Here is a 72089-nt window from a genome sequence, read left to right on the forward strand (position 1 = left end):
CCAGCTCCCTGGCAGCAGTATGCAGGTCACTGGAGGAGTTGTTAGGGGGTGCAGTGGACTTCAGGCAGGTGGACCCAGGCCCATCCCCCCTACCTGTTACAATTGTGCTGCTTAATGCTTATTAGTCGTCCAACCCCCCCAAACCCACTGTACCCACATGTAGGTGCCCCCCTTCACCCCTTAGGGCTATAGTAATGGTGTAGACTTGTGGGCAGTGGGTTTTGAGGGGGATTTGGGGGGCTCAACACACAAGGGAAGGGTGCTATGCACCTGGGAGCTCTTTTACCTGTTTTTTTGGTTTTGTAAAAGTGCCCCCTAGGGTGCCCGGTTGATGTCCTGGCATGTGAGGGGGACCAGTACACCACGAATCCTGGCCCCTCCCACGAATAAATGTCTTGGATTTATTCGTTTTTGAGCTGGGCGCTTTCATTTTCCATTATCGCTGAAAAACAAAAACGCCCAGCTCACACATTGTTGAATAAAACATGGGCGTCTATTTTTTCCCAAAATACGGTTCGGTCCACCCCTTCACGGACCCATTCTCGGAGATAAACGCCCATGGAGATAGGCGTTTTCGTTCAATTATGCCCCTCTATATCACCTAGTAAGAAATCAAACCAATTTAAAAAATGAATAAATGTGGAAATAACACAGCCTGCACTGAAAGGCAAACTGTTCAAATACTATTGGAACTGAGGAAAGGGAAGAAAATAATGGCTCTTAGTTAGTCATCTGTCTTTCCCTCCTGTTGCTTTTCAGTCACTTCCTAATATTTTTGTTAGCAGAGATTCTCAGTGAGGAACTGACAGCAAATGATGAGGTACTTACCAGCTGAATGTACCCATAGGTGCTGTTTCACTATCACATTTTCAATAGTGAGAGACAGGTAAGTTCTGCAGGACTCCAGGGGACCTGCCTGTTCCTAGAGATTGAAAACACAAAATTGAAACACCACCCCCTACTGGTAGAAATGCAGTTGGAGGACACCCACTCAGCTTAAAGGGAACAGTGTATAGGGAGTAATTTTATAATGTAGCACCTATGTAGAAAGTCCAAAAAGGCACCTATTTTATGTCTATTTTATAAAGACAACCATCACACCACACCATACACTGATCCCCCCCCCCAAAAAAAAAGGATTCACTTCGATCACTTGATCCAATCAATCAATTAATATGGGTCTGTGTTTGATCTTTCAATTTTAGATCAAAATATATATATGGACTGTCATACCTGTATACAGGGATTGATGTTTTGCACATAACACCCCAATTCCTTATAAACACAGGTCCAACTAAAGTCTTCTTATCTCAAACGTCCCAAGATCATACACAGCACAGGCTTTGATTGTTTGATTGGAACAACTATTTTATAAAGGTATCTAAAGTGACTAGGTGCCTTTATATATAAAAAAAAAGCCAACCATATCTGTCCCTAATATTACTTAAATTGATACCTACTCTGAAGAAGGTGTAAATGTGTGGATGTACTGTATTTAAATTTGAGAAATGCAGGAGACATGCTACTGAATATTGCTGCTCAGGTGACGTTATTTTTGAACTTTGGTACAGCATTAGGTTTCTCATTTTTTGCTTTCAGCTGGAACACAGGACATGCTTATATTGGACTAATATTGTCACATGACCCTGATACATAAGTACATAAGTACATAAGCACTGCCACGCTGGGAAAAGACCAAAGGTCCATCAAGCCCAGCACTCCGTCTCTGACAGCGGCCAATCCAGGCCCCAAGAACCTGGCAAAACCCCCAAATTTAATAGCAATCAATGGACTTTTCCTTCAGGAATTTGTCCAGACCCCCTTTAAACTCAGCAAGGCCAGCTGCCATCACTACCTTCTCCAGCAATGAGTTCCAGAGTCTAACCACGCGCTGAGTAAAGAAAAACTTTCTCCAATTTGTTTTAAACCTACCACATTCTAATTTCATCTTCTGTCCCCTGGTTCTATTATTGTTAGAAAGCGTAAACAAATGCTTCACATCTGTCCGCTCTACCCCACTCATTATTTTGTACACCTCTATCATATCACCCCTCAGCCGCCTTTTCTCCAGGCTAAAGAGTCCTAGCTTTCTTAACCTCTCCTCATAAGGTAGTCATCCCATCCCTTTTATAATTTTCGTCGCCCTTCTCTGCACCTTCTCCAATTCCTTTATATCTTTTTTGAGATGAGGCGACCAGAACTGAACACAATACTCCAGGTGCGGTCACACCATGGAGCGATATAACAGCATTATAACATCCTCATGCTTGTTTTCCATCCCTTTTCTAATAATACTCAACATTCTGTTCACCTTCTTAGCCGCCGCAGCACATTGAGCGGAAGACTTCAATGTCCTATCCACGATGACTCCCAGATCCCTTTCTCGGTCCTTAACTCCTAAAGCAGAACCTTGCATGACATAGACGTAATTCGGGTTCCTCCTTCCCACGTGCATCACTTTGCACTTGTCAACATTGAACTTCATCTGCCATTTGGACGCCCAATCCCCCAGTCTCACGAGGTCTTCTTGTAATCTTTCACACTCCTCCCGCGACGAGATGACCCTGGATAACTTTGTGTCATCTGCGAATTTAATTACCTCACTAGTTACTCCCATCTCAAGGTCATTTATAAATGTGTTACACTTGTGGTGGTAAATATGTTACACTTGTGGTGGTAAATATGATCCCTTCAAATCCCACCAGAAACCCACTGTACCCACATCTAGGTGCCCCCTTCACCCCTTAGGGCTATGGTAGTGTTGTACAGTTGTGGGGAGTGGGTTTTGGGAGGCTCAGCACCCAAGTTAAGGGAGCTAATAAATATGTTAAAAAGCAGCAGTCCCAGCACAGACCGCCTGTGTTTGATGCACTCCACAGAATTAAAGTCCTTTGAAGAAGTACGTTTTTTTGTCATCATTTTATATTGGAGAGATTCTTTTGTAGTAATACATTGAGTACTCTCTTTTCCTTTTATTGGGATATATAACTATTGAAAATTGTTCCATTAATATGTGAACTCCAAATTATTAAGCCTGTCCAAAATCTGTTCTAAACTACTATTAATTCGATTGAAGCCTCTATCTGTTGAAGATAACATAAAATTTGTAGGTAGAGTATAATGTCTGCATTGGTGTGTTTTTCCTCAGTGTAGAAGAGATTACATAATTTAATATAAAAGCTCATATCACCATTCTCAATCTTGTGGATTGAAATGGACAAAAAATTTGCCTTTGATCTAGTTCTGAGATTGTCACGGTGACAAATCTGGTATTGCAACCATGATAAGTGAACAACATCAGATAGAAAGGATTCACTATCTTTGCCAATCTTACATAGAGACTACTTTTGCCTCCCAAACCACTTCTATGTTCTGCTTGTGCTGCCTGTTACCAGGTATCAATCCCTCTTCTTTTCAACTCAAGTTTTATTAACTCCATGTCATCTAATCTTTGGTTTTTCATTCCAACTTTTTGATGGAAATGTTATCAGGCAATTACATGTTTCCATTCTTTGTAAATAAATCTTGCAAACTGTGCTGTCTTATCCCTAATAAATTTATATTTATGGTTGGAATTGGGAGGCTGTAGAGAGGGGATACAGAAAGCACAGACATGAAAATCAATTACCTCTTCCTTAGATTGCAAGAAATTCAATACATCATCAAAATATGTATTCTGCCAAAATAAGTATATTAATTAAGCCCCACTTCTACTTGTTCTCATTGAAGCAACTCCACTACCAGTGCTAATTTGGCTTCATAACTCAATCCAAGGCTAACATGTCAGCTATTGTAGAAAATGTTTTACTTTGTGGTTGACATTTTGGTCCCATCTAAGACAGTCCTTGGATTTATAAAGGTGCTGGCTACTGTACTTTAGATATAAATGAACCCAAGATGCTAAAGGGGAGTTTCCATGGTAACAAGTGAGAATGGAAGCTGTGAGAATATCCTTAAACCCTTCATGGAACCTATAAATCAGAGAATAAGAAAATTACAAAGGACGTATATGTGGAGGGGCATTTTTGATAGTTCTTCTAAGTCGGACTTTGGATGTTTTCCACTAACAGGCTTATTTTCAAAAGAGAAGGGCACCCATCTTTCGACACAAATCGGGAGATGGGCGTCCTTCTCCCAGTGTCACCCAAATCGGCATAAACGAAAGCCGATTTTGGGCGTCCTCAACTGCTTTCCATCGTGGGGACGACCAAAGTTCCTGGGGGCGTGTCGGAAGCATAGCGAAGGTGTGACTGGGGCATGCTTAACACATGGGCGTCCTCGGCTGATAATGGAAAAAAGAAGGGCGTCCCTGATGAGCACTTGGCCAACTTTACTTTCTTCTGACCAAGCCTCAAAAAGGTGCCTGAACTGACCAGATGACCACTGGAGGGAATCAGGGATAACCTCCCCTTACTCCCCCAGTGGTCACTAACCCCCTCCCACCCTAAAAAAAACTTTTAAATATTTTTTGCCAGTCTCTATGCCAGCCTCAAATGTCATACCCAGCTCCATCACAGCAGTATGCAGGTCCCTGGAGCAGTTTTAGTGGGTACTGCAGTGCACTTCAGGCAGGCAGACCCAGGCCCATCCCCCCTCTACCTGTTACACTTGTGGTGGTAAATGTGATCCCTTCAAAACCCACCAGAAACCCACTGTACCCACATCTAGGTGCCCCCTTCACCCCTTAGGGCTATGGTAGTGTTGTACAGTTGTGGGGAGTGGGTTTTGGGAGGCACAGCACCCAAGGTAAGGGAGCTAAGCACCTGGGAGCAATTTCTGAAGTCCACTGCAGTGCCCCCTAGGGTGCCCGGTTGGTGTCCTGGCATGTCAGGGGGACCAGTGCACTATGAATGCTGGCTCCTCCCATGACCAAATGGCTTGGATTTGGTCATTTCTGAGGTGGGCGTCCTTGGTTTCCATTATCACTGAAAACCAGGGATGACCATCTCTAAGGTCAACCTAAATATGGAGATTTGGGCGTCCCCAACCGTATTATCGAAATGAAAGATGGACGCCCATCTTGTTTCGATAATACGGGTTTCCCCGCCCCTTCGCCAGAACATCCTGCGAGGACGTCCTCAGGAAAACTTGGGTGCCCCATTTGATTGTGCCCCTCTTTATGCACCAAATCTGAATAGGATTTATACCCATTTTTGAAAAAAGAAAAACATCCATTTTTTCTTTTGAAAATACCATTTCAAACAAGATTTTGTGCTTTGTGCATTTATCTTTTTAGGCCATTTTTTTTAAAAACCTGCATAAGTTAAAAATGCACAAAATCAATCCACTGAAATGTAGGAGGGGCCAGAACTTTTAGCAGATTGGTCTTCCAGACATCCCAAGAGAGCAATGGGGCACTGCTATGAATTTCATATGAATGCTCCCAGGTACACATCTCATTGTTGCTCCCTTATCTTGTCTGCTGAGATCTCCAAAACCCATTCAAAACCCACTATCCCCAGAGATATAGCTACGGGCAGTGGTGTACCAAAGGGGGGCAGGGGGGCGCTCCGTCCTGGGTGCACCCCGCTGGGGGGTGCCGCGCACCTGTTGGCCGAGTCCGCTCGTTCCCTCCCTGCTGCTCCCTCTGCGCGGAGCAGGTTACTTCCTGTTCCGGGGCAGAGGGAGCAGCAGGGAGGGAACGAGTGGACTCGGCCAACAGGCACGTGGCATCCTCCCCAGCAGGTAAAAATGCACCTGGGGGGAGGGTGTAATTACGCCGGGGGGCGCCGCGCTGCACCCGGGGGGGGCACATCGGCGATCCACCCCGGGTGTCAGGCAGCCTAGGAACGCCACTGGCTACAGGGTCACCAAGGGAGCGACCACTCCCCCAAATAGACTTCCAATGGTGCTGGTGCCTATTTGCACATGATCTGTTGTGTTTAAAATATGCGCCAGTGCTGTCAGTAGTCCGTTTTCGACTCCCCCATGCCCCCAACTTGGCTACACTTCTGACTACCACCAACTATACACTACAACAGCTCTTGTGAGTGAAAGGGGCACCTATATGTGGGTACAGTGGGTTTCTGGTGAGTTTTAGAAGGCTCACATTTTCCACCACAAGTGTAACAGGTAAGGGGAGGTATGGGCCTGGGTCCACCTGCCTACAGTGCACTGCACCCACCACTAGACTACTCCAGGAAGCATGCTGCTTTAATGGACCTGACTATAACATCTGAGGCTGTCATAGAAGTTGGTGACTACTATTTTTATTCACATTTTTTGGGGAGGTGAGAGAGGGGTCAATGACCACAGGGGTAGTAAGGGAGGTCATCCTTGAATCTCTCCAATGATCATTTAGGGCACCTTTTTGTGCCTTATTCATTAGAAAAACAGGTCTAGACCAAAACACTGAAATTTTCACCCTAGACATTTTGGTTTTTCACTATTATGGCTGTAAAATGTCCAAGTGTTGGGCACGCCATAATTCTACCTTCAAAACGCCCCTGGCGAGCACCCTTGTAATTTGGACACACTGCAGATGAAATGCATAAATAGATGTCTGCAAAACAGATTTCAAAATACCTATTTTAATGTTTTGAGAAAAAATCCATCCAAATGGTGCTTTATGACATTTTTTGGATGTTTTCCTGTTTCAGTATATTATAGTACTATAATTTGCAAACATTCATTATTTTAGCAATATTGATATTGCTGTTGGATTTAAAGATTATTGTGCTTATGTAAGCCATAGATATTCTTATGAACCTAGCTTTTTTTTTTCCTCCTACATGACTGTTACCTGCTTCCTTCTTTTTCAATGTTTTCCCTTTCTTTTCCCTTGCTAGGTTTCTTCAAACTGCTGATTCTTCTTTTTTTTTTATTGTTCCTATGTTTGTTTATAGCTTGTACTTGATCTTTATGATGCATTCCAGTTCAAACTATTGCCTACTTACAGGTACCTCTTTGGTTTTTCTCTTTCTTCCATATCATTTTCCACTTTGGCCAAGTTCTCTTTGCTCATACTTTGGTTTCTCACACCTTCTTCCCTTCTTCACTTATTACTTTTTACCTTTGCTATTTTTTTTCTAATATAAGGATTCTTAAAGTCAGTAGTATTGTAACTACATGCTAGGCTTTCAAGGTCTCTTCACATGTCTCATGATTCCCTCCTTATGGTCTCTGCAGATAATATCAGCAATACTCACAAACTATTACTACTGAATTACTATCAAGTATAACATCATTTCCATTTGTTTTCAGTGTACATAGACAAAGCAGGCAAAAATATAACCCTATCTTTGATAAACATCAAATTACATAACACTGAAACCATTTTCCAGCACACAAAGGATTTTCACAGCCTAAAAGAAAGGACATTTTCTAGCTTCTCAGAATCCAGTCCTAGAATGACAGGTGAAAGGGGGGGGGGGGGGGGGGGGCAGGTGAGGACAAATGAACTATCAGCTTGGGTAAGAAGATCTTCAGTCATAGTGACCTGTCCATTGTCACACCAGCTGATTATTTTCCTTTGTTGAGCTGGCCCTTGAGACTAGAGAACTTAGTTTCAATTGCCTATTCACAGGAAATTGTGTAATGTAAATACACAAGGATAGTTAGCAGAATCTTATGTGCATATTTTGCCTAGTTAACATGAACTAGTAATAACGGTAACAACCTACTAATTTAATTCACATAACAGGAGTTCAGCAAACCAAAGGTTCATTCAATAATCGAAAGTAATCGCCGGCTATTTCCCGACACAAATCGGGATATGGCTGGCGATTTCGCAAAAGTGGCAAAAAGCGTATAATCGAAAGCTACATTTGTGATAGCTTCGCCGCTTTCCCTTCGCCTCGCCGGTGAAAGTTCAAAGGGGCGTGTTGGCGGCGAAGCGAAGGCGGGACATGGGCAGGCTTGGGCGTGGCTACCAGATGGCTGGCTTTCGCGGATAATGGAAAAATAAAACCCAGCGATAAGCAGTATTTCACCGGGTTTACTTGGTCCTTTTATTTTCACAACCAAGCCTCAAAAAGGTGCCCCAACTGACCAGATGACCACCGGAGGGAATGGGGGATGACCTCCCCTTACTCCCCCAGTGGTCGCCAACCCCCTCCCACACTAAAATTATTAAAATACAAACCTTTTTTTGCCAGCCTGTATGCCAGCCTCAAATGTCATACCCAGCACCCTGACAGCAGTATGCAGGTCCCTGGAACAGTTGTTGTTGGTTGCAGTGGACTGCAGAAAGGCAGAGCCAGGCCCATCCCCCACTACCTGTTCCATTTGTGGTGGGTAATGTTGAGCCCTCCCAAACCCCCCAAAACCCACTGTACTCACATGTAGGTGCCCCCCTTCAGCCCTTAGGGCTAGGGTAATGGTGCACACATGTGGGCAGTGGGTTTTGGAGGGGATTTGGGGGACTCAGCACACAAGGGAAGGGTGCTATGCACCTGGAAGCTAATTTGATTCTTTATAATAGATGTTTGAAGTGCCCCCTAGGGTGCCCGGTTGGTGTCCTGGCATGTGAGGGGGACCATTGCACTACAAATGCTGGCTCCTTCCATGGCCAAATGCCTTGGATTTCGCCGAGTTTGAGATCGCCGGCAGTTTTTTCCATTATCGTGGAAAAACAAAACTGGCGATCTCAAACCCGGCGAAATCCAAGGCATTTCGCCGGGCCACACCGTATTATCGAAAAAAAAGATGGCCAGCCATCTTTTTTGAAAATATGGTTCCGGCCAGCTGTTGCGCCGCCGCCAAAATAGATCGCCGGCAACCTATTTCGCCGGCACGTTCGATTATTCCCCTCAAAGTGACAAGATGAACTTTATGGGCAGACTGGATGGACCATACAGGTCCTTTATCTGCCGTCATTTACTATGTTATGTTTATCAAAGCAATCTTGAAATGGACTCTACTGATGAGGGAATAGTGCTAGGAATGCTAATAGCAGAAGCTGCTTCTGCTGGTGGATGAGCAGGACCTGCGAGTATTACTTTGGTGTAAAACAGTGAAGAAGAGCTTAGAAGAGAGGAAAATGTAGGGGTTAAAATAATTCTCTATGTGTTTTAGAGCACGGAAGAGGAGAAAAATGTGAATTAAATTATCACGGGGCTCGTTTTCAAAAGGTAAAAACATTGAAAAAGTGGCATAAATCTGCATTTTGACGTTTTTCTCACAAAAACATCCAAATTGGAATTTTCAAAACCAATGTGTAGATGTTTTTCTATGAAGTCCATCAGACGTGCGTTCAAATCACAAGGGGGGCGTGTTCACGATGGGATCTGGGCATTCCTAACACTTGGACGTATTTCTGTCATAATGGAACAAAACAAGAACATCCAGGGCTATAATTTGAATGTTTTGGTCTAGACCTTTTTTTTATTCATAAATAAGCCACAAAAGTGCCCTAAATGACCAGATGACCCTTTAATCCCCCAGTGGTCACTAGCCCCCTCTCACTCCCCAAAAATGAGATTAAAAACATTACTTACCAGCTTCTATGCCAGCCTCAGATGTTATACTCAGGTCCATTAGAGCAGCATGCAGGCCCCTGAAGTAGTCTAGTGATGGGTGCAGTGTACTGTAGACAGGTGGACTCAAGCCCTTACCTCCCCCTACCTGTTCACTTGTGGTGGAAACCGAGAGCCCTCCAAAACTCACCAGAAACCCACTGTACCCACATATAGATGCCCCTTTCACTTATAAGGGCTATTGTAATGGTAAACAGTTCAGGGTAGTGGGTTTGGTGGGCTCATTGGACAGGATAAGGGAGCAATGCTGAGATGTGTACCTAGAAGCATTTATTTGAAGTCCGCTGCAGTGCCCCCTAGAGTGTCCCATTGTTCTCCTGGGATGTCTATGTGACCAGTCTACTAAGAATGGTGGCTCCTCCTACATCCCAATGGCTTGATTTTGTGTGTTTTTCACTTGGACATTTTTTTTAAATGGACCACAAAGATAAACATGCAGAGCACAAAAACATCTAGCAAATAGCCATTTAAAAAAAGATAGACATTTTTCTGTTTTGAAAGTGGCTATATAACCCACTTGAATTTTGGATTTTTTTTAGCAAAACGTCCAAAGTTGGCTTAGACGTCTTATTGAAAATGCCCCCCACATGTGTGTTTAAGTGCTAAGGAGAGAAGAAAATTTGCTCCATTCACTTAAACTCCAGAGTTACTGTCAAAACACCCCTCAGAAGTTGATCCATCCCATTGAGGTCTGAGTCCAATGCTGTACTTTTAAGTTTCAGTTACTAGTTATATAAGCTGGTGACAACTACAATATGCCTTCACTATTAAAACAACAGAAAACAGCAAAACAAATTAAATAAACATGTTAGGCAGTGAGCAAAAACTGCAGCCCTTTTTCTCCCCTACTTGTACTGTGTCCTCAGGTTTAGACTAACACTGCCTCTGCCACTGCCCATAGTAACACAATTTTTGCCACAGGCTCTCCTCAAAATCCCCAAACCTTACTGTCACAGGATCCCCTGAGGAAGCCAAGCTACAGCCATCTCTTAGAAGAAGGGCCTCGGTGAAATCCTGAACTGAGCTATTGAATATATCTAAATCCTTCTCAGACAGAATAGACATGCATGATTAAAAATCCATGAATGGATGCCATATTCTTATACATCCATTTGTTACTTTTCTTTCTGGGTTTTTTTTTCAACAAACTAATCTGATTTCTCCTGCCACTATACTTTTCTTAGGTTGATACTAGACCAAGCCAAGTAGGTCATGGGGAGTAAACCTGCTAACTATAAAAACTCTTTCTGAATCCTTCAAACCAATTTAACACTATGCAAAGTAGTTCAGTCATTGCTCCTAGATATATAATTAGGACCCACAGATACTGTTGATTTCTTATTGCCCACAGTATCATTGGCATTAATTTGTCCCATTTCATACCTCAATATCCCATCCACAAAATGTAAGTATCTGAATCATACAGTTCTGTTAATGCCAAGGGGTCAAGTTAAAGTCCTCCTCTGTGCCCAGTTTATGAATGAATGAATGAATGAATGGATATATGCTCATATTATCCAAGTCTTCTTGTGGCTACCTAAGATAGACTGGTGAATAGTATATGAAAAGTCAATATACATGTCACGGTTGGGGAAGGTGAGCCCTTGGGCTGTGATGAGGTTGGCTCTACCTGTGCAGCATAAGCACTGTGCAGGCCCTCGCCAGTTGCTGATGGGACCACCTGGCAGAATCCAGAAGCTGGCGAAGGCAGGACCTGACTCAGACTGGCTGAAGCATAGGACTAAGCAATGTCTAGCAGACTGGCTAGAACATGACAGGGGCGGTCTAGAAGTTGGCTCTTAAGAGCCCTTGGGGTTGACTCTTAAGAGAGCCATTGGGGGCTGGCCCAAAGGGGTCTAGGCCAAGGAGTAGTTGGAACAGCAAGGCTGGAGACAGGATCAAGCAGGGCTGGAACAACAAGGACTGGAAGATTGGAGCAAGCAGGGCTAGAAGATTGGAACAAGCAGGGCTGAAAGCAGGAACTGGCCAGGCAATGAACACTGGAGAAGCACAACTCTAGAAGCCTGTTGCCGAAGCACTGGTGGAGTGTAGAGAACTTCCTTAAATATCCCTTAGCCAGGAAGTGAGATTATCTGTCAGCTCCCCATCTAGGGCTATAAAAGGGAAGTGAAGCAACCAGGAAGTAAAGACTCACAAGACTTTAGGCATGGAATGCTGCAGGACTCTAGCGGATTCCTGAACCAGATGACAACACCCCTTCCCTAGACCCCTAGGTTTGGGCTAAAGGGGATAAAGACGATGAAAATGCCTAATGAGTACTGGGACTCACATGTTGACAGCAGGTTCCCATGTATTATCTTCTGGTCCATAACCCTTCTAGGCCAGGAGACAGTGTATCTTCCCCTGATTCTCTTAGCATCCAGTGTGTCCCGTATGAGTCACCACCCTCAATAACACCACAGTTTCAGTAGGGAGACATGGAAGGTACTGTGGATGCGTATGGTGGGGAGAAGACGTAATTGATATGTAATCGGACCTAGCTTAACGTTGTACTGTAAATGGACCAATGAACCTGGGTGCAAACTTCTGAGAGGGCACCTTGAGCAGAAGGTGCTTGGTGCTCAGCCACACCTTCGCCTCAGTGTGAAATGTGGGGGTTGGCCGTTGCTTGGGATCAACCTTCTTCTTGTAGCTGGCTGACATCTGCATGAGTAGTCACCAAGTCTTGTGCCAAATTTCCCAGATATCTCTGGCTTCCCGCTGAACAACAGGCATGGAGGAGGAAAGGCGGAATGGTACTGGAATCCGGGGACGTTGTCCATATACTACATGAAAGGGAGAAGAGCTGGTCGCTGTACTAAGATGGTTATTATATGAGAACTCAGCCCAAGTGATTAGAGGTGCCCAGTCATCTTGGCTTTCATTAACATAGTCTTAGAGGAAGATTTTTAGTGTCTGGTTTACTCTCTCTGTGTGGTCGTTAGACTGAGGGTGATAGGCTGAGGAGAAGTCTGACTGGATGCCAAAATTATTACATAGCTTCTGCCAGAAACAAGAGGTGAACAGGACTCCATGATTTCTAACAATGTGTTCTGGTAGTTCATGGAGACAAAAGATTTCCTTGATAAAGAGCTGGGCCAAGGAGGCCGCCGATGGGAGGGAGTTCAGGGAAAAAGTGTGACATCTTTGAGAAGCAAACTACCACCACCCAAGTAGTAGTAAATCCTTGAGAGGGTGGAAGATTGGTGATAAAGTCCATGGAAGTGTCTGACAAGGGTTGATCGGGAACCGGGAGAAGCTGGCGCAAGCCCCTCGGGTGAGCATGTACTGGCTTAATTCTAGCACAATTGACACATGTGTTAACGTAGTCCTGTACTTCCCAAGCTACATGAGGCCACCAATAATGGTGTTCCAGCAGCCGAAGTGTTTTCTTTATTCCTGGATACCCTGCAAATTTAGTATCATGCACCCACTGCAAGACCTTTCTTCTTAGATGTTTAGGAACCAGTGTCTTCCCAGGAGGCACAGTAATCTAGGAGATGGCTAGAATCTTCCTTGTCTCAATGATGGGGTGAGGCTTAGAAATGGTGCCAGAGGGATCAAAGGACTCATGAATCTAGGCAAATAAATGGCAGTCCTAAATTTAAAAAGCGTAACTTTTAAGCAGCTAAATTAAGATGAATTTTCAGCCAAAAATTACCCCCTCCCCTTTTACAAAGCCACGCCTTACCACACCAGCTGCCACTGGCATGGCTTTGCAAAAGGGGAGGGGGGTAAGGCTCATAAGTATGGCTGAAAATTGGTCACAAATTTAAGAGCATAATTTAGGAGCTCAGCTGTTTTTGAATATTGGGCCCATAATATCGAAGAAATTAGTTGTTATTTATTGCTTCCGATTGTTTGGTTTAACATGAGTACCAGTATGCAAAAAGTTCATTTCTGTTATTGTTAAATGTGCTCTACAATCTGGAGTTTACATCTCTCAAAGAATAGAGGACCCTTTTACTGAGCTGCAGTACATGCTAATGTGCACCTGACGCATCTTAACATGGCGTACCGTAGAATGCGCTCAGGCGTCCTGTGGTTAGTGCCAAATGTGTGCATGCTAAAAAATATTTTTTTTCTTTAGAGGGAAGATATTTGGGGGTGGAGAGTGGGCATTCCTGCACTAATCAGTGCAGCTACATTACTGCTTGTTAACTGGTTAGCGCAGGAATAGCGCAGGAGCTTTTACAGCCTACAAAATGGGTGGCTGTAAATGCATACGCACCAATTTTATTTAATAGCTATGTGCTAATGGGAACTTGGTCATTAATACAAAAAATAGAAAAAGGCCAATATTACGACTGTGGTTACTACTACTACTTATCATATCTATAGCACTACTAGACATGCGCAGCGCTGTACACTTGAACATGAAGAGACAGTCCTTGCTCAACAGAGCTTACAATCTAATTAGGACAGACAAACAGGACAAACAAGAGATAAGGGAATATTAAAGTGAGGATGATAAAATAGGGGTTCTGAACAAGTGAACAAGAGTTAGGAGTTAAAAGCAGCATCAAAAAGGTGGGCTTTTAGCTTAGATTTGAAGATGGCCAGAGATGGAGCTTGATGTACCGGCTCAAGAAGTCTATTCCAGGCATAAGGTGCAGCAAGATAAAAGGAACGGAGTCTGGAGTTAGCAGTGGAGGAGAAGGGTGCAGATAAGAGAGATTTACCAGGTGAACAGAATTCCCGGGGAGGAATGTAGGGAGAGATGAGAGTGGAGAGGTACTGAGGAGCTGCAGAGTGAATGCACTTATAGGTCAATAAGAGGAGTTTGAACTGTATGCGGAAATGGATAGGAAGCCAGTGAAGTGACTTGAGGAGAGGGCTAATATGAGCCTTAACCCGTGGGAAAAACCTGTGGCAGGGTGTGCTAAGGTCACTTTTTTTCCACAGCTTAAGGACCCCATACTTAGCACAGAGGCAGTTGAGAGACAGATTAATGATATGGTGCAGAATTTGCACCACTGGTCATATGAGACTTATAGATCTGTATTAAATGAGTGCATCCTAGAGGAGAGGAAGGAAAAGGAATGGGAAACATGGAAAAAGCATTCAGAGTTATAAATAAAGTAAGAATTTTGATGAAAGGTAAGTTCTCAGAAAAGTAAGACTGGAAAGAGCAATTCTTCAAATTAAAACGTTGTTCACACAATGGCTAGAACTTATTGATTTAAGCTAAGTTTACTGTTGTTTTGTAGTTTTGAATTTTGGTTAATAACTGTTTTGTATTAGTAAGATATATTTTAGAATATGCACTGTATGAGATCAAAGGTTGTAAGCCACCTTGAACCCCTTTGGAGATAGAAGCAGAATAGAAATGCTCAAATTAAGTTAAGCAGTTGTGGTATGAGAATGAAAGAGAGCAAGTTCGGGATTAACATGATACAGTATTGGTGGATGGAAAGAACAATTTCCTAGTGAAGGTAATGGTGATAATAATGACATCAAAATAAAATTTTAAAAATGATACAAGAGCATAGGATCCTTGCTAGTGGATAAAGTGAGATTCAAGACAGAGATCAAGTAGGATTTGTGGTATTGTGGTAGAAAGGAGAAATAAGCAGATTAGATGGGCTTTGCTTTCATCTGCTCTCATGTTCTCCATGTCTGCTTTTCAATGTGTTCTCATTTGCACTATAGATGCCATCTGAAAGCTGAATGAATGGATAATGAGATGGCTAAAATCAGCACCCAGCAATCTCACAATGCTTTGAACAGGCTTTCTGTCAGGATGACTGAGGAAGATGTTGAAAGAGCTCAAAATGGAACCAGCAGGTAATATTTCCCTGACCATAACCATAAAGAAAAAGAAATACATTTTTTAGATTAAAGTTCATCTAGAAGTTTCAGACAATTACCAGACTAGTAAAAGAGGCTTAGTCCAATATAATAGAAATCACCTACAGTGTTGTGTTGGCCTTTATTTTTTAGCTAGACATCCAGAAAAGTTGTTCACAAATATTTCTGAATATTCACGGGGTCTTTTACTAAAGCTTAGCTCAAGTTATCTGCAGCAGGGCTCATAGGAATAAAATGAGCCCTGCTGCAAATAACTCGAGCTAAGCTTTAGTAAAAGACCCCCCTCAGTTTGCTATGTGCTTTGAGATGTACACATATGAACAGTTTCATTAACTTTCCCTAGTTGATCTACAGTACATTTTCCAATTGCATTTTTGACAAGGGGCAAATGCAAACTCTGGAACCATAGTGAGGGGGTAAAGTTGTCACTACCATCACCATATTATGAGGTTGCTAATTTGCAAATTAAAGGATAAATTTCATCTTCTTTCTGCCAAGTATTCATACCAAAATACTCTATGCCGTTGGTTTTCAACCCAGTCCTCAAGACACACTTATTCTGTCAAGTTATTAGGATATCCACAGTGAATATGTATGGCATAGATCTGTATATGATGAAGACAGCACATGCAAATCTATCTCATGTATATTCATTGTGGATATCCTGAAAACTTTATGGCTGGGTACATCTTGGGAGCTGGGTTGAGAATCAATGCTCTATAGCTTTATCACTTAACCAGCATCTACCCTGCTCAAACTATTCCCCTGGGAACACTTACACACAGTTGGGGGAATCCTACATATGGGACTGGATTCTATTTATCACACCTACAAAATCAGTGCTGAAAAAAATATGTCTAGGCGTATTCTATAAAGTATGCCGAAATTTAGGTGTACTGTATAGAATACGCCTAAATTTCCTTGCATTTTATAGAATACACCAAGCGTCCATCTGTGTGATTAAATGTAGTCAAGGGCAGTTACGCCAACACCTAAATTAGGCGCAGAACAGGTATATTCTATGACAACACGCAAAGATTTAGATTGTAAGCTCATCTGAGCAGGGACCGTCCTTCTTTGTTAAATTGTACAGCGCTGCGTAACCCTAGTAGCACTCTAGAAATGTTAAGTAGTAGTAGTAGTAGTAGATTTTTGAAACACCTACAACCCACCCATTCCACATCCATGGCTATGCCCCCTTTTCAACTATGCAACATAGAATTTACATGCATCACGTTATAGAAAACGCTTAGACAATTGTGCGCATACATTCTAATTAATGCCAATTAGTGTCAATTGCTTGTTAATTGGTAATTATCGGTGCCGATTGGTTTGTGAATCAATTAAGCTGCAAGCATAAATCCAGAACTTAAGTCACGCTATATAGAATCCAGGGGATAGCGCCGAAAATTAGGGACAGAAATAGCAGATCCATGTGAAAATACACTTATGCACCCATTTAGTTAGGCATGGTTTATAGAATAGTGCTTATGCCCAGGAATCGTGCCTAACTTTAGGCGTGGCCATTTGCACCAACTGAAAGGCGGTGGAAATCCTCACAAATAAATTAGGCACAGATTCCCCCTTATTCTATAACTACACGCGTTAATTCTAGGAACTCCCACAATCCACCCATGACCCTCTCTGTTCCATGCCCCCTTTTTGGACTTGTGCGTAAATTTATGCATGTAACTGCTAGTTAAATCAAATTAGTGCTAATAGTTGCTTGTTAGGGATGCGAAGTATCAGTGCTAATTGGCCCATTATTCAATTAAGTTGTGCACATGCCCAAATTTGCAGGCACAACTCAAAGTACCCTATATGAAATCCGAGGGTTAGCATGTAAGTTCTCTTATAGAATGGGCTCACAGCCCACATAATTTGGATGCCTAAATTGTAGTCATAGAATTGACTTTTATATGATTTACCAGGACAGCCTGTTTTATCCTATCTGTTGTAGCATCACGCTAGGGCATGACACGGCCCGTGTCACCAGATCTGTGCACTCTTACACTTCCCTTTGAAGAAAGTAGGAAAATCCACAAATCCAGATCCAACTCCGGTCCAGGATTTCCTACTCCCAACTCAGGCATTCACAAAGCAACCAGGTTCCAAAACATAAAGACTTTTATTCAGCAAAAAGAGTTAAGTCTCAGAACACAGCACTTATAACATGTGGCTCAGGACTCAAAAGAAAAACAAACCCAAAATGGTTCCCACAGCAAGTTCATTATTAAGCACTTTACTCATTGCTGCCTTCAGCTTTGCCAAAAGGATTTATGCAAAACAGCACAGCAAGGGTTTAACTTTTTTCTATAACCAAACTTGCAGTTTGAGTCCATAGCAGTTAGAAGTTTCTCATAGGTTTGAGCCACCGTGTTCAAGACCCAGCCTAGATCTGTGCCCTTAGTAAACATCTCATTGACCAGGTAATTTTCCGAACCAGGTAATTTTCACAGCTGCAGGCTAGGATTGCTCAGAAACAGTCTCTGCACTCCCCACGTGGCTGAAACTGAGGACATGGGTTATACAGGAAACATTACTTGCAACTGTTCCCCCTTACATAGTAAACATAGTAAATGATGACAGATAAAGACCTGTATGGTCCATCCAGTCTGCCCAACAAGATAAACTCATTTTACATGGTATGTGATACTTTATATGTATACCCGAGTTTGATTTGTCCTTGCCTTTCTCAGGGCACAGACCGTAGAAGTCTGCCCAGTACTGTTCTTGTACTAAGTTTTTTTTTGTTTTGTTACATTTGTATCCCGCGCTTTCCCACTCATGGCAGGCTCAATGTGGCTTACATGGAGCAATGGAGGGTTAAGTGACTTGCCCAGAGTCACAAGGAGCTGCCTGTGCCGGGAATCGAACTCACTTCCTCAGTTCTGAAGCTAACATCAAAGCCCCTTAAAATTTACACTCCAGCCCATCCCTATCTATTCAGTCACGATCAGGGCGTAGACCGTAGAAGTCTTCTCAGCTCCCATTTTGTTTCCAATTACCAGCCTCGCCACCCAATCTCCGCTAAGATTCCATGGAACCATTCCTTCTAAACAGGATTCCTTTGTGTTTATCCCACGCATGTTTGAATTCCATTACCGTTTTCATCTCCACCACCTCCCGCAGGAGGGAATTCCACATATCCACCACCCTCTTCATGAAAAAATATTTCCTGACATTAGTCCTGAGTCTGTCCCCCTTCAACCTCAATTCATGTCCTCTAGTTCTACCGCCTTCCCGTCTCCGGAAAAGGTTTGTTTGCAGATTAATACCTTTCAAATATTTGAACGTCTTTATCATATCACCCCTGTTTCTCCTTTCCTCCAAGGTATACATGTTCAGGTCAGCAAGTCTCTCCTCGTATGGTTTGCAACGCAAATCCCATACCATTTTCGTAGCTTTTACAGAACAAACTCCTTCCAGAACAAACTCCTTCCATTCCAGAACAAACTCCTTCCAGAACAAACTCCTTCTAGAACAAACTCTCAGAACAAACTCCCTTCCAGAACAAACTCCATTCATGCAGGCAGTTGCCCCGTGACCCCCCCCCCCCCCCCCCTTCAGGCAGGCCAGTGTCTGTCTCACAACAGCATTTCCCTAGTGAGGACCAGGCTCCAGTTCTTTCCCCTCCCCCCTCCCCCACTTCCTGAACTACATTAACTCTGGGCTCTTCCTCCCCCAGGTTGGGTAGCCCGTTTATCCTTGCAGCCAGTCTCTCCTTGTTCTCTCCTCTGTCTCTTTCGGGCAAAAGCAGGCTTTTTTACCCTGGCATCTTCCTAAGCAAATGGGCCCTATCTGTTCCCCAGCCCCAGGGTATACTGCTTAGCAGTCAGGGAAAACTGTTTAACCTTAGTTTCTAACTGGCTTAGTTCTCAATTAGTTCTCAAATTAGTTCTCAACAACGAAAAGATGGTGGTCAGTTGGCTCTCTGGTGGTCTAACTGCTTCCACTGTTACTTTGAACCTATTTGACCCTACAATTCACTCAGTAGAATTTTTCCGATACCTCGGAGTTATATTAGATTCCACACTCACCTTTTCCTTGCAAATATCCAGTCTCTGTAGAATACGTTTTCCTAGTATTATGCCAACTACGTGCCATTTGTAGATACTTTGATTAAGACACCTTTCATTCGTTAGTTTTATCGATGGTGGTCACATGACTCAACTATTGTAATATCATATACCTAGGATGCTCTCAGTCAAATTTGAAAAAACTACAAATAATTCAGAATACTCCTCCCCCTAACCGGGGTTTGTGCTGGTTTCTGTGGCTACCAAATTGTTATGTGACTTTTTGATAGAGATCAAGGCTCAGATTCTCTGCCTCAAAGAGACATGGTTGAGATGTGGTGAGGAATACCTTCTGCTTAAATCTCTCCCTCCTGGTTATGATTACATCTCTTCTTCTAGATTGTCCAAGGATGATGGCCTTGCTGTTATTTTCTCTTCTGGCCTTCAACTTATTGAGCTTCCACTATCTTTCCCATACTCTGAACTCTTACTCGTGAAGATCATTGCCCACACCCCCTTGCAAATTTTACTCTGTTACTGCCTCCCTTCTTGCTTTCTTCAGTCATTTATAGATCTTTCTCTTCAGTTCAAAGATCTCTTAATCTTAGGTGATTTTAACGTGCATATGGATACTGCTCAGCCTCCTCAGGCTTCACCTTTTTCTTCACTATTGTCTGAGCTTGGTCTTCATCAGTGGATCACTTTTCCTACTCATCATGCTGGTCACATACTCGATCTTATCCTATCTGTCATTGATTCTTCGCTTTCCATTTCCGCTTTGGTTTCTGTTCCATTGTCCTGGACTTTGCTATTCTTTTAAAACTTCATTGCAATGTTTCTTTTGCAGATGTTCCAAAAACTGGTTATTGGCCTAGGTTCTATAGGAATATAGATTCTGACACCCTTTCATCTCAACAGTTTTGTTTTCCTGATGATTTACAAGAATTACCTCTAAATTTACAAACTTGTTCTTTAACTTTGGCTCTTAGGTCTTTTGACACAATTGCTCCACTTAAATATCACTCTGCTACATCTTGTGTTCACACTTTCTGGTATAATGACAATCTGGTGCCTTCTAAAGTGACAAGTGCACTGTGCTGAGCAGCTTTGGCAAAAATCTAAATCCGCAGCACAAAAACTTGATTTTTCTACCTCCAATTCTCTCCCTGCTTAATCTCAGTCTTTCATCTGGTTCTTTCCCTGAACTATGGAAGGAGGCTTTAGTTTACTTCATTCTTTAAAAAAAAAAACAATTCTCGATCCTTCTGAGCCTAAACATTATCGTCCTGTCTCCAATCTATGTTTTCGTTCAAAGATTCTGTAAAAAGCTTTTTTTCAGCAGCTCTCTTCATTTGTTGAGCAAACTAATTCTTTACATCTGAAACAATCAGGATATAGGACTCACTATAGTATGGAAACGGGTTTAGCTGGTGTCCTCTGTGAAACTCACAAGCACTTGGATTTCAGTCACTTTGCTTTGGCTATATCGTTAGATTTATCTGCAACCTTTGATCCCATTGATCATAATCTTTTACTTTCTCACTTAGCATCCATTGGTATCTCTGGTTCTGTATTGCAATGATTTTCTTCTTTTCTCTCTTTCTGTTCTTTTAGAGTTTCAGTTTCTTCATCAATATCCTCTACCCAATCACTTCACTGTGGTGTTCCTCAGGGCTCTATTCTTGTTCCACCGTTGTTCAACCTGTTTCTTAGTCCATTAGTGTCAGTCATTCAGAGTTTCAATATTTCCATATACCTATCTTCTTACACTCAATATTTCTCCTCTTCAATGTTTAGAAACTGTCTCCCATTGGCTTGCTACTAATGGGATAGTATTTAATCCTAGTAAGATGGTTGCTTGCTGGATTACCAGCAAACATTACAACCCATCTTCTCAACTTTTTCTTTTTGGCACATCAGTTGCACCTGTCGCTTCCTTTTGTTACCTAGGAGTTCTCATCGATTCACAGTTATCTTTTCTACCTCATACTTCTTCACTAGTCAAATCTTGCTTCTTTACTTTAAGGCAACTATGTTCTGTTCACAGATTTTTTATCCATGATGTATTTCATACACTTATTCTGTCATTTGTCACATCCAAAATCAATGACTGTAATATTGTTTTTAATGGAGTCACTCAGATTGTTATTAAGAAACTTCAATCTAGGAAACACTGCTGTTAGGCTACTCTGTCATGCTAGTAAATACATCCATGTATCTCCCCTTCTTAAAGAATATCATTGGTTACCTGTCACATTTTGTATTCAATACAAGACATTGCTGCTAGCTTTCAAGGCTTTTTGTATCAGTTCCCCTTCATATTTAGTTTCCCTCACTATTCCTTGCTCTCCTGCTAGAGTTTTACGTTCTTTTAATGATCACCATATGGTTGTGCCTGGCCTAAGGTTAGCCAAATATGAAAGAACCAGAACTAGTGCCATCTATTTCTTGGCACCAATGTTACGGAACAATCTCCCCACTGACTTCCATGTAGAATCTTCCTTATCAAAATTTAAAAGAACAATAAAGACCTGGCTTTTTCAAAAAGCCTTCAGTGACTAGCTTATTAGGCCACCAGTGGGCTTCCATTCCTTCCTTCTCTCTTCTTTATCATCCCTTCCCTGTTTTTTCACCCTCCTCTCCGATATCTAATTTTGTTCATTTGTATTTTTGCTTACTGTAGCTGTTTGCTTTCCTATTTTATATAGAAGTTCTCAAATGCTTGCATCTCCTCTCAGCTATAGCGGTGTAGCAAATATTGAAATAAATAAATAAAACTTATTTGCAATGCTCACAAGTATGGTCATGTTTCTCCACTGCTGCAAAACTTTAATTGGTTTTCAGTCGAGAAACGCATTCTGTTTAAGCTGCTTGCCCTCACCTTTAAAGCCCTTAGTTCTGGTCTCCCCCAGTATCTCACAACTCATACCATCCCTTATCCCCCACCTGTTTTCTCTGCTCCATCAACGGCTTGTCCTTCCTATTCCAAAAAGTGCTCAGCTCGAATTTACCCATCATCACGCATTTTTCTTCGCTATCACTTTCCATTGGAATGCGCTTCCTCTGCCTATCCATTCAGAACCATCTTTCAAAAACTTCCAGAAAGCACTAAAAGCCTGGTTCTTCAAACAAGCATTCAACTCCACAAGTGTTTGGCATCGTATTCACTGGTTTTCCTCCCTTCCTGCCATTATTTCCTTTTTTGGCCCTCCCCTTTTCCCTTCCCCTCTACTCTCCTCCTCTCTGTTTCCACTTCCTGTTTTACCTTTGGTTTGATTGAATGGTTTGTCTACTGTGACTCTTTCCTATCAGAGTTTTCTGGTTCCTTTCCTACTTCTGATATTTGTAATTTTAGTTTGTAAACCACCCAGATCTGCAAGTCAGCTTTGGTGGTGTAGCAAGTATTATTAAACTAAACTACAAACTGTACCTTCTGGTACTTTTATAAGCAATCCTGTCAACTTATTGCTTCATACAACACAACTGAAAGCCCAATATTTAGCCTGCGGTGACAGCGACTTATCAGCTGCTCACAGCCATAGACTGAATTAACCCCAAATATTCAATACTAGGACATGTCCAGCCTACGGCATTGAACATGCACATTAGTGTGGCAACCCAGAAGTTAACTGGGCACTAGCTGATATTCAGACCAGTGCCCAGTTAACTTAGTGGGTAAAATTAGGACAGCATCTCCTGCCCAGATAAATCCCTTTGAATATTGCTAGGGACAGGCAGCTTCAATGGAGTCCTGCAGAGCTTGCCTGTCCTTCACTACTGAAAATGTTATAGTAAAACAGCACCTCCCACTGGCAGGAATGTAGGGGGAGGACTCTTACTAAGCTTAGAGAGAACAGTGGTGTAGAACAGTGCCAGGTGATGAATGATGGTCAAGTTGAGTCATCATATACCATTCTGCAGAATGAGTAGACTCAATATACTACAGACATGCATGTGTATGAATTAAATGTGACTGACACTGATACTGCTACTACTGCTTGCCATTTCTATACCACTACTACACCTATACCATGCTGTAGAACAGTGATTTTCAAACCTGCCCTGAGAGAACCCCAACCAGTCAGGTTTTCAAGATATCCACAAGGAATATTCTGAGATGCATGCACTGCCTGTTTGGTATGCAAATCTGTCTCGTGCATATTCAATGTGGATACTCTAAAAACCTGACTGGCTGGGGTTCCCCCATGACAAGTTTGGGAACCCCTGCTGTAGACATACATATAGAAACAGACCTCTTTTTTATCAGAAGACCAGCGTCTGTGTATAAAACCCTATATGAAAATGCCTTTGAATATTTGAAAATTACCTTTGAAAGAAAAAGTGGCAAGGTATTAAAAGGCAGGACTTGTCTATATTAAGCTCAGCTGATGTATACTCTAGCCGCTGCAATAGAAGATGGATTATGTTCAAGACAACAGAAGTATGGAATGAGTATGCACAAAACACTGTGCCAGTCTGAATTAGCAAATACCTTAAATTATAGTGTATTGTATTTCCCTGATAACTGTATTATTCTGTACTTGTTCTCAAGAACTAGTTACCATTGTATTGCATTCACAGTGCTGCCACTTTCTCAAAATTGGTTTATAGTGAGTCGCTGCGGGAGTTTATTTTCTGGATAAAACAAGGTGCAAACAGACAGGAGAAGTCTTCTGTTTTAGAACAAATCCTCAAAACAAACAGCAGGAAAAGAAAAACTTAAATTAATGCCTGTGCCACTTTGAATTTTGCATTAAGGCAGGGCAATTTTCAGATGGTTGTGCCACACCGGTATGTGATTTTGAAATTTGCCCTTAGAATGCATGAATCTTGCTGTTATCTATGAACACCCCCCCCCCCTTTTTTTTATATGTTACCACAAAATCTGCAATGGATTGGCACCAGTATTCATGGTGGCTGCAGATTCCACATCCTATTTACTAAAGATGTGTGTTCGTCAGTATGTATTCTGTTCATATAAACTAGGGGGGATTCTATAAGTGGACACCCCCCCCCCTTTTAGGTGCACCAATGCCACACAGTGACAGCCTATTCTGTAACAGCATCTAGGCTCCTAGATTCCATTATAGAAAACGAATGCAACCTGGTATCGGCACACCTTACATTTGCAAATAACCACAGTAAAGGCAACAACAGTGGCTGGAGATCTTTAATGGCAATCCCTCAGTATGACTCGACACGGCCGTGTGTCAGCTATAGGGCCTGAGTCAGGAGTCTGCCTCTCTCACAGGGAAGATATAGGTTTAAAACCTTTATCAATCGAGTCATCAACCTTCAATGCTAGATATCAATTGCCGATTGAATGCCACAGCTGCTACAGCCAGTGAACTGTTGTTGCAATAAATGTGAACAGTGTAACGAACGATTCTCCCACCAAAGCTATATTTGCACACCCTCAGTTACACCAGCCATAGTCCTGTCGTAGGAGGAGTAGAGAAGTGGCCTAGTGGCTAGAGCACCAGTCTTGCAATCCAGAAGTGGCCAGTTCAAATCCCACTGGTGCTCCTTGCAGTGGCGATCCTAGGTTGGCTGCCACCCGAGGCGGATCTCTGCTGCACACCCCTCCCCCCCCCTGGGTGCAGCAGTGTCCATCCCCTCAGGGTGCAGCATGACACCCCCCCCCCAGCACAATGACACCCCCCTCCCCGGTGCATCAAGCCCCTCCCCCCAGTGCATTCTTGGCTACTGGAGGGTGCAGAGAGCAACTGCTCCACTGGCTCCCTGCTCCATCTGCCCCGGAACAGGAATGCCTAAATGCAGCAAGGGTATATGAAACTTACAGTTTTCCGAGTTGTAAATGGCAGCACTTCCTATTCTCTGCCCATGTGAATGCTCCTTTATTATTTGCCTTGATGATAGAGGGGATAGCGGAGTACATGCAGTTGATGCAGAATGTGACCTTTAAACACATCACTGGTGCCACAGAATTTGACCACATGATGCTTCTTCTGGAGATGAAGTACCGGTTACTGATTCACCTTCCCATACAATAGAAGATTCTCGTACTCATCCACAATATCAAATTCCCTTTTTTATCTCGGCTTCTGAATCCATACACCACTGCTTGCTCCCCGTTATTCCTCGCTACAATACTTTATTTATTTATTTGTTACTTATATCCCACATTTTCCCACTCATGCAGGCGCAATGTGGCTCACAGAGAATTAAATAATAGTACAATCTTAATAGCTTAGTCAAACATAAAGAAGTAGGTTGGAGGGAAGAAACTAACAACGTGAACTAGGTAGGGTAAGGGACAAGGGATGTCCCTTCTTTTCATGAGATTTACCTTAATAAATTTAGGGATGCTATGTTTTGTGGTAGTCACACCTACTGTTTGGAACAAATTCCCACAAGACTTGTGTTTAGAACCCTCACATAAGTTTAAAGCTCTGTTGAAGACCTATTTTTTCGCATGGCTTATGGTGGTTAACTAGTTACTTTTGTCCGTCTGCAGTCGTCAGGTTGGTTGGTGCTGGAGTGTGGTGTACTGTGGGTGCAGCAGCAGATTGACTGTCTCTTTTCTCTCTATCCTATATCATTTGTAACTCCTTTATGATTTTCCATTCTTTATCTCTCCAATTGAATTGTACTGTATGCCGCTTGGATGGTTTGTCTTTGAGCGGAATGTCACATTAAATAAACCACTCAGAAAGATAAGCAGATCAGATGTGTGGTAATGGGGACTGCAGAACAGAAAACTGCATTGTATGAAGATGATGTCTTATTATTTTTAACAGATTTGGAGAAATCAATCCCTGCTTTCTTTGAAAGTTCTACAGGAATATGGGGCATTGTCTGGCTTCTAGGTGAATATTGAGAAGCCAGAAAATATGTCCTTGATGCATGAGGAGTTTGAATATATGAAGGAAAAAGTGCTATGCCCATGCCAGTGGAATAATGAGTAGATTAAGTACCTGGGACTTCAGATGTCAGCAAAGGTGGAGGAGATCTTTCAATTAAACTTTACTCATCTTTTGTGAGAGCTTAAGGAACAGGGGAGAAATAGAGGCAAATTTTGTGGAGTTAGACAGAGCAGGTACACAGAGATTTGTATCTGCTCCTTATGATGCTGTTTAAATGTCAACACAAATATTTTTAAAGCCATTAGCTAGAATTGTGTCAGACTTTATATGGGGACAGAATAAAAACCTAGAGTGAGTATGAGACTGTTGCAAGGAAACAAAGAGGATGAAGAGATAAATCTGTCTAACTGCTACTTGCTGACCTATTTAGCTTGCTGTCCCAATGTCAGTTTCCTTCTGGGGATCAGCATTGGATAGAACAGAGGAGGGAAGAACTGGGAGGAAAGGAGAGATGGTCTCCTTGGCGTACTTTGAAGTGTAAGGGAAAGTGAGGCCAGGGATTGCATTGGACAGATGGATGGGCTTGATGGTGAAAGGTGGGAGCCCTGTTGCTTCTGTTTTGGGTTGACTGTAATTGTTGAAGCTCTGGACCGAGCAGAATGTAAAGAGCATTCCCTGTGTATCTTTGCATAATTGTCAGAAGATGTTTCGACTATATACTATCTTCTCATTGAGGGCAATTTGTCTAGAAAAGGTGAATAGGGAGGGGTTTTCTAAAGGACTGATAAATTTAGAGAGGGAGGTATTGTTGCAACCTCAGATAAAGGGTAGGGTAACTAGGATATACAAAGCAGTACAGAGCTAGTTAATATAGATCTAATAAGGGCTCAGCAAGCATAGAATAGGGAACTGGGAGAAGAAATTGGGGAAAAGGAGTGGGAGCACTATATAAGGCAGCTTGGTAGTACTTGCTGTCAGTTAATATGGTGGAGCAATAATATAAACTCTTACCTAGAAGGTATCTAACACCGACCATACAGAAAGCAATGGGAAAAAAGAATAATGGGGGTTGGAGAAATTGTGACCACAGGGGGACATTGTTGAATATTCTGAGCACACGTCTAATTATACTTAAGTACTGGGAGTTTATAGAAAGAGAGGTCAAAGGGAGGTGGATTTGCTGCTGGAACCAAAAGCCTAGTTATTTCTCTACCATCCTCTTGATTTAGGTGAAGGGATATGGCTTCTGATGGTGATGAATGTAATGCTTGCTGCTATGAAGTCCACTTGTTCAGCCAGGAGTGCCTGAAACCTCCTGTAGCACAGAAAGAGTGGTTTGATGTGTGCTTTATGATGGAGATACAATTCCTCTGTGCATGGGTGAATGGGAAACTGGAGAAAGTGTGAGCGGTATGGGACAACCTTTGATAAATAGGAATGGTTAATGTGTCTTGGGGCAGTATCCTGCTTATTTTCGAAGGAGAAGGGCGGCCATCTTCCAACACAAATCGGGAGATGGCCGGCCTTCTTCTGAGGTCGCCCAAATCAGCATAACTGAAAGCCGATTTTTTTTTGAGTCCTCAACTGCTTTCTGTCGCGGGGTCGACCAAAGTTCACGGGGGCATGTTGGCAGTGTACCGAAGGCAGGATGGGGGTGTGGTTAAGAGATGGGCGTCCTCGGCCGATAATGGAAAAAAGAAGTCCCTCACAAGCATTTGGTCGACTTTACTTGGTCCCTTTTTTTTACGACCAAGCCTCGAAAAGGTGCCCAAACGGACCAGATGACCACCGGAGGGAGTCGGGGATCACCTCCCCTTACTCCCCCAGTGGTCACCAACCCCCTCCCACCCTAAAAAAAATTTTAAATCATTAATTTCCAGCCTCTATCCCAGCCTCAAATGCCATACCCAGCTCCATCACAGCAGCATGCAGGTCCCTGGAGCAGTTTTTAGTGGGTACAGTGCACTTCAGGCAGGCGGACCCAAGCCCATCCCCCCACCTGTTACACGTGGTGGTAAAGGTGAGCCATTCAAAACCCACCCGAAACCCACTGTACCCACATGTAGGTGCCCCCCTTCATCCCTAAGGGTAGTGGTAGTGGTGTACAGTTGTGGGGAGTGGTTTTAGGGGGGTTGGGGGGCTCAGCACCTAAGGTAAGGGAGCTATGCACCTGGGAGCAATTTGTGAAGTCCACTGCAGTGCCCCCTAGGGTGCCCGGTTGGTGTCCTGGCATGTGAGGAGGACCAGTGCACTACAAATGCTGGCTCCTCCCATGACCAAAGGGCTTGGATTTGGTCGTTTTTGAGATGGGTGTCCTCAGTTTCCATTATGGCCGAAAACCGGGGACGACCATCTCTAAGGTCGACCATCTCAAAATTTAGGTCGACCATCTCTAAGAATGACCTAAATTTCAAGATTTGGGTGTCCCCGACTGTATTATCGAAACAAAAGATGGACGTCCATCTTGTTTCGATAATACGGGTTTCCCTGCCCCTTTGCCAGAACGTCCTTAGAGATGGACGCCCTTAGAGATGGTTATCCCTGTTCGATTATGCCCCTCTATGTAACAGGTTTCTGGTTTATTAAAAGCTTGCTATCCTGCACATCAATAAAAAAATACATCTATGCAGTTTACACAGCTAAAACTAAAGAGAATGGAACGAAAAAGACAAGAGAAAGGGAAAAATAGTAAAGGATAGGAGAAACAGAACTCCATTGTTGAGAGAAAAATGGTATTAGTACTGATCAGCAGGCCTTTCTTCAGGGCCAGTCCTATCATGTCAGGAAGGCATCCTCAAAAAGGAACGTTTTGAGGTCTATTTAAAATTTTGTCAAGGTGGTCTGCATTCTAAGATAGAGGGGCAGAGAGTTTCATAAGGCAGGGCCTATGACTGAAAAAATGGAGTCGCATGTTGTGTCACACCTAATGTGCCTGAAAGAGGGAACAACCAGTAAGTGTTGTTCAGATGATCGGAGGGTGCATTGAAGAGCATACGGAGACAGGAACTGTGCCAAAAAAAGAAGAAGCACTTGAGTATTTAATTTTGAATACAACAGAAGAATTTTTATAAGTGATCCTGTATGTGACCAGAAGTCAATGCAGATCCTTAAGAAGTGAGGTGACATGATCAAATTTTTTTGAACCTTTATCTAATTTAATGGAAGTATTTTGGATCAGTTGCATACAACATAGATCTTTTTGCCATATTCCTTTATATAGTGAATTGCAATAGGCCAATTGAGATAGTACCATAGAATGGACTAGTATATTGAGAGCTGGTGGGTGAAGGAGTGAGCAGATAGAATGAATCATACTGAGTTTAAAGAAATGACATCTAATCAGAGAGAAAAGTTGTGGTTGTAAATTCAGAGAGCTATCGAGAATAATTCCAAGCAGTAACGAGAACTCACATGAGAGATTAGAAGTGGCATGGTTACCAAGGATGGATGGGAGGAGATTTCGGAGGGGCTCGGTGATGTTACAAGTATATAATGGGATTCTGTTGAATCGCCTGTTTGAAAGCGTATAGTTAAAAATATGAAAAAAATAAGTTTCAAATAAAGATGAATGATATTTGTGTAATTGAACTTTATGAAAGGAAGCAATAGCTAACAAAAACCCATTTATCTGAAGATCACAGAGCTCTGGACGGAAAGTAGACTCTTAAAGCAGAAACTATACACAGCAGAGCATCATTATTCAAAGCCCGGTGAATAATGTCATTATCTTAAATTTAACTTGCCAGTAGACTGGAAGTCAATGTAAAGATTCAAAAGTAGAGGATATGTGATCAAAATGACTAATATTCTTAATTACATGTGCAGCATACTATTTGGAGAGCATGAAAGGAATAATTTGATGATCCTAGATAAATTGTGTTACAATAGTCAAATCAAGGCATAACTGTAGTCTGGACAGCTGAATGAAAATTATTCTGAAGTCACATAAAGAAAGTGATGAAGCTTATAAAAATACATATTTTAATAACATGCTTAAGTTGTGAATGCTTTGATAATGATGCAGTTAGAATTTGCCCAAATACTTAACTTCTCTTAGAATTGGAATTTGTAAGCCATTCAGAAAATCCAGAGGTTCCTGATAAAGCATAAATTGACTGTCTTAAATACATGAAGAGAAAATCTGTTAGCTGTTATCCATGTCTGAATAGAATTAACACTTATTAATCTAAAGTTTCTAAGTGATCTATCTAGTGGGATAAAAAATTGCAAATCATCAGCATAAAGCCGATAATTTACACCAAGACAGGTTAGCAGTTTAACAAATAGGGGTCATATACATGTTAAATGGACTTTGTATAAACTGATGAAGATACAGGAGTGAGCTACTGCCCTTCCCACCTCTGGAGGCTTCAGCCTTGCAGGCAGCAATTACATGCAATGAAGAGCAGAACATAGACTTTTCAGACTTCAGGTTTACATGGAACTGTTGAATTGTTTCTTATGGACCCTACTTTATAGAATCATAAGGAGGGTGTCCAAGACAAGGCAATCAAAAGATCTTGTTGTGATTTAGGGGTCTCAATTAACTTGAGTTTGCCGATGAAGGATTATGTTGCAAGATTAGTGTGGGGAGCATTTCTTGTCCTGCACCATATCTGTTTGTTGTGGCCATATTTGGCAGAAGATAATCTAACTGAGATTTGGAGGTCATTGATTTTATCACAGTTGGTCTATTGTATGTGGTGCTTGTAGGTTTGCTGCAGAAAGAGGTTCAAGGTGAATTCTATGTATAGCACCAAGAAAAGCACTGTTCTATAAGCCATGCTTAAAGTTAGGCATGGTTTATGGAATAACGCTTAAGCCCAAGAATCGCGCCTCTTTAGGCACGGCCATTTGCACCAACTGAAATGTAATGCAAATGTACACACCTAAATTAGGTGTGTATCCCCCCTTATTCTATAACAACGCACGTAAATGCTACGTATTTATTTATTTATTTATTTATTTATTACATTTGTATCCCACATTTTCCCACATATTTGTAGGCTCAATGTGGCTTACATAGTACCGGAGAGGCCTTTGCAGGCTCCGGTGTGAACAAATACAGGGTGATGTGGTGGTAAGATCAAGTTCATGTGGCACAGTCACATTAGGGAATCGGAGATCGGAAGAGTTGTGTTATGTCCATTACGTGCTTTAGTTTAATTGTGTTGCAGAGATTAGGCATTTAAGTTGGATCGGTAGGGTATGCCTTTTTAAACAGGTTGGTTTTTAGTGATTTCTGGAATTTTAGGTGGTCGTATGTTGTTTTCAAGGCTTTCGGTAATGCGTTCCACAGTTGTGTGCTTATGTAGGAAAAACTAGATGTGTAAGTTGTTTTGTATTTAAGTCCTTTGCAGCTTGGGTAGTGCAGATTTAGATAAGATCGTGTTGATTCGGGTGTATTTCTAATTGGTAAGTCGATCAAGTCTGTCATGTAACTCGGGGCTTCTCTGTCAGTGGCGTAGCCACAGGTGGGCCTGGGTGGGCCAGGGCCCACCCACTTAGGGCTCAGGCCCACCCAACAGTAGCACACCTTTAGTGGTAGCTGGTGGGAATCCCAAGCTCCGCCAGCTGAAGACTTCCCCTGATGGTAATAAAAACACTACTCTCCACGATACTGGCACTTGCGCATGCTCAGTTTTCAGTGCATGCCTGCTTCAGACTACCAAGGTGGAAAGAAGTGTTTTCCTGCTAGCTGAACTATTTTTTTTTTGGTGGTGGGGGGAGGGGGGGAGAACACTTGTTGCCCACCCACTTCTTGCCTAGGCCCACCCAAAATCTGTTGTCTGGCTACGCCCCTGGTAGATGATTTTGTGAACCAGGGTGCAGATTTTGAAGGCGATGCGTTCTTTGATTGGGAGCCAGTGTAGTTTTTCACAGAGGGGTTTTGCGCTTTCAAATCGCGTTTTACCAAATATAAGCCTAGCTGCCGTGTTTTGAGCAGTCTGAAGTTTCTTTATGGTTTGTTCTTTACACCTTCATTTTGCAAATGACCCTCCCATTTCCATGCCCCCCCTTTTTTTTACTCATGTGTAAAATTTAGGTGCAGATCATATGCCTAAATTTATAGTGGTAAACTAAAGTGCTAAAGGATAACACAACCTATTACATTGTCCCCTCTGTATTAAATAAAAAGCAACACCCCCTTTTACAGATGTGTATTGGAAGGCACTCCCTTAGCTATGCCTGTGTATGTTTTTCCTATTTCTTTGGTATATCTGTGTTGTACAAAAATGGGTTAATACTCAAATTCTCTGGTCAATTGTTCACTGTGGTATTTAAATCCATTCCCTGTATTCAATGTCATGATTTGGACGGTGAGTGGCACCAAATATATGTGGAGAGTAGCCCACTGCCAGCTCTATGAATGCCAGTCATATTTGACCACTACACATATACAAATAGCTATATGGCTTAAGTTAGGATAGTTTTTGCTGGACTAAAACTGCAAAAGAAAATAAATAACCCACAAATCTATTAAAAAGGAATAGGACACAAAATTAACAGAGAAAATGTTGTTTTTTGTTTTGTTTCCCCAACAGACAAAACATCTTTTTGGGGGGGATACTCATTTTGTATTTTATATGTATTTGCGGCCGATATTTATTTATTTATTTATTTATCGCATTTATACCCCACCTTTTCCCACAGGATGCAGGCTCAAAGTGGCTTACAATAGACTGAAAAGGCGAACGCCAATCCAGTGGTAAAACAAATACAATATTTAAATAGATGTCATCAGAGTGAAGAAAAAGAAGAAAAAAATAGAAATAAGGAGTCCAAAATGGTCCACTCAAATGCTGTTAAAGAACTTGAGATAGTAAGGTAGAGCCTGAGCTGAGCTCCGAAGGGTGAAAAGGTCTTGACTCGCTGTGACAGGTTATAGTAGCTGAGCCGTACTCTCCATCCATCCACGCCGACCCCCAAGACAGAGTGGCGACTGATCCCTCTCTCATTTAAATGGCTCCTGGCTGGGTTAAATAGCCCAAAGCTGGCTCAGTACTAATATTCAGTGTGAGATAGCTGGCTATCTCAGCTGAATATTACCACTTAGCGGCTAATCCAGTCACTGGCTATGTCGCACAACATATCCAGTTAGCACCAATATTCATTGGCTGACCGGCTAAGTTTAGCAGCCAGACAGACCCGCATAAATTGCAGGTCTATCTTTGGCTGCTACAACTTAGCTAGTCAGCGAATGAATATCAGATTACCTAGGCCAAAAAACCCCAGAAATTCAATGCAGGTCACTGGATATGGCCTCGGCATTGAATTTCTCAGTTCGACAACAACCATGAGAGTTATCTGGGCTCCCTCTTGCAGTCTCCATATGGGTCCCATAGTTTTTTGTGAAAACAGCACACAATAGACCAAAAACTATGAAAATGAGCCATCAACATGAGGTTGCTGGGCTTTACACAGGGCCGCCAAGAGGGGAGTGGTGGTGGGGGGGGGCAAAATTCCTCGAACCTCCAAGGGAGGCCCGGCACCGGGTTTCTCTCTCTTTCCTGCTCCTGATGGGACCTGAGTGATCATGTCCCCGACAGGTGCAGAAGAGAAAAAACTCTGGTCCTGGGCCCCCCTTGGAGGCTGGAGAGGGCCCAGAGGAGCAGACACTGCAAAACTTTGGGCCAGGGCCTCTGGTTTGGCTGGCAGGAGTCCCCTTCAGGTCTTGCCAGCAGAAGAGGTCTTCCTCCACTGCTGCTCTTCACTCTGCCCATTGCCTGCCAAGCATCTGTTTTTCCCCTCAGGCTACACATGCTGGTTTTGAAACTGAGCATGTGCCAAGAGAAAAAGCAGCCTCAGGGGTAGGCAATGGGCAGAGTGAAGAGCAGCACTGGAGGAAAACCTCTTCAGCTGACGGGGCCTCAGGATCTCCACCAGCTGAACTAAGGTATTTGCATTTCAGTTGCGGTGGTGATCCAGGAGGTGGGGCGGCAGCAGTGGTGATTGTGGGGGGCAGTGGCCCTGCCCCGGGCCTGGCTCAGTCTCTCAGAAGCCCTGGCTGTACACTTTTGTAACAGGTCCTTGAGGATGGAGAGTCCAAAAGTAAAATCTTCCAATAGGCTCTATCTAGACCAGGCTTGTCCAAGTTCAGTCTTCAGGGGTCCAAACCAGCCAAATTTTCAGGATATCTGTAATGAATACGCAATAAAGAGAATTGTATACAACAGGGGCATAGCCAGACCTCGCGGTGGGAAGGGGCCAGAGCCCAAGGTGGGAGGACACATTTTAGTCTGCTGCACCGCCGCTACCCCCCACCTCCTCACCGCTCCCCCTGGCGCACCCCACAGCAGCAAATACTTTGGCTGATGGGGGGTCCCCAACCCCCACCAGCTGAAGCCTTCTCCAGCGCCAGTCTCCGGCACCACCGCATTCCCTGCCCTGCTCTCTCTTCCTTCTCATGTCCTGCATGCTCCTTTAAGTGAAACTGAGCATGCTGAATTTCACTGAAAGGAGCATGCAGGACGTGAGGAGGAAGAGAGAGCAGGGCAAGGAACGTGGAGGCGCCAGAGATCAGCGCTGGAGAAGGCTTCAGCTGGCGGGGGTTGGGGACCCCGCCAGTAAAACCAGGGGCCCAGATGAAATTTGGGGGGACCCAGGCCCCCGTGGCCCCACCTAGCTACGCCACTGGTATACAATGGTCTTGGACAATAATGAGATGTGAATGAATGGACCGAACACCACATCAGAGCTTGGCAATCTCCCAATGAGGTAGACCTTAGACTGGCTACCGATGCCACAATGGCCCTTATTGAACTTTGTACAAATAATAGATGGTGTATGTGTATTTTTCAGAGCACCTTGTCCTTATCAGGAAGAGTCGCAACAGCTGTAACTGCAGAATCCATGATCAGATGGCTTATGTGCAGTGTGGCATAGTTTGATAAATGGCTCCACCAATGAAAACTGAACCTAATGACTGTTTTCTGCTTTGTGAAACTGGTTTTGCAGGACCCACTCACTGTGCGATGACACATCTTCAGATGTACAGCGAGTGATTTCCATGGAAACGAGAGGTTTGACAGATTCACGCAGGAGCTCTTTCACAGGCAGGGGAGCACTGGCCAGGTAACAGATGCATGCAACTTCATTTCAAATATTAAGGTCAATGGCATTTCACGAGGCAGTCCACTTGCTAGGATGGGAGAAGATACTGAGACATCTGTTTTTGTAACATATGACTTAACATGTTCAGGCCTTATGAACTCAGAAAAGCATCTCATTAAGGTAAGCGGATCCTTAGTCTGAGCTGACCTTTCTAATGAGACAGCTAATTAAATTATGATAGCATGCAACAATATCATTTTTACTAGAGGTGGGGCATGGAAAGTGAGGGGGAGGAGAAAGAGGGCAAATTCCGTAGCTCAGTGCTGGGAATGTAGGGAAAACCAAATCCATGCTTTGGGGTGGATAACCAGACAAAGATACACCATGCACGTCTGTTTTCTTAACATTCTGTGACTGGATTTCTGCTTGCAGCAAGGATGCCCTAAATAATCAGAGCAAACTCAGCTAATTTTGTTAAATAGACTTTAAAAATTTATATTAAATATAGCAAAAGTAAGTGTGAGAATACTGGATTTTATTTGCATGTTCTGCATATTGTGCCTTTTGGGAAAATATTTTTTTAAATAAGGCCCTAGATTTATTATTTGATGTGCTATTCTGTTATGTTTGATTTTCAAATTTAATCGATGTGATATCCACATTTTAAATTGTGGGCTTATCCAATGAACAAATGACAGTGCATGTAGACCTCTTTCACATTCCAGCTCTCAAGATGTCCACTAGGAAAATCTTAGTAACTGTATAGGTCTTAGATAAAGTATTTAAAAATTTGCTTGTGAAGATGAGGTCTTTGCGATCTTAAAAATCTCTTGGATAATTCTTTGTGTAGGCATTAGGATAGCTATAATGAATTCAGGACCACTAGAGGAACCTTCAAATGTTGCCCTCCAGTGACCTCTACTGGCTAGAATAAAGAACTCAGTTAGTTTCTATGGGTTTTCTGTTTATGTTCACCAGACAACTCAGGTTTGCCATGCTCACTTCAAGGTAGGGAGAAATAATAATAATAAAGAAAATTGTGACTGCCTTTTGTACCTCCTGAATAAGTGTTTTTGTTAGACTAATGGGAGTAATTTTATAACCAAGTGCATGTGTAATTTGAATGCTCATACTTTTCCCTGTGCAGTATAGATGAATTTCAAAGTGAAAGCAAGTACCCACTTTATTTTATTACATCTGTACCCTGTGTGCTTTCCCACTCATGGCAGGCTCAACATGGCTTACATGGGGCAATGGATGGTTAAGTGACTTGCCTAGAGTCACAAGGAGCTGCCTGTGCCTGAAGTGGGAATTGAACTCAGCTCCTCAGGACCAAAGTCCACCACCCTAACCACTAGGCCACTCCTCCACTTTCAGTTTGAAAATTACTCCAGGGAATATATGCATATATTTTCTGGATTAATAAATGGGCTTACAGATATATTTTCAAACGTATGTGCATATATGCAAACCTGCTCCTAGAAATGCCTCCACTCTTCACGCAAAGTTATGCAAGAGCAGGCTATGCACATATAACTTTAATAAGTCAACATGAAACAGAGAAAAAATCTAGGTAGATAAAGACCATATGGCCTATCCAGTCTGTCCATCTATGCCATATACTCGCACTATCACTCCCTTAGAGATCCTATGTACTTGTCCCAAGCTTTCTTAAATTCAGATACTCTTTTCATCTCCACCACTTTCATCGGGAAGCTGTTCCAGGAATTCCCCACCATTTCCATGAAGAAGTATTTCTTCTGAGTCTATCCCATTCACCTTTTTCCTATGCCCCTGTGCATTTGTGCTGCATAAGTATTTAAATGTCTCTATCATATCTCCCCTCTCCTGCCTTTCTTCCAAAGTATACATATTGAGATATTTAAGTCTGTCCCCGTACACTTTATGAGGAAGACCACTGATCATTTAAGTAGCTACCCTCTGGACTGAATCCATCCCGTTTATATCTTTTTGAAGGTGCGGTCTCCAGAATTGTACACAATACGCAGTTCATAGGGGAATCATCACCTCTTTTTTTCCTACTGACCATTCCTCTCCCTATACACCCAAGCATCCCTCTAGCTTTTGCCATTTCTACCTGTTTGGCCACCTTAATGTCTTCACATATGAAGTCCTGCTCTTCCTTTGCGCACAAAAGTTTGGTTTTACTCATATATGTGGGACTCGGCGTGTGTGTGTGTGTGTGTGTGTGTGTGTGTCCATCCAATGGAAGGTTTTGCAACTTACTGAGGATTGCAGGGATGACACACAGAATAGAACTAGCATATCAGGCAGGCAGTGCCAATGTGCCTTCAGTGAGAATGACGAGGGATTCTGAGTTCATATTGTCCTGGTAGAGAACATTTTAAATAGTGAAGCACAGATTATACTGCTTAATGCATTAAGAGAAGCCAGTTACTATTAATCTTCACTAATATTAACAATCTTCTCCTTCAATCCTCATTTTCTTCCAGGTTATCACAGTTTGCTGTTACATTGAGAACCTGGGCCACAAGGCACTTGAACCATGAAGACCAAAGACCAGATTCCTTCCTAGAACGATTCCGAGGACCAGAGCTCAAGGAGGTGTCCAGTAGGGATAGCAACACCCAGTCCATGTTGGCCAACCCAGACACACTGGGCAGAGTGAAAAAGTAAGCCAATTACTGGTGATAAATAGCTCATTATTTAATAAAAATTTATCTTAATTACAGTGCACAAACAAATTGGGCATATGCCCAATTTTGCACACGCACCCAAATTTGCACATGCAATTTTTGACAACTTTTATAGAATCAGGGGGTTAACACATAAGTATGAGAGTTAGATGAAAAGTAGCGCCTCCACCTCTGTAATTCATCAACAGATGGCAGCACTGACATGCTCCTCTGATGCCAATTCCCGTAGGCGGGGTGCAGCAGAAGAAAGGCCCTGGCAGGGCCAGATGGCTGGAAGCAACCTATTTTCAGTGCTGCTCAGCTGGCAACCTGTTGCATGCATTTGGCAGATGGGGGGGGGGGGGGGGGGCAAGGGCTGGAGAGATGCTGTACCTAGATGGAGTTTTCAACTTGAAACCTGCTTGCAAGTCTTCCACAGCTTGCTTTATGACACTTCGGGATCACTGGGGACAATCCTGTAAAGGGTGCGAAAAGTTAGGTACCAAAAATCTGAATGCTAAGCTAATATTCTATAATGGCAAATTTGCATGCCAAATCTTTTATAGAATATTACTGTACATCAGCAAAGATATGCCTAAATTAAGGCGCAAATGCTTACACCTGCTGTATGGCAGGCATAAATGTTCACAACTAAATGTGGCACCATGCACATGCAACTGATAGCTTTCTACAAAAGGGATCCTGGAATGGTTGGAATGCCCATCACTTGCCCTTGCCCCTCCCTCACGAATGACCCCTTGCAGTTATGTGCTAGAAGAGGGGCATTTTCAAACGCATATCCAGTTCAGAATTGGGACATCCCCACCACCACCACCACCCCTCCAATCCATCTCACAGCCATTTTTGAATAGGAAAAACTTCAGGATTTCCTGTTTGAAAATAAGTGAGAATGTTCTCGCGCTGACAATTACCAAAATGAACAGCCGTTTTCAAAAATGAAATATCCAAAATATGAACACCATTGTGCCTGGCATCATTTGTACAAAAATGGCCACACAGACGTCCCTGCAGTGGACTTTAAACAACCGGACCCAGGTACAAATCCCACCTTAATTCATTTATTATGTTATTGTGAGCCCTTCAGGAACAGATGAAAACCACTAAAGGTACACCACTACGATAGTCATCACCAGAGGTGTAGCTAGGTGGGATGGAAGGGGAGCGGTTGCTCCCCAAAATTGATTTTGAATAAAATTATGCCTATGCAAATCAGCTTCACACTGAAGACTAATATACAAAAGGTCTGCTCCCCCTGACATGAAAACCTGGCTACGCTTCTGGCCATCACCCTTGAATGTGTCTTATAAATTCAGGTACAGTAGGTATTTCTATTTGCCAAGAGGGCTCACATATTTATACAGAAATAAAAGAGTTAAAGTGGGAATTACATCTGGGTCCCATTGTTCAAAGTCCACTGCACTGACCACTAGGCTACTCCTTACACTTGCTTGCTGCTGTATTAGGAATGGCCATAATACCTGAAGCTGTCATACAGCCTGGTATTCATTGTCACTTTTTAGGGGAGTGGAAGGGGGTCAGTAATCACTGGTTGATGAAGGAGGGGGTCATGCCTTCATCTCTCCAGTGGTCAACCGCTCAATCAGGGTACCTTTCTGTACCCTAGATGTGATTCAGGGCCACCAAGAGACTGGGCCGGGCCTGGGGCAAGGCCCCCCCCAGGGCACCGCGTCCCCGAAGTTGTCATCGTAGCCGCCCCCTCTACCTGCCCCCCTCCGTCCACCACTGGGCCGGAGCGAGGTCTAGGTGAGGCGCTATGATTTGAATTCAGGGGGGCCCGGCCCGGTGGTGAACGGAGGGGGGCGGGTGGAGGGGACTGCGGCACTGGGCCCCACCTGGAGGCCCGGGCCCAGGGAATTTTGTCCCCCCTGCCCCCCCCTCTCGGCGGCCCTGATGTGATTGAAACCGGTTTAGATAAAAATGTCCTTTTTAGTCTTGGACATTTCTTCCCATTCCATTATTGCTGAAAGGCATCCTAATTTTGGGCCTGCCCTAGTCCTACCCAAAACATGCCTCTAACCTGCTCCATGCTATTTGGATGAACCGCAGTGTAAAACATCCAAATTCTGCCTTTCAAAAAATCACGATGTGGACGTTTTCGGTAGATGGACATTTTTGGGGCATTTTGAGATGTCTATCTGTTTCAAAAATGAGCACCTTAGACAAGAAATTACAGAATAGTGCATACGTGCACTTACACATTTACCTGCCATGTCACCACCATTTTGGCATGTAACTGCCGTTGTATCAGGGATCAGCTGATTTTGCATCTAACTTTTGGTGCACTGTATAGAATGAAGAAAATGTGTTGTATTCCATAGCTGATGTTATTGAACAGGACTATTCATGAAATGCTTACAGTTTAAGAGTCTTCAGCTTTCCAGTCATTTCTTTTTTCAGAAAGAAAAAAGAAGTCTTTGTGATTGATCCAGCAAGTAACCTGTACTATAGATGGCTGTCAATTGTTTCTGTACCTGTACTGTATAACTGGTGCTTGATCGTGTGCAGGTATGTAATGATTTATTCTAATTGTAGTATTTTTAGTGGGACTTTTCACAAGTCAAACATGTTCCTAATCCTAAGAGGTGGCATCTAAAGATGAGCAGTGTATGATCACAGCCTACTATGTATAGAGATGCCAAGTTACCCAGTTTCAAGCTGGAGATTTTGGGATTGTCTTGGTTTTTAACTCACATCCCAGAGCAGTGTGGGATTTGTAGTGTCTGATTCTGTCCATTGCACTCAGTGCTACAAGTCCCATAATCTATGAGGATGGGGTGATCAGAAATCCAGGACTGTTCCAAAATCTTGGCATATGTACTATTCAGTGTTGAGAGATAGAGGGGCATTTTCGAAAGGGACATCCAAGCTTTGATTTGAATGTCCTCGCAAAACATCCCGATCCAGGGGCGGGGAAACCTGTATTTTCGAAACAAGATGGACGTCCATCTTTCGTTTCGAAAATACCATCAGGGGTGTCCAAATCCTTAAATTTGGTCGTCCCTAGATTTGGTCGTCCCTGGACGTGGACATTTCTGATTTTTGGTGATAATCGAAACCACTACCATAGCCCTTACGGGTGAAGGGGGATACCTAGATGTGGGTACAGTGGGTTTTGGAGGGCTCGCTGTTTCCTTTACAAACGTAACAAGTAGGGGGGGAATGGGGCTGGGTCCACCTGTCTGAAGTACACTGCACCCACTAAAACTGCTCCAGGGACCTGCATACTGCTGTCACGGACCTGAGTATGACATCTGAGGCTGGCATAGAGGCTGGCACAAAATATTTTGAAAGATGCTTTTGAGGGTGGGAGGGAGTTAGTGGCCACTAGGGGAGTAAGGGGAGGTCATCCCCGATTCTCTCTGGTGGTCATCTGGTCATTTCGGGCACCTTTTTGTGCATTAGTCGTAAGAAAAACAGGCCCAGGTGAAAACATTCAAGTGCTCATCAGGTACGTCCTTCTTTTTTTTGATTATATGTCAAGGACGTCCAAGTCTTAGGCACGCCCAAGTCCCGCCTTCGTTATGCCTCTGACACGCCCCCTTGAACTTTGGACGTGGACATTTCTGATTTTTGGTGATAATCGAAACCACTACCATAGCCCTTACGGGTGAAGGGGGATACCTAGATGTGGGTACAGTGGGTTTTGGAGGGCTCGCTGTTTCCTTTACAAACGTAACAAGTAGGGGGGGAATGGGGCTGGGTCCGCCTGTCTGAAGTACACTGCACCCACTAAAACTGCTCCAGGGACCTGCATACTGCTGTCATGGACCTGAGTATGACATCTGAGGCTGGCATAGAGGCTGGCACAAAATATTTTGAAAGATGCTTTTGAGGGTGGGAGGGAGTTAGTGACCACTAGGGGAGTAAGGGGAGGTCATCCCCGATTCTCTCTGGTGGTCATCTGGTCATTTCGGGCACCTTTTTGTGCATTAGTCGTAAGAAAAACAGGCCCAGGTGAAAACATTCAAGTGCTCATCAGGTACGTCCTTCTTTTTTTTGATTATATGTCAAGGACGTCCAAGTCTTAGGCACGCCCAAGTCCCGCCTTCGTTATGCCTCTGACACGCCCCCTTGAACTTTGGCCGTCCCTGCGACGGAGTGCAGTTGGGCACGTCCAAAATCGGCTTTCGATTATACTGATCTGGACGTTTCTGAGAGAAGGACATCCATCTTCCGATTTGTGTCCTTCTGTTTTGAAAATGAGCCCGATAGTGATCCCAGCAGGCCAGGAAGCAGGGGTGGCCTGAGAAGAATGTGCAGAAACTCACTGCAGCGCCTCAGTAGTGACTGAAAACCAGGGCTGAAAAGTAGACACGTTCAAAAAACAAAGCCACTTAATGGTAGGGCCAGCTTTGTTAAGGAGAATAGCAATGCCTGCTTTACCAATGCATTCCATCATCATGGCTTAATACTGGAAGAAACTGGTATGAGTAACAGAAACACAGAAAGGTCCAGAATAGATATGAAATTCACAAACAGGTCAAACATTCCTGCTAAAGGTATGCAAATCAATGAGTTATTTATTTTCAACACTCTATTTACTTTTAATGGAAATATTGAACAGGCTTCAATTCTATTCTATATAGATTTGAAATAGTAATAACTAGGGATGGTCAATGATTAAATCGCAATTAATCATGCAATAAAAATTTAATCATGCGATTAATCATGCTTTATCACAGCATGCATTTTGGGCACGTGCTTTTCAATTTTTTTTAATGTTGACCAAAACACCCTTTTTAAATAATGCTTAGTGTGGCTGATTATCTTACATCAAAAAAACAGCTCCAGGGGCCTTAAGAATAGGGACACAGTTCTGTAATCATACACCTTTATGGAACAATCTTCAAAAATTACCCCAAATGGGCCGTATTTCGGTGCACAGCGCCTGCGTCAGGGGTCTACATCAAACATAAACAATTGTCAAAGAAAAGGTAATATTTATCAAAATTCAATAAAATAAAATAAATAAAATGTACTGTTATGGGAACCAGTAATAAATTGATAAATATATAACATATAGAATGAGATGCACTCATAAAAACTATTAATGTGTCAAAAATATATAAAACATTATATAAAAAAGTTTTGTGATAATATATAAAGTATAACATATATAAAGAAATGCATTCAATAAACCATAGAATAATCATGATAGTGTATATATTGATATATCTCAAAATGAGATGCCTTAAAATTAGCAAACAACCAACATGTGTTATCCATCTCACATTATGTATTTCAAAGGATCAATGTAAGGTATAGAATATGATCATAATAAATGATCAAACTTAAAATGAACTAACCATGATTATAGCAAGAACAATGTGCAGCTCTGTAGATTAACTCAGCAGGAATTTTGAAAGCCATCCTGCTTATAATCGAACGAGAAAAACGCCCAAGTTCCGACCTAAATCGGGAGATGGACGTTTATCTCACAAAAACGAATAAAGCGGTATAATCGAAAGCCGATTTTTGGACGTTTTCAACTGCACTCCGTCACGGATGCGGACAAAGTTGATGGGGGCATGTCAGAGGTATGGCGAAGGCGGAACTGGGGCGTGGTTATCTGCCGAACAAAGATGGGCGCATTTCACTGATAATGGGAAACAAGTATGCGTTTTTAGCTAGAATTTAGGACACTTTTCCTGGACCCTGTTTTTTCACGAATAAGGCCCCAAAAAGTGCCCTAAATGACCAGATGACCACTGGAGGGAATCGGGGATGACCTCCCCTGACTCCCTCAGTGGTCACTAACCCCCTCCCACCACAAAAAATGATGTTTCACAACTTTTTATTTTCACCCTCAAATGTCATACCCAGCTCCCTGGCAGCAGTATGCAGGTCACTGGAGGAGTTGTTAGGGGGTGCAGTGGACTTCAGGCAGGTGGACCCAGGCCCATCCCCCCTACCTGTTACAATTGTGCTGCTTAATGTGCTGCTTAATGCTTATTAGTCGTCCAACCCCCCCAAATCCACTGTACCCACATGTAGGTGCCCCCCTTCACCCCTTAGGGCTATAGTAATGGTGTAGACTTGGGGGCAGTGGGATTTGAGGGGGATTTGGGGGGCTCAACACACAAGGGAAGGGTGCTATGCACCTGGGAGCTCTTTTACCTTTTTTTTTGGTTTTGTAAAAGTGCCCCCTAGGGTGCCCGGTTGATGTCCTGGCATGTGAGGGGGACCAGTGCTCTACGAATCCTGGCCCCTCCCACGAACAAATGCCTTGGATTTATTCGTTTTTGGGCTGGGCGCTTTCATTTTCCATTATCGCTGAACAACAAAAACGCCCAGCTCACACATTGTTGAATAAAACATGGGCGTCTATTTTTTCCCAAAATACGGTTCGGTCCACCCCTTCACGGACCCGTTCTTGGAGATAAACGCCCATGGAGATAGGCGTTTTCGTTCAATTATGCCCCTCCATGTGTAGCGACGGTATATATTCCTTGTGGAGATTAGTGTCATGTTAATACAAAAAAAAGGCAAACATTGTATTCATATAAATATTCCAAATACAGTTCAATCCGCTTAAGTACAAGGGTCTGGGACCAAAGAAATACATGTAGTTAACCAGAGCGTGCATTTAACCATTGTAACCCAAAGAAGCTTGACATCTGATAAACATATGTAAACATATGTACAGTGCTGTTTATTATACGTACAGTATACAGTCACCGTTAACTGATGTTAGGCTTACTTGAAGTAATCAGTCATAGTCCTCTGTACACCCTTGTGTCTCTGAGTTCCATAGACTACGTCTGCCAGACGGTAAAAACTGTCATAGTACTGACATCTAGTGGCCTCCAGATAGGCCTGCATGGTGTTGAGACTCCCCAGCGCTCTTGCAAAAGTGACAGGAAGTTGTAAAATTTCGTTAGCATGTGCCTCACTGCTCATTTCATCATCTGTTTCATCATCAGCCATTGCCTGCGTGTAGGCACATATCTGGACATCAGTGTTGTCGTCATCTGTTTGTAGATCGTAATCAACAGCCACGTAGTGATGAAACTCCTCTTCAGTAACACTGGCTGGGATGTCAGTAGCCTGTTCAAGTGACATGTTTGCAACAGCTGCATCTGTTTCGTCCCTCTCCACATCCTTAACAAAGCTTGCCCTCTTGTAGCAGTTCACAATGGTTGCCTGTGTAACATGATTCCAGGCTTCTTTCTGCATATGTAGGGAATCCAACAGTGATAGATTACGAGCCAGTTCAACAGCACGTTTATCCTTGCCAGTCTGGTCATCCATAATGCTCATCAGACGACGTAGCACAAGCGCCCGATAATGTTGTTTGAAATTGGCTATTATGCCCTGATCCATAGGTTGGATCAGGGAGGTAGTGTTTCGTGGCAGGTAGACCACCTTGATGTTAGATAGCCTGACATCATCACTATGTGAAGCACAATTATCACAAAGCAACAAAATCTGACACTTTTGTGCCCGCATTCTAGTGTCTAACTTCTTTAGCCACTGCTTCCAAATTTTCCCAGTCATCCATGAATTTGCCGTAGCCTCGTTTGACACAGGAAGTCACTTAACATTCTTGAAGCAACGGGGCTGTTTGCTCTTTCCAATGATGAGTGGTTCCAACTTCTCACTCCCATCCATATTGCAGCAAACTACTTCCTGTAGTTTCGGCTTGTTTGAATGCAAGTGTTCCATCAGGAATCGCTCGCCAGTAGAGACCGTTTTTTGTCAGCATTGAAAATGTCACAAGGTGCAAACTCGTTCAAGATGGTAGGAAGAACTGAAACAACCCAATTTTCAGCACCAAAGTAGTCAGCGTCTTGTTTTTCACCATGCTGTTTGTTGAATTTTATGTTGTTCCTCTCCTTCCATCTTTCCAACCATCCAACAGTGGCTTTGAATTCAGTTAGTCCAAGACTTTCAGCTAGCTGATTAGCTTTCTCCATAAGCAGTGGACCACTGACAGGAAATTGTCTGCTCCTGACTTGAGAAAACCACTGAAAAAGAGCATCTTCTACATCCTCAGCTTTTTGTTTCCTGTGTGGATTTGTATTGTTTTGCCAGTCTTCCAGAAGCTGATCTTTCTGCTTCAAGATACGTGAAATTTGACTGGGATTGACAATAGATGCTTGACTTTGTTTGTTTTCTAATTTTTTAAGAACTTCTATTCGTTCAACCAGTGTTAAAGTCTTACAGTTACGCGACGACAACAACGACTCTGGCTCCAGTGTACACTCTAACAACATTCTTTTGTTTATTCTGCCTGTGGCAGTTAACCAACGAGATTTCAAATTTACCTCCCTTTTGTCACGTGCCAATCGGCTTCTATATTCCGTGTGTGTGCTTATGCGGAGTCTTTCCTGCAGAGGAGCGGTCTTAAACCATGCATATAAGCGAATCTTGCACTTATCAGTGGTGCGCTAAACCGAAGTTTGTCCCCATAGAAATTGATGGCGCCAAAAATGGAATAAGTCAGCTTATATAAACATGGATCCTGAATATTTATATGACTACATCAGCTGTAAGTTACTGCCATTACTGGCTGCCATGCACTGCCCTCATAACCATTATTGAGTAAGGTTTGTCACTAAAAAACAATTTTGTTTATCCCCACCATCACAATATCTTTATTAAAATTCTGTTTTTAAAATATACAATAACTATTGCTATATATTACTGCTACAACCGCTAAAAGTTGTTTTAAGCAGATTTTATTGCCAGTTACTATTTGGAATATTTAAATGAATACAATGTTTGCCTCTTTTTTTGTATTAACATGATACTAATCTCCACAAAAAATATATACCGTCGCTACACATAGCTTTCTATATTCCTGCTGAGTTAATCTACATAACTGCACATTGTTCCTGCTACCATCGTGGTAAGTTCATTTTAAGCTTGATCATTTATTATGATCATATTCTATACCTTACATTGATCCTTTGAAAAACATAATGTGAGATGGATAACACATGTTGGTTGTTTGCTAATTTTAAGGTATCTAATTTTGAGATATATCAATATATACACTAACATGATTATTCTATGGTTTTGTGAATGCATTTCTTTATATATGTTATACTTTATATATTATCATGAAATGTTTTTATACAATTTTTTAATACAATTTTTTAATATATTTTTGACACATATTAATAATTTTTATTAGAGCATCTCATTCTATATGTTATATATTTGTCAATTTATTACTGGTTCCCATAACAGTACATTTTATTTTATTGTATTTTGATAAATATTATCTTTGCTTTGACTATTGTTTATGTTTGATGTAGACCCCTGATGCAGGCGCTGTGCTCCGAAACACAGCCCGTGTCGGGTCATTTTTGAAGATTGTTCCATAAAGGTGTATGATTACTGAACTGTGTCCCTATTTTTAAGGCCCCTGGTGCTATTTTGTTGCTGTTTGGACCTTTGTTTGTACTTTGCTCCCTTTCTCTGCTGTTTATCTTACATAACATGCTATTCAATTAGGGGTGAGCAACAAAAATTGTAATCACATGATTAATCGCACTTCTGGTCTGGATGGCTTGGTACTACTAAATTCCCACGGCATCAAAAATGTTTAAACCTGCTGAACATAATGATAAGTTGCATATACACATGCTTCCTTCCCACAGCACATTACTCCCCCTCCCCTCTATTCGGGTACCTACCTTTCCTCTCCTGCTGCATCCTTCCCCTGTACATACACCTAAATGCAGTGCTTTTTTTGTGCCGGTACGCAACGGTACGGCGTACCGGCACCTTTTTCTCCTCCTCCCCTCCCTCCCATTACTTCCAGCGATTCTCCGCCTCTCTCCTGCCCTCCCATCGACGTGCAGCGATTTTTCCGTCCCTCCCCTGCCCTCACCTCTCTCATATCCAGCGATTCTTCGTCCCTCAACGTCCTCCTTCACTGCCTGTCAGCCAGTCGGACTCAGAAGCGAACGGTGCAGGCAGCGATTGGCTGGCAGCGTCGTAGCTTCCCTCTGCAAGTCCCGCCTATGCGTAAACAGGAAGTTGTAGGCGGGACATGCAGAGGGAAGCTACGACGCTGCCAGCCAATCGCTGCCTGCACCGTTCGCTTCTGAGTCCGACGCTGGCTGGCAGGCAGTGAAGGAGGACGTTGAGGGACGAAGAATCGCTGGATATGAGAGAGGTGAGGGCAGGGGAGGGACAGAAAAATCGCTGCACGTCGATGGGAGGGCAGGGGAGAGGCGGAGAATCGCTGGAAATAATGGGAGGGAAGGGCAGGGGAGAGAGAACTGCTGGAAATCAATGGGATGGGAGGGAAGAGCAGGGGAGAGAGAATTGCTGGACATAGGATGGGATGGGAGGGAAGGGCAAGGGAGAGAGAATTGCTGGACATGGGAAGGGCAGGGTAGAGAGAATTGCTGGACATGGGATGGGAGGGAAGGGCAGGGGAGAGAGAATTGCTGGAAATCAATGGGATGGGAGGGAAGGGCAGGGGAGAGAGAATTGCTGGACATGGGATGGGAGGGAAGGGCAGGGGAGAGAGAATTGCTGGACATGGGAAGGGCAGGGGAGAGAGAATTGGACATGGGATGGGAGGGAAGGGCAGGGGAGAGAGAATTGCTGGAAATCAATGGGATGGGAGGGAAGGGCAGGGGAGAGAGAATTGCTGGACATGGGATGGGAGGGAAGGGCAGGGGAGAGAGAATTGCTGGACATGGGAAGGGCAGGGGAGAGAGAATTGGACATGGGATGGGAGGGAAGGGCAGGGGAGAGAGAATTGCTGGAAATCAATGGGATGGGAGGGAAGGGCAAGGGAGAGAGAATTGCTGGACATGGGAAGGGCAGGGGAGAGAGAATTGCTGGACATGGGAAGGGCAGGGGAGAGAGAATTGCTGGACATTGGATGGGCTGGGAGGGAAGGGCAAGGGAGAGAGAATTGCTGGACATGTGAAGGGCAGGGGAGAGAGAATTGCTGGACATTGATGGGAGGGCAGGGATGAGATAATTGCTGATCATGGAGGGGAGGGCAGGCAAGATAGAATTGCTGGACATGGAGGGGAGAGAGGAGAATTGCTGGACGGGGAGGGGAGGACAGGGAAGAGAGAATTGCTGGACATGGAGGGGAGAGAGGAGAATCGCTGGACAGGGAAGAGAGAATTGCTGGACATGGATGAGAGGAGAGAGAGGAGAAATGCTAGAAATGGATGGAGAGGAGAGCAGGAGATAGAGGAGAATTGCTGGACATGGATGGAGGAGTTGGCTAGGAGAGAGGAGAAATGCTGACTTGGATGGAGGAGAGGGGAGAGAGAATTATTGCTTTATATGGATATAGAGGAGGGAAGAGAGATGAGAAATGCTGGACATGGATGGAGGGGAAGAGAGAGGAGAAGTGCTGGACATGAATGGAGGGGAGGAAAGAAAAAGAAGATGCACATGGATGGAGATGAGGGAAAGGGAAGAGGAGAAAAACTGCACATGGATGGAGAAAATAGGCAAAAGCTGGATCCATGTTATACCTCCTCCAGTCAATTCCATGGAGGAGGACCCAGCTTTTACTTATGGATGCAGGGGCAACAAAAGAAGAAGAAAGGAGGAAAGTAAAGAAATAAATGGAAAGAAAGCCCTGGAAACGGAGTTAAGAGAACAGATAGAGAGCAAGCAGAATCAGAGACTGGGACCAATATGGATAGAAAAAACAAAGTCACCAGACAACAAAGGTAGAAAAAATCATTTTATTTTCATTTTAGTGTTTGGAATTTGTCTTATTTTGCACTGGGTATACCGGAGCTGTAAGAGCTTACAGAAATTATTTATAATGAAAAAAAATCACATTATTTTTTCTCCTATACTAGTATAATATTTTCAATGATGTCTGTTTATATGCGCCATGGCTGGTAAAAGGGGTGTGGCTAATGTGGGTGTGGCTATAATAGTGGCGGTGCCATGTGTGGTGACCCCGCCCACAATGAGTACCGGCACCTTTTTTTCTACAAAAAAAGCACTGCCTAAATGTCTCCCCTTCTGCTGTTAAACCTGTTACCCCCCCCCCCAACACACAGACACCCATTTCTCTCCTCTCTGCTGCCTCTCCCACCCCCCTCCCACCACCAGCACACAGGTCCAGCGTTACTTACCACGCCCCTCCATTTATCTTAACATTTATTGGTAAACAAATTCCTTGAAGACTGTAGTCTAAGGGAATGATCGCAAGAAACCTCTAAAGTGATTTCCTTCTTTATCTGAGCAATAAACCTATTTATGTGACTTTAAATACAAATAATATCTGCTCCCTTTCCACTGCTGCATTACTAATGTGTTCTGTGGTTTTCTGTTTCAATAGAGCATGTTTTGATGAACTTCAAACCAAACATACCATCTTGTGGCTAGTTCTGGATTATAGTTCAGATCTTATTTACGTTATAGACATACTGGTCAGAGTTAGGACAGGTGAGTCTCCTGAGTTTTTTCCTTCTGTTGAATTTTAAAAGTTTAATGTTGATTTTAGAAAACATAGGGATACTTTTACTAAGGTGCATTCTAACGCATGACTTTCCCATACACTAAGCTCAGATTTATCATGGCTTTAAAGTTGGACATTTTTTAAAAATTTGCAGGTCATGCGCTAATGCTCACAATAATGCAGGAGCGCTAATGGGCTGATGATCAGAAGCAAACGCGAGTGCTAGAGGCCATTAGCGCTGGATTAGCGCCCGAGTTTGCCTGCACCCCAAGATCAGAACCATTGAGAGCATGAAACAACGTGCTTGCCAGCTCTGATTGCTAATTGCGTACAAATGCAAGCAAAAGAGGGTCTCCCACATTCCTCCCTTATGATCATTGGGCAGTGCACCGAACGAGAGTGCTGCTCCCGCTGCAAACTCTACACCAGCTCGGAGCTGGGGTTAGAGTTTTCCAGCAAGGGAGGAATGGGGGAGACCAACAGAAGAGGTTTTCTCCCACACCTGTCAAACCTAAGCCTGCCCCCCCCCAAACACAAGGCTGGTGGACCTCCAGGCTCCCTCCATCCCCAAACACTAAAAAGACCCTGGTGGTCCAGTGGGACCACTAGCCCTCCACACCTGCACTGGCACCAACCCCCGGCAGTCGCCTCTTCAAATTTTCAGCGCTCTTCCCTGCCCAGTTCATCCACATTATCTAATAATTCTAAGCGACTAACTTTTACATACATATTAAAATTACAAAAAAACAAAATACAAACTAATAACCAATCAATCTTATTACACTGACACAAAAACAAATGTCATTAGGTATCCTGTTTCAACTATATGCTAAATAAAAATATGAATTTCATCACTCCTTCATCCCATAGGCTTGATGGAAAAGATAAGTCTCCAACTCCTTCTTAAATTGGGCAATATCTTGCACAGACTTGAGCCCAAGGGGCAGAGTGCTCCACAACTTAGGACCAACAATAAAAAAGATAGATAACCTATACTCTTCTAATTACACCACATGATAAGACGGCATGTCAAGCACCATCTACTGAGAACAGCTCAGTGCAAGTGCTGGTTGGTAAAATCTTAATGTGGCACAGAGAGTGGGAGAAAAATTAATTAAGGGCTTTAAAAACAACTAATAAAATCTTAAATCTAATTCTATAATAAATGTGGAGACAATGAAGGGAATTTAAAATAGGAATAATATGACTGAAGTAAGAAATTGCACTAATAACTCTAGAAATTTAATTATTGTGCAATCTGAAGTGCATTGATAGCATTTTTCTTAACTCCAAAAACCTGGGCGGAATGGATCAAAGGGAAAGGCCCGTTACAGGCCAGAGGCAGCCTATGAGTAAAGCTGCCACTGGTGCTGTAGCATGGAAGACTTCTGAAAAGATAGTGTACACTGGAGGAGTGAGAGTGTGCCGTGGGCAGGGCAGGGCAGGGCTGGAGCAGAGGGAGAGATGCCAGACTATACGGGGGAGGGGAGGTGGGGTTTTGGTGTAGCAACAGGGGGGCCTAGGCCCCCTCCTTTGGGGAAGAGAGGCACTTGATGGCGAAGAGAGACACAGAGTGTCGCTGGATGGAGAAAAGAGACACAGAGAGATGCTGGATTTGAATTTTAAAAGTACTGCCTGACAATCCAGAAAATCTGGACTGACCTAATCCCTGAGCAGTCTGGATTTTTTTTTACTTGTACTTGTAGAAGTGAAGAGCAATACTATAAACTGGACGCTAACATTTACACGCCCAGTGTGAGCATACAGTGGTGGAAATAAGTATTTGATCCCTTGCTGATTTTGTAAGTTTGCCCACTGACAAAGACATGAGCAGCCCATAATTGAAGGGTAGGTTATTGGTAACAGTGAGAGATAGCATATCACAAATTAAATCCGGAAAATCACATTGTGGAAGTATATGAATTTATTTGCATTCTGCAGAGGGAAATAAGTATTTAATCCCTCTGGCAAACAAGACCTAATACTTGGTGGCAAAACCCTTGTTGGCAAGCACAGCGGTCAGACGTCTTCTGTAGTTGATGATGAGGTTTGCACACAATGTCAGGAGGAATTTGGTCCACTCCTCTTTGCAGATCATCTCTAAATCATTAAGAGTTCTGGGCTGTCGCTTGGCAACTCGCAGCTTCAGCTCCCTCCATAAGTTTTCAATGGGATTAAGGTCTGGTGACTGGCTAGGCCACTCCATGACCCTAATGTGCTTCTTCCTGAGCCACTCCTTTGTTGCCTTGGCTGTATGTTTTGGGTCATTGTCGTGCTGGAAGACCCAGCCACGACCCATTTTTAAGGCCCTGGCGGAGGGAAGGAGGTTGTCACTCAGAATTGTACGGTACCATGGCCCCATCCATTCTCCCATTGATGCGGTGAAGTATTCCTGTGCCCTTAGCAGAGAAACACCCCCAAAACATAACATTTCCACCTCCATGCTTGACAGTGGGGACGGTGTTCTTTGGGTCATAGGCAGCATTTCTCTTCCTCCAAACACGGCGAGTTGAGTTCATGCCAAAGAGCTCAATTTTTGTCTCATCTGACCACAGCACCTTCTCCCAATCACTCTCGGCATCATCCAGGTGTTCACTGGCAAACTTCAGACGGGCCGTCACATGTGCCTTCCGGAGCAGGGGGACCTTGCGGGCACTGCAGGATTGCAATCCGTTATGTCGTAATGTGTTACCAATGGTTTTCGTGGTGACAGTGGTCCCAGCTGCCTTGAGATCATTGACAAGTTCCCCCCTTGTAGTTGTAGGCTTGATTTCTAACCTTCCTCATGATCAAGGATACCCCACGAGGTGAGATTTGCGTGGAGCCCCAGATCTTTGTCGATTGACAGTCATTTTGTACTTCTTCCATTTTCTTACTATGGCACCAACAGTTGTCTCCTTCTCGCCCAGCGTCTTACTGATGGTTTTGTAGCCCATTCCAGCCTTGTGCAGGTGTATGATCTTGTCCCTGACATCCTTAGACAGCTCCTTGCTCTTGGCCATTTTGTAGAGGTTAGAGTCTGACTGATTCACTGAGTCTGTGGACAGGTGTCTTTCATACAGGTGACCATTGCCGACAGCTGTCTGTCATGCAGGTAACGAGTTGATTTGGAGCATCTACCTGGTCTGTAGGGGCCAGATCTCTTACTGGTTGGTGGGGGATCAATACTTATTTCCCTCTGCAGAATGCAAATAATTCATATACTTTCCACAATGTGATTTTCCAGATTTAATTTGTGATGTGCTATCTCTCACTGTTACCAATAACCTACCCTTCAATTATGGGCTGCTCATGTCTTTGTCAGTGGGCAAACTTACAAAATCAGCAAGGGATCAAATACTTATTTCCACCACTGTAAATATTTAGAATACTAGCACTTACATATGAAAGTACTAACAGCGTACCTAAGCATTGTTCTACAAATACTCCCTTAACTTACATAGCATGTATTTGCAAGGGAGCAGAGCATGCGCAGGACACAGGCAAGGCTCCCACTTATAATACGCATCTCCCTGCTGCAACTAGGCGCCTGTACTTACACCAGATCTAGGGCTGGTGTAACTGCGGGCACCTAAATATCAGATATGCCAATACCGGGTTATGCTTGCATTCTATAATACACCATAGGCGTTTAGGTTCCATTATAAAATAGGCTCCTACCATACCATTTAGGTGGCCTTGGTACACCTAAATGGAGGTACATACTTATAGAATTGCCTCCATAGTGTCTATATTGAAGCTTCAGATATTACAATACACCTGCTCAGAAGCCGGCATAAATGTTGGAGCATAAAGTATATGTATGAATCATGACTGTACCTTCATTCATCCAAACTCCTTCCATGAATAAGCCTGCTCTAAAGTCGCTTACAAATAAGCACCTAAAATGTACCATGTGTAACTTTTAAGCATTTGAAGTTTCTAAATGTATAAATGAAAAGGGTAAATAGCGGATATAACTTTATATCTATACATTTAAACATTTAGCCAGGCTGAATATACACATAACTTTATACCTGTCAATTATCTGTATGACCTTATTTGGAGACTGTCTCACTAAAATTTACCTCAACATTTTTAATTATCAGAGGATGAACATTTATGATTAGAACCAAAAGCTGTAGATTCCATTTACAAGCTAATAACACCTAAATGCTCAGCACAAGTTAAAACCAGTACTGCCTTACAATATTTGCAAAGAAAACTTCTAAAATAGGTTCTGTTCTATATAATGTATTCTAATGATAATTTTTGTTCTTTTTCCTGCTAGTTTTTCTTGACCAAGGCTTATTGGTTAAAGATGCAAAGAAACTGAAAGAACATTATTCAAAGACTTTACAATTTAAACTGGATATTATTTCAACTAATACCAACTGATTTGATCTATCTTAAAGCTGGGATCACTATCCAGAGCTGCGTTTTAATCGGTTACTGAGGTTTGCAAGAATGTTTGAGTTTTTTGATCGGACAGAGACCAGGACAAATTATCCTAATATGTTTCGGATTGGAAACCTTGTCTTGTACATTCTTATCATCATCCATTGGAATGCATGTATTACTTTGCAATTTCTAAAGCCATAGGATTTGGAACAGATACCTGGGTCTACCCCAATATTTCCACCCCGAATATGGACGTCTGGCCAGAAAAATACATTTACAGTCTGTACTGGTCTACACTGACACTAACCACCATTGGAGAAACACCTCCCCCAGTAAAGGATGAGAATTTCTTTTTGTGGTGTTTGACTTCTTGGTTGGTGTGCTAATCTTTGCCACCATTGTTGGTAATGTAGGTGCCATGATCTCAAATATGAATGCCTCCAGAGCAGAATTCCAAGCCAAGATTGATTCTATCAAACAATATATGCAGTTCAGAAAAGTTACAAAAGATCTCGAGGCCAGGGTCATCAAGTGGTTTGACTACCTTTGGACAAACAAAAAAACAGTTGATGAGAAGGAGGTGCTAAAAAATCTACCTGATAAACTTAAGGCTGAAATTGCTATTAATGTCCATTGGACACATTAAAGAAAGTACGGATCTTTCAAGACTGTGAAGCAGGATTACTGGTGGAACTAGTGTTAAAACTAGGCCCCAGGTCTTCAGTCCTGGGGATTACATCTGCCGAAAGGGGGATATTGGAAGAGAAATGTACATCATCAAAGAAGGGAAGCTGGCTGTAGTGGCTGATGATGGTGTAACCCAGTTTGTGGTCCTCAGTGATGGCAGCTGTTTTGGTGAAATTAGTATCCTACATATTAAAGGAAGCAAAACTGGCAACAGGAGGACAGCCATATCCGGAGCATTGGGTATTCTGACCTTTCTGCCTGTCTAAGGATGACCTGATGGAAGCTCTCACTGAGTATCCAGATGCCAAAAGTGCCTTGGAAGAGAAAGGCAGGCAAATTTTGATGAAAGATGGTTTAATTGAGGAAGTGGCAGAAAAATCAGGAGCAGATCCCAAAGATGTGGAAGAAAAGGTAGAGAGACTTGAATCTGCTCTGGAAAAGCTACAGACTCGGTTTGCTAGACTTCTGGCTGAATATAACTCATCCCAGTTAAAGCTAAAGCAGAGAATCACCATGGTGGAGAGTAAGGTGAAGAAGTATGGAAGTGGCTACGTGTTAGAAGGATGTGAAAGTGCATCAGACAATGATGCTCCAAAGACTGATAGAGAATAAATAAATGTAACATTATTTTCTTATTTAAATGTGATATATAGTATAGAAACACAATAAGGGTATTCTATAAAGGGGAACCTATTCAGAGACTAACCTACCAAAAAAAAAGTAGGCACCTACTATTCTTTATAGAATACTAGCCCAACAGGTCAAATATGAGCCTATATTAGCACCTCTATTTTAAGTAGGAGTATATACACTAACCATAGAGTTGAATGAAAATTCGAACATCTAAATATTGAAAGTACATGTGTACATTATAGTATATTCTAAGCACATATACGTGCAACCCACCCATGCAGAAAAACACTAAGTACAGGATGATATAAAACAGAGATAGTTTATTCCTCTTCCAATGTGTACAAGTCCCATCTGGATGTCCTCAATGCAGGTCGTGTTTCGGCATAACTGCCTTCATCAGGAGAACACTGCTGAGTCTTCTTATGAGCATAATCACCCAAAAAGAAAATTATAGTAATTTTTGGACCTTCACCAATAAAAACTCCAGTGTTTGAACTGTCAGTTATCCCTACAACTAGTTTTTCTTTTTGGTGAGGAACTTACGCTCACAGACGACTCAGCAGTGTTTTCCTGATGAAGTTTGTTATGCCAAAACATGGCCTATGTGAGGACACCCAGCTGGGACTTGTACACATTGGAAGAGGAATAAACTATCTCTGTTTATATCATCTTGGTACTTAGTGTTCTTTCACTTTTGTGTTTTCCTTGATGGAACTTTTTGTGGAAGTTGGTTTTCTTGTATTTTAGAACAACCCACCCATGCTCCACCCAAACTCCGACCATGTGAATGCCCACCTGCAAAGCTGATGCCATCGAATATTGGCACATACCCACAGAATAATGTGTAGCCAGAAAACGGTCATTTATATATGTGTTCATATACACATATAAATGACTAGAATACCAGCATTTACAGAGGCACTTGCCACCTAAATCTAGATAGCTCCTTATAGAATTACCCTCAATAAGAATTGGCATATAATGATTCCACCTATGTTGAAACTCTGTTGCAAAAATTTATTTTTTCAAGAACAAATTTTCTGCTTCCACTATGTTCCTTCCTATGGAAAGTAATTCCTGTTTTAGGAACACGATTCTATGCTGTGCAAGTTGTTACGACCATCACTAGATCTACATAAGAATTATCCAAAGGTGCTATATGAATATACCAACCAATATTCAGACCATGGTGGTCAGTGTTTCTTTAAATACTGGCCACAATTAGACAGAATTATCCCTGGATATTCAATGTTTCAGGATGGGAGGGGTGAAAGGCCACAGGCTGGGACCGAAGTTGTACAGGTAAGACCTATATTCAGTGCCAGCACCCACATATTTAAGTGGATAAATTTAGGACTGCTTAATAACAATCCTAAATTTGCCCAGTTAGATATGTGGGTGCTAGCACTGAATATTGCCTGCATCCACATAACTCCCGGCTCCTCCCGACTCCACCTCCTAAACCATTGTGTGGTCTGGCTCAAAATGGCCGCTTTGCGCTGATATTCAGTGGTTAGGCAGCTCCAAGTGATTGTAAGAGGGCAGGAGACTCCCCTGCCTGCTTAAATTGTTTTGAATATTGACCAGATATTCTTTATTTGATGTCTGATCTCAAGGCTACACCTGTTGGAGGATTCCATAGTTTTGGGTCAGATCAAATAAGTCAGGTGATGTAATCAGAATTGTTGACCGATAACTCTGTGCTCTTTTGCTTTATCAAAACATTTTAACTCATACAAAGTGAATAAAAATACAAAATGTGTCTACAGGTTTACTGTTCCTCCAACAACATGTATTACATTACTGTATGCACCTTGTTCCTAATGTATCTCATGCTGTCAATGACTCCCTCACTCTTTTCCTCAGTTACTGTATCTTTCACTTATCTCTCACCCCATTCCCTCCAAGCCCTACCTCTTCATTTTTCTCTCACAGATCATGTGTCAAATTCTCTCTCTGTTACCATCTTCCCTATCACAACTTCTCTCTCTAATCTTAACCTATCCTCATCAGTTAAAACCACATGCACAGGAACTCTATTCCCATTCCCTTTCAAGCAGCAGCTCATCGATTCCAGCTGACACTTGATTTTTTTGGACAACTGGTAGCTGTATAAGTAGGTAATATTTCTTTTTTTTTTAGCTAGAGTAGGATCCTTTCTGCACTGCTTCAGTTGTTAATTGTTAGAAAGCGATTCGAGCTGGAAAGTGGTAGACCATATTTGACCTTGTGTTGACAGGGAGGGAGGTAAGTGTTCCTTCACTAGATGCTGCTATCATCGGTGGTTGGTGAAGAAGAGGGCCATGCTTTCACTTGTCAACCCATGAAGATCTGCACCAGGCTTTTCTTATATTGTTGACAGATGGAAAAAACGGGAGGAAGGCCAAACTATCACCTTCTTGACAGATGTATTTCAGTGGTTGCTACTTCTCTTGTAAGTCATTGGGACCACTTCCTGCACAATCAATATTGATAAGCTACGCTCTATCAGCTGCTCCACTTGTACATCATTTTATAAGACAGTATTATACTATACTTTTGCTTCATTTTAGAGTGCCTTCATATTTTCAGAGAAAATACTATTTTTCTGCAAAACTGCATGTGTTCTTCTTTAAACAACTCAACTATGGGTCATGTAAGTCAAAACATTTGCTATTAGTACATAGACAAGTGACAATCCATAAAAATAGAAAAATCACAAATGTGATCCCGAGTCTGCAACAACTCTCTGCTCTTCTTTTCTATTCCCAGATCCAGGGGATGGGTTCCCTTGGCCCAAATTGGTTCACCTCTTTCACTTTTCTATCGGACCTGGTCCAACTGTGTCGTTGCTTGGTGCCAAGGAAGGAAGGAATTTCCAGGTATTCAGAGAGGTCTTTGTCCTCCTGACTACCAGCACCAGAAGCTACAGCTTCTGCGTGAAGGGGTGCAGGTTCAGCAGCAGAGGCTCCAAATATAAATGAGTGGGAATATCCAGAGTACTCCGTTCTGATGCTCTCAGACTGTGCTTGTTGTTTATTTGTCTCCTGAACGGAGTACTCTGGATATTCCCACTCATTAGATTTGTTGAATATCATTGTGACCCCTGAAGTAGGTATTTCATTACGTCAAAACACAGACCGTGTCGGGTCCTACTGTATAAGTACTGAATAAAGTATCCTTCAAGAACCTGTTCCTGTGGTGGAGTGTCTATGACCCAGCCTCTACTTCTTCTGATTGGACTATTTTCGTGGAGGCTGTTTCCTGTTTGTTTTGTGATTCCTGATCATGAAACATTAACAGAGCTGCCAAGTTACCCAGTTCCAAAGGAAGATTTAGGCTAGTCCTATCTTTCTGACAACTCCATCATGATGCATTATGTAGCCTGAAGCATGGGTAACTTGACATCTCTGCATTAGTGTTTCCTTATGAAATGTTACAGTGGTTCCTGGCATACCCATAGACATTTCTTTTAAGTGCACATAATTTTATTGTTTTTTAACAAAATAGAAAGATGCAATGTAAACAATACTTAACAGTATAAAACAAGAACTATCAATAACAACATAAACAATAACCATTACAATGAGATGATGGGAAATGTCATGCAAGTATTGCTATAGAGTGCAAATCAGTATATAACATCAAAAGAAAAAGGGTTTTTTATGAATACAAATAGTACTTATATAGAAATGAAAATTGAAAAATGAAAATAAAACTGAAAAGAAATACCCCAATAGGGTGCCCAAGGAGTGTCCATAAATACACATTGGAAGAGGCAGTAGGTGGCCATATTTTTTCAATTGATTTATATGACTTAGAACATCCAGCAGCTTTGCAGTCATATCCTAAATCATAGCAATAGTATGTCACGAAAAGGTATAGTAAGCGAAGATGCAGTTTTCAATTTGAGATGATCATCTTATGGTATTAGCTAAGCAGTGGCGTACCAAGGGTGGGGTGGTGGGGGTTGTCCACCCCAGATGTATGCCGCTGGAAGGGTGCAGAAAGCGCTGCGCGGCTGTCGGATCCGCTGGGTTCCCTGCTCCCTCTGCCCCGGAACAGGTTACTTCCTGTTCTGGGGCAGAGGGAGCAGGGAACCATCAGAGCCAACAGCCGAGCAGCTGCTCCCCAGTAGGTAAGAATGCACCGGGGGGGGGGGGAACCCGCTGCACTGGGGGAGGGGGTGCGCAAGCGGCGATCCGCCCGGGTGGTAGCAGACCAAGGATCGTCACTGTAGCTAAGACAATATATATAGTAATCGAGATTGCCATGTGTCTAATGTTTTAGAGAGAGCTAATGATCTAAAGTTGGAAATTCAAATCTTTATTTATAGGAAGAAAAGTTTTTAATTTCTGCCCATATAGATGTCCAGAAAGATATGTTTCAGATCCCCTCGTGTTGAGGTACAATGTCAATTGTCACATTTGTCAGCTTGTAAGAGAACCAGCCTTAACCATTTTGGGATCCTTTTACTAAGCTGCGGTAAAAAAAGCGCCCTGTGCTAGAATTGGCACATTGTAAGCCAATGCTGGGCTTACCGCCACTTTGTGAAAGGGCCCCTTATGTGGGGTCCATGGTGCTCTATGGATTAGAAAGTACAGTGTTTGAGTTAGGCAGCTAGAAAAGTGGGTATGTTAACAACTATGAAAATAATTTTGCATTGGGTTTTATTTTCTTAAAGGAAAAGCCTTATGCTGGGTCACCCTCCTTTTGGATGAGAACATCCCAGTTCTCTACAGTCTGAAAAAAATTTGTAACTGCCATGAATCTCAGGCAACTGCCCATCACCTGCTCCAAGATTCCTAAGTCTGTTTCAAAGCCTCCTTTTTCAAGACCTTCAACTCCTGGTATTCCAGTCCAGGTTGCACCTAGCTTTGCTTCAGTGTTCCTGCTTCCAGCTTCTGGTATTCCATTACAGGGGCTAACACAACTACACTTGCTTCAGTGTCTCCTGCTCCCAAGCTCAGCTCCTGATATTCCAGCCTTGGTTTCAAGGGCTATCACACGAAGACGTCCGGTCCTGTGCTGTTTTTCTGTGTCAAAGACCCCCAACCAGGGGTGTAGCCAGACTTTGGCGGGATGGGGGGCCAGATCCCTAGGTGAGGGAGCACATTTTACATAGTAACATAGTAGATGACGGCAGAAAAAGACCTGCACGGTCCCTCCAGTCTGCCCAAGAAGATAAATTCATATGTGCTACTTTTTTTATTTGTACTGTCCTCTTCAGTGCACAGACCGTATAAGTCTGGCCAGCCCTATCCCCGCCTCCCGACCACCAACCACCAACCCCGCCTCCCAACCACCAGCTCTGGCACAGACCGTATAAGTCTGCCCAGCACTATCCCTGCCACCCACCACCGGCTCTGGCACAGACCGTATAAGTCTGCCCAGCACTATCCCCGCCTCCCAACCACCAGCTCTGGCACAGACCGTATAAGTCTGCCCAGCACTATCCCTGCCACCCACCACCGGCTCTGGCACAGACCGTATAAGTCTGCCCAGCACTAGTCCCCCCTCCAACCACCAGCCCCGCACAGACCGTATATGTCTGCCCACACTAGCTCCGCCTCCCAACCACCAGCTCTGCCACCCATTCTAGGCTAAGCTCCTGAGGATCCCTTTCTTCTGCACAGGATTCCTTTATGTTTATCCCACGCATGTTTGAATTCCGTTACCGTTTCTTCTCCACCACCTCCCGCGGGAGGGCATTCCAAGCATCCACCACCCTCTCCGTGAAAAAATACTTCCTAACATCTTTCCTGAGTCTGCCCCCCCCCCCCGGCGCTGCGGACCCCCCTGCTACCTTTGACCCCCCCCCACCCACGGCACCCCCTTCCCTTTCAACCCCCCCTTCCCGCCGACGCCAAACCCTCCCCCAAGTACCCCACCACCACCGCCAATCAGGTACCTGTGCTGGTGGGGGTCCCCAACCCCCGCCAGCCGAAGTCCTCTTCAGACGGTCTCCGGGCCGACACGTTGCTGCAGCTGATGTGGAAGCCTAGGATTCTATTTCTGTGTGAGTCATCTTGATGTCCTGCACATTGAATGTGCAGGACGTCAGGATGACTCACACAGAAGAAACAGAATCCTAGGCTTCCACATCAGCTGCAGCAACGCGCTGGCCCGGAGACCATCTGAAAAGGACTTCGGCTGGTGGGGGTTGGGGACCCCCGCCAGCATAGGTACCGATGGCGGTGGCGGTGGCGGTGGAGGGTTAGCGGCGGCGGGGAAGGGGGGTCAAAAGGGTCGGCAGGGGCCAGGGCCACATCTGAGGGGCCAGGCCCCCGTGGCCCCACGTAACTACGCCGCTGCCCCCAACTCCAGAGATGTAATTTTTCCATTTTTCCAAACATGGCCTTAAAGGATCCTGCTTTCCTTAATCCAACTTTCATGATCTCAAAGCTGACTCCAAAGATTCTGGTACCAGAGATTCCACGTAAACTTCCTATTTGGCAGCTTGACCCTAATGGTAGTACTGCCACATACCCCTAGGGGTCAGAGCCACAATTTTGAGTTCAGGCAGCAATGGGACATAGAGCAAAAGGGAATCACTCCTTTGCTGACACAATACCACCAATGATAACCCTGTAAAGTCAGACGGCTCATCTGCCTCTTCAGAGGAAGAAGAGGGAAGGGAGAAATAACTGATACTAAAGGGATGGGGTGTGATACAGTGCCTAATGCTGGTGCCAGAGGGGATTGGATGGATCTGAGGGGAATCTGGTGGCACTCTTGGAGGGGGGGGATGGGAAATAGGTTATCAATGGGGGTTCAGGTTGTGATGAGAGGTTGGAGCGATTTGCCATGAGTGGTGTGGGGGGGGGGGGGGGGGTAAGGGGAGCCATTTCTTAATTAACAAAATTATCATGAAATGAAGATTTATAAAAATAAAACAAAATGGAAAAAAAATAACACCCTGGAAACCACACAGGAAACTAAACAAAACAAATTCTTTTTTGCCTATGCCACTCCTATTAATAAGTGGGAACTCATCTCTGCTTTTAGTGAAAGAAGATATAGGATTGAAGAATATGTTGGGGAAGGAAAATTGTATGATTTTATAATATTTTGATATATTTTACTGTATTTTTATTGTATTGTAAACTGCTCTGAGTTCTTTTGAAGAAGGAAAGTATTTACTGTAATTATTTATTATATTATATTGACCATTCACTACAGAGGCATGCTTCAAATGCTAAAACTATAAATTGTGCTGTGAATGTGTCATATAAATAATTAATTTTCAACTATTCTAAAATGACAGATAAAATGTAAATTAAACACATGAGTCCCTATACAATAAATCATTCCTCTTTAAAAAAGGATAGGCATTCTGTTAGTCAAATGAGCTTGAAAACAATAAATAAAACCTTGTAAACTGCAAACAAAGGGGTCCTTTTACAAAGATGTGGTACAAAGTGGCCTCAGCACACCCTTACATGGGTCTTCCCATGCATTTCTACTGCAGCCAGAAAATGGTCAATTTTCCATTTCCAGATTAATGGCTATGCACTTGTGTTGAACACAAATGCAGAGTGGAAGAAAATCCAATCCAAGAAAACCAGTCAGAACTCACGGAATGAGAACTCCAAATAGACTTTATTAGGACCCTACACGGTCCATGTTTCGGCTATAAAGCCTTCATCAGGGGTCAATATGCTGATGTTCTATTGAGCATATGATACTACTGGAGCACTGAAAATAACACAAAGTCAAAATCAGAGACAGAGATAGTAGTAACTGGCGATCACTGCAAACTGAAACAGTAGTATCATATGCTCAATAGAACATCAGCATATCGACCCCTGATGAAGGCTTTATAGCCGAAACACGGACCGTGTAGGGTCCTAGTAAAGTCTATTTGGAGTTCTCATTCCGTGAGTTCTGACTGGTTTCTTGGATTGGATTTTCTTCCACTCTGCATTTGTGTTCCTTGTTGGATTTATGGAAGGTATGAACCCCTTCTTTTTTCTTATGCACTAGTGTTGACATTAGCACACGGACAATAACAAAAATTAGCGTTTGAGCCCTTACCGCCACCTATTTTGTGGTAACTGATTTGCACAGAAATGCTCACTCTGTGTCCCCAGGCATGCCCCCTTGGCCACAAAATATTTTTTTAGCATGTGGGTAGCGTGTGCACATTTGAAACATACTGCAGGAAGCATCAGTATGCCCTGTGGTAAGCCCTTTTGAGCTGTAATAAGTACAAGTTAGTGCTTGCCACAGCCTAGTAAAAGGACCTCAAAGCAGAGTTCAGGAGTGGCCTAGTGAGTTCAACACAGGCACGTAGCCAGACCTAAATTTGGGGGGGGCTGAGCCCAAAGTGGGGCGCATATTTTGCCCCACCTTCCCACTGCTCTCCACGGCCCCCGCAACCCCACACACCTGGGCTGGCAGGGGTTGCCAAACCTCACCAGCAGAAGCCTTCCGCCAGCGCTGTTCAAGTTTCAAGTTTATTAAATTTTTCTGTCTTGCCCATAGGAAATTCCAGCTAGGCGGTGTTCAATCTAGAGTTAAAAAAAAAAAGGTAAAAAGGGTACAATCTAAAATTGAAAAGTAAATAATTTCCAGACAAGACCATACTAAGCACATTAGGGAAGGAGGGAGAATCCCATTTTATGATAGTAAAGGAGGGGTGGGTAAAAAACCAAAAAGGTATCTGTTCATTGGCATGCCACCTGCCCTGCTTCCCCCTGTGGCGTGCACGCTTGGTTTTAATGAAATTGAGAATGTGTGAAGCCTTGCACATGCTCAATTTCACTAACACCAAGCATTGTGGGGGGAGGGGGGAGCAGGGCAGGCAGCACAACAGCAAACAGCGCTGGAGGAAGGTTTCTGCTGGTGGGGCTTGGGGACCCCAACAGCCAAACCAGCAGATCTTGGGGGACCCAAATTCAATTTTGGAGTCCCAGACCCCCCCCCCCCAAGGCCCCCCAGTGGCTATACTACTGGTACAGCAGCTGACTATAAGCCAGGAAAGGTCAGGGTTGAAATCCTACCTATCCCAGAGGCACTACTTGTGGCCTTAGACAAATAATTGTACCCTCCGTTTCTCAGGTACAACTTCAACTGCAAGTCAGCGTGGACAGGGAATACTGTGTGCCTGCCTGTAACTCATATGGAGCTCAGATTTTGAGAAAAGCAAGTAGTGCCCTCATTTCATATAACGATTCTTTTTCATGTCTTGTAACCTCCATAGAGACAGTACCTACAAAGTAAATTTACACAGTCTATGGTACGTTACAAAAGATTATTCAAACAAATAAAGCTCTATAACTTAAAAGTTTCAGTTCCACCCTTGCTCTTCTGAGTGAAAAAAAATAAAGGACAACTTCCCTAACAACTCATAAAAGAAGTGATGATTGGTCTCCACAACACACTTAACCGGTGTAGAATTTGTTTACCCTTCATTTTAAAATCTTCCAGCAGTTCAGCACCAATTTTAAAGGCAAGGTTTGCAAAAACACAGCAATAAGTTATAGCACATTAGTTCCATATCTGTCCAAGCTGGTAAAATCACATCACTAACGACTATTCTATCATGGCTGAAAAGCTAAAATTTAGAGAAGCAGAGAAGTCTCAGTCAACACTTTCTTTCAACTGGAAAGAGGAGAACTTGCTAAAGAAGCAGTTGAGCACATTGGAATCAATGAAGAAGCAGGCTGCAGACTTACTGATTCAGGATCAGAAAATCTTGTGCAAGAGATTCACAGAGAAAACTGAGGAGATCTGAGCTGGCTTATGCAAGACTGCTTGGTAAACAAGGATCTCATTAAACAACTGACATGCAGCGTGTTCTCCAGCTTCCATACCATGCCAACTGATGACAGTGAAAAGATTGGAGAGCACTTTTACAGAGCACAAGGAATACCAACCAGCATCTGCACCTTGCGGATCCTGGCATCGCAAAGTACAAAGTTCAGAGGCTGTGCGCAACCATGAAGAGATTCTCAATGAAGATGAGGAGACTGAACAGGGAAAAGTCACCATTTGCCCCAAGGTTCTGAAAATGAAATGAAGATGAGCATAAAGGAATTAAACGTGAAAAAGCTTACGTGTTTGAAACTAAACCACCAATCGTTATGCAGAGTTCCAGAAGTAGATGGGGGTAAGCAGGCCCAGTTATGCCCTTTGAGACCCCAAACCACCAAAGAACAGAAATTTAAACAAACAGTATGCTTTCGACACACACAACTTCTGTTATCACCACCCCTAAAATCAGGAATATTATAACCTGCAGAACTGAGCAGGCTATATCAGCTCAACAGGCAAGACCAGAAGGACACTGCAACCAAACACCATGATATTAGGCAGGAAACTGGACTGAACCAGCCAGTCCCCAAAAATATCGACCCATACCAAAAGACAAAGAGAAATACTGAGGTCAAGATCTAGGCAGCTTTTCCTAGGTAGTAGAGAAATCCAAGGAGAAATGCCCTTTTATCTGCAAGCTGAAGACCCCATAGTCAAAGAAACTGGCCTTAAGAACAAAATTGAGCTTTTTGTTCAAAACGTCACAGCCAGGCAAGAGCAGGACTCTATCTTGAAAGACTATTATTCTGACAGACTGCTAGAAAGGACAGAGAAGAAATTCAGTCCCAACCTGGACATGAAGACAGACATTGAGAAGGAACAGAGGAAATGGGAACCAGTAGGAAAAGAGCCCAACTACAGAAGTGTCACCATAAAGAAAACTGGACACCGATTTTGACCAAAGAGATGTCCCAATGGAAATTTTGTTTCTGGATAGCTATAACTTACTAATTACTGAAGAGAACAGAGTTGTGAGAAACTGGCCCAACAATAACCCTTACATTACCGCATTAACCTTTTCACAATTAGGTGATTGTTCTAATTACATTGTTTGAGCACCAAGGACATAAGCTACTTCTATGTTTCTCAGGAGCATGATCCTGTCAGTGGTTTGAAAAGTAGCCAAATCTTAGTATTAATTGAATGACAAACATTTAGAAAACCTATTTGTCATACCGATGTAAAAAAATGTAAGGTAAGTGGTATAAGTGGATATAAATTTTGGTTATAATATTTTGTACATTTTATGCTATTTCTTAAAATATTGTCTGTGCGACTATTTCCTTCTGTGATTGCCTTTAAGAACGCTTGGCACAAAAAGCAAATCTTTAAAGGTACCTCAGTCTTAAGATAAAGGTGTTATATAGCTTTATTGACTAGAATTTCCTTTCAACCTTATGCCAGCTGTATCAATAGACATTATGAACACTATAAATGTTTTAGGGAATATTTACATTTTGTTAATGACTTTTACAATGAATGTAGACTGCTTGGACTTATTTATATACCAATTAAAGCACCAGTTTTTCCTATTCACAGCAAAATTTGAGTTGTGAGGACTTAATGTACAAGTGAAGATCATAATAGTAAGTTTTTCTAATATGGTTCTAAGATAGTTTTTAAAAAAATTGGAGGAACACCATCAGACCAAAATTCAGTGCTATGGTAAGTGACGTTAACCAGATATTTTCATGTCGATATTCAGTGGCATTTCAGTAGCCTCTGCTGGTGGCCAAAGTCGTCTGGTTAGGTTTAGCCGGAGAGTGCTGATATTCAGTGCTGTCCAGCTAACTCACACTCCACCCCAGAATGCCTCAAACACTGCCTGCACTAAGTGGTTTAATATTGGACGTTTACTGCACAGGGAGCCTTAATGCACAGTAGATGTTAGCATGCACTAAAAACCACATTAAGGAGTCCTTTACTAAGCTGCGGTAAAAGGGGTCCAGTGGTAGCATCAGCGTGTGTTTTTGATGCATGCTGAGGTCCCCTTTTACTGAACAGGGTAAAAGTCTGTCTTTTTCTCAAAAAGAAATGGCCGTGCGGTAAGTGAACCACTTGCCATGCAAGCCATTTTGGGGGGGGAGCACTTACTGCCACCCATTGAGGTGATGGTAAAACCCGGCGGTAACCGTGCAGCCTACGGTGCTGCCAATTACCACTGGGTAAGCACCGACACTACAAAAATAGAAAATATTTTGTACTGCCGGAAATGGAGCGCGCATTGGGGTGGTAACTACCACCGGGCTCCTGAAGTAGAACCAACCCTTTACTGAAAGAGCCCCTAAGTGCTTCCCATACCTTAGCGAACATGCCCCATGCATAATGGATGCCCTCACCTATTAGGACTTAGAAAGGCTTGGTAATACTGAGTTGGATTATGATGACTTCCTCATTTAACCAACTAGACAGACGTTGAAAAGAAAAGAACAAACTGGCAGACTGGATGCATCAACTGTCTTTATCAGCCAATATCTATCATGTGCTTATGAATATTACAAAATATTCATGAAGCAATAAGTGTACAGTACATGCAATAACATTCAGGGCTTAATTTCCAAGAGACTGGCATGGAATATAGTTCTGCCAAGTCTTTTCAGACTCCAGAGCAGAAGGGGTGTTCTCCCACCCCTCTCTTGCAGGTAGCCTCAAGGGAGGAAGAAGGGAGAGGGTGACCCTAAATTGAAGCAGAGACCAGTCATTCTGTTCCCTAATCCGCCCTGTTGATTCTGGAGTACTCCCTGCCCTGGCTTTTCCCCTGACACAGCCTATAATGGTGAAACAGGGAACCCCTGTCGGATTTTTGGAATGAACTTTGGTCACAAGTGAGGACAAATGATATCTTCCAAGAGTAAGTACTGAGTTTACACTGATGGCAACATTTTTTTAACATGCTTTCTAAGGCTTATTGCTATATTCTGTATTTTTAAAAGGATTTGTTTTGTCATTTTGCTATATTTTCAGTTAAAGTGAGTTTTTTTGTTTATGACTAATGATAATGAAGAACCTCCTACGTTTATGAAGGCTTTGCTTACAAGTGGGTTTGTTTCCAGTTTACTCTGAAGTCTTTTTTCTCTCCACTTTTTTGTTGTTACAAGTTACATGACATCCTTTGAGATAAGAATAATATTGTAGAAGTTTTTTGAGGGTTGGTAATTGAAATCACCCATTATATACTGTTGCCCAATTTGCCAGCTTACCTAATTTCTGTAACATTTCTTCATCTGTCTGTTTCGTTCTGTCCTGGCGGGCAGTAGGACAGCCTTAACAAAGAAGACTCCTTCCCTTCACAGATGGAATTGTCTATCCCTAAATGATTCCACGCTGCTTTGTTTCAATGTAGAATGTTTGTTTGACTCAATTCTCTCTAACAAATAGCACACTCCCCCTCCAATATGACCCCCTCTATCATTGTGATATAATTTGTACCCTGTTAACACAGTGTCCCACTGATTGTTTCTCCTGCCACCAAATCTCTGAGATGCCTTTTATATCTACCCCATCACTTAGTGCTATATACTCTAATTCTCCCATCTTATTTTAGACTTCTAGCAGTTATATTCAGGCACTTCAATTGTGTTTTTTTCCTTGCATCTACGAGCAGCTTAGAAGTTAACGGGGATATGTGCACCTTTTCCCTGCTCTCTCTTTAAACACACCTGCTTTCTATCACCATTGTTAAACCTCTCTATTGAGATCCTTAAATGTCCTGTTTCGATAGTATCCTTCAAGGATACTCCACACAGAATGATGTGCTCCTGGGCGACTGTTGGCTTTCCCCCCATTTCAATTTAAAACTGCTCTCATCTCTTTTTTAAAAGTTAGTGCCAGCAGCCTGATTCCAACCCGTTAAGGTGGAGTCCACCTTTTTGGAACAGGCTCACCCTTTCCTAGAATGTTGCCTAGTTCCTAACAAATCTAAGATCTCTCATCCTTGCACCATCATCTCAACCACACATTCAGACTTGGAGCTCTGCCTGCCTCTTGGGTCCTGCACGTGGAAGGAATGCATTTCTGAAAAATGCTGCCCTGGAGGATCTGACCAAATTGACTTCCAGAACCTCTCTCCAACATTTTCCTTTGCTATTGATGACAGCTGGCTCCTCCCCAGCACTATCTAAAATCCTATCTAGGTGACACTGACAGTCGCCCAGGAGCACTTAGTTCGTGTGGAGTTTCCTTGAAGGATATTATTGAAACATTACGTTAGGTAATCCCAAAAGAGAGGTTTCATCAATGGTGAAAGAAGCCAGGAGTGTTTAAGGGGAGATCAGTGTAAAGAATGCAAGGTATTCCTGTCAACGTCTAAGCATTTGTAGATGCAAGGAATAAACACAATTTGAAGTGTCCTCTATACAAATGCTAGAAGCCTAAAAAATAAGATGGGAGAGTTAGAGTATACAGCATTAATGAAGAGGTAGATATAATAGGCATCTCAGAGACCTGATGAAAAGAGGACAATCAATGGGATGCTGTGTTATCAAGGTACAAATTATATTGTAATGACAGAGTGGGTCAAATTGTGTGTGTGTGGGGAGGGAGGGTTACGCTATATGTTAAAGAGGGAATTGAGTCAGGCTTATATTGAACCTGTAGAAGCAGTGCATCTTTTCTAGCAAAAAAGGTGCCGTACTCAAATGCTAGGCCACCCTTCAAGGGTGGGGTGATCACTGAGGGATCCACCCCACAATACCAGGCCCCCTGCAACCAGTCAACAGAACCTATGACAAGGCAGAATTGGTGTGTAGAGCCTGAGCTCTTTCATTAAAACTTGGGGTCCTTGGGTCAATTTTAGCAGACAATGGAAAAGGTGCCGGTACTCAGTACCCCCAAGTACCCCACAAAAAAAGCCCTGTGTAGAACAATGGAATATATACTGTAGATATCATTGTACTTTTGCACTGTCTGGGCTGCATATGGATTATTTTTATATAATGTTTTGAATGCTCTTGAATAAACTATTTCTTGTTGACACCTGCTAGTTGGGATTATTCTCCTCCACTAGCTTCATTGTGCCTCTGATGTCGACAAAGTTTGAATTTGCTTCTCTTTCTTCTGTAAAAGAAACAACAGGAAGGAACTTCTGTAATAGGTAAACCACAAGTGGAGCACAAATGCAGAGGTGGTCAGACAAGTAATGGATAAACAGCCAAAATATCACCGAATATATATATATATATATATATATATTATATATATATATATATATAGATATATATATAGGTGTATATATATATATATATATATAGATAGATAGATAGATAGATAGATAGATAGATAGATAGATAGATAGATAGATAGATAGATAATAAAACATATGCAAAAACATAGAAAAAATGTAAATAGGGGAATTGCAATCAACAATTTACCCCCCACACTTCACAACATTAACCTTTACTTTGTTTTATCACAGTTTATCCTTACAAATGTCCTACAGTTCTTTATCCTGCAAAGGCTATAGGGTACATCCTGGGAGGAGGGCAATAGGAATGAGGAAGCTGGTCCCTCCCATGCCCAGATTCCAATAGGCAGGAGCTATTATCATTGCCTGACAACATCAAGGACCCAAGGCTGGAGACAGTGGCATTTGAAGCTGCTATTCCGACGAGAGAGAAAGATGACCATGAAGAGGTGGGTGAGGATGTCACAGCTGTGGTGGAGATGAATGACTAGGAAGAGCATGCAGGGAAGCCTGCAAGGGACAGCCAACTATGTAAGAAAAAGTTGAGGTGGAGTACAACAACCCTGGTCAGGAAGATGACATGCTATCAGTGCTAGCACACAACGTCCAGCAGCAATACTTTCTGCTCAGGGCAAGAAGTCTGTGACCTCCACAGAGTGTTGAGGGTCAGAGGTACGTTTAGAGGAGATGTTAAGTAACATCAAAGAAAGTCTTGGAGTCATCACAACAGTGCTCCAGACCCTGAACTGGACCCTGGCTTCCCCTGATCTTCCAGCTGGTAGCACACTCAAGGGTCTATGCTGGGACCGCTGCTTTTTAACATATTTATAAATGATCTAGAGATGGGAGTAACTAGTAGGTAATTAAATATGCTGAAGACATGTGGAGGGGCATAATCGAAAGGGATGCCCAAGTTTTGCTGAGGATGTCCTCGCAAAACATCCCGATGGAGGGCAGGGAAACCCATATTATCAAAACAAGATGGATTTGGGTGTCGGGGACACCCAAATCCTGAAATTTAGGTCGTCCTTAGAGATGGTCATCCCTAGACTTGGTCTTTTCTGATTTTTGGCAATAATGGAAACCAAGGACGCCATCTCAGAAATGACCAAATGCA

The 72089-nt window shown here is 42.9% G+C and overlaps 1 protein-coding gene across 1 annotated transcript; it reads left to right on the forward strand.

Moving 5' to 3' along the window:
* The first annotated feature begins 27372 nt into the window (after positions 1–27372).
* CNGA3 (cyclic nucleotide gated channel subunit alpha 3) lies at positions 27373–55971 on the forward strand. Its single transcript, XM_030202472.1, is given in 14 exon segments — positions 27373–27536; positions 35092–35208; positions 37662–37841; positions 40284–40391; positions 50173–50279; positions 54563–54654; positions 54656–54692; positions 54695–54844; positions 54847–55011; positions 55014–55304; positions 55307–55375; positions 55378–55581; positions 55584–55607; positions 55610–55971. Coding segments are annotated over 14 exon segments (2070 nt in total).
* Positions 55972–72089: the final 16118 nt, after the last annotated feature.

This window comes from Microcaecilia unicolor, chromosome 4, assembly GCF_901765095.1.
Source record: "Microcaecilia unicolor chromosome 4, aMicUni1.1, whole genome shotgun sequence".
Taxonomy (NCBI): domain Eukaryota; kingdom Metazoa; phylum Chordata; class Amphibia; order Gymnophiona; family Siphonopidae; genus Microcaecilia; species Microcaecilia unicolor.